The sequence below is a fragment of the Hemiscyllium ocellatum genome, chromosome 26, assembly GCF_020745735.1.
Source record: "Hemiscyllium ocellatum isolate sHemOce1 chromosome 26, sHemOce1.pat.X.cur, whole genome shotgun sequence".
Classification (NCBI taxonomy): Eukaryota; Metazoa; Chordata; class Chondrichthyes; order Orectolobiformes; family Hemiscylliidae; genus Hemiscyllium; species Hemiscyllium ocellatum.
In genome coordinates this window covers 2,845,678-2,917,766 of record NC_083426.1, presented here as the reverse complement: position 1 = coordinate 2,917,766, position 72,089 = coordinate 2,845,678, and positions in this window count along the sequence as shown.

Genomic DNA, 72,089 nt, shown 5'->3' with positions numbered 1-72,089 from the left:
CTTTGCTTAGGTGTTTCTTTTTTATTATTCATTCTGGGATGAGGGCGTTGCTAGCTAGGTCAGCATTTATTGCTCATCCCTAATTGCCCAGACCATCGCTGTGGATCTGGAGTCATATGTAAGCCACTTCTTTCCCTAAAAGAGGGTGGTTCCTATCAAATATGGTATTTAGGGAGAGTTTACCATGTTACTGATGATTATGACTGCAGGAAGTGTCTTTGGTGTGAATCTTATCAAATCACATGGATCATTTGGAGCAGTAGTTAGAGGCAATGAGGAATTTACAGGAACTAGGGGGGTGTGATGGATGGCAGTTGTAGGGAGGAGAAAAGCCGCAGATACAGTCAGGTAGATGGTTAACTCCAGGAAAGATACAAGGGAAGGCAGTAATGCTGGAGTCTTCTGTGGCTATCCCCATTTCAAACATGTATGCTGTTGTGGAGAATGTAGGGGGGTGATGCAGCACAAACAGCCAAATTTCTGGTATTGAGACTGGCTCTAATGTAATGAGGGGTATGTTGGGTTCCAAGCGATCGATTGTGTTAGAGGACTCTCTAGTCAGAGGCACAGACAGACATTTCAGAGGCCAACAGCAAAAAATCAGAATGGTTTGTTGCCCCCTGGTGCCAGGATCAAGGATGGCTTGGAGAGGATGCAGAACGTTCTCAGTGGGGAGAGGAACGAGCAGGTGGTAATTGTACACACTGAAACTAACGATGGGAAGGGAAAAGGATGAGATTCCGAAGGGAGAACTTAGGAAGTTAGGCAGGAATTTAAAAAGGAAGTCCTCGAAAGTAGTAATATCTGATTTACTACGAGTGAGGGTAGGAATAAGAGGATAGAGCAGATGAATGCGTGGTTGAGGAGCTGGTGGTTGGAATCTCTTCTGGGATAGAAGTGATCTGTACAAGAAGGATGGATTGCACCTGAATTAGAAGGGGACCAATATACCAGCAGGAGATTTGCCAGAGCTGCTCAGGAGGATTTAAACTAGTAAGGTGGGTTGTGGGACCCAGGGAGATTGTGGGAAAGACATCAATCTGAGACTTCTACAGCTGAGAAAAGGAGTGAGTCAAATAGTCAGGGCAGACAAGAACAAAGCAGAGAACAAGGTAGGACTGATAAATTAAATTGCATTTACTTCAGCGCAAGAGTCCTAACAGGTAAGGTAGATGAACTCAGAGCATGGTTAGGAACGTGAGACTGGGATATCTTAGTAATTAAACAAACATGGTTCAGGGATGGACAGGACTGGCAGCTTAATGTTCCAGATACACATGCTACAGGAAGGATAGAAAGGAGGAGGAGGGGCGCTTTTGATGAGGGATAGCATTACAGCTGTGCTGAGGGAGGATGTTCCTGGAATACATCCAGGGAAGTTATTTGGGTGGAACTGAGATAGAAGGAAAGGATGATCACTTTATTGGGATTGTATTATAGTCCATGGGAAATTTGTAAGGAGATTTCAGTTATCTGTAAGAATAATAGGGTAGTTATGGTAGGGGATTTTAACTTTCCAAACACAGGCTAGGACTGCCATAGTGTTAAGGGTTTAGATCGAGAGGAATTTGTTAAGTGTGTACAAAAAAAATTTCTGATTCAGTACGTAAACGTACCTACTCGAGAAAGTGCTAAACGTGGCCTACTCTTGGGAAATAAGGCAGGGCAGGTGACTGAGGTGTCAGTGGGGGAGCACTTTGGGGCCAGCGACCATAATTCTATTCGTTTTAAAAATAGTGATGGAAAAAGATAGACCAGATCTAAAGTTGAAGTTCTAAATTGGAGAAAGACCAATTTTGACAGTATTAGGCAAAAACTTTCGAAAGCTGATTGGAGGCAGATGTTCGTAGGTAAAGGGACGGCTGGAAAATGGGAAGCCTCAGAAATGAGAGAACGAGAATCCAGAGAAAGTATATTTCTGTCAGGGTGAAAGGGAAGGTTGGAAGGTGTAGGGAATGCTGGATGACTAGAGAAATTGAGAGTTTAGTTAAGAAAAAGAAGGAAGCACGTGTCAGGTAAAGCAGGAGAGATTGAGTGAATCCTTAGAAGAGTATAAAGGCAATAGGAGTCTCACGAAGAGGGAAACCAAGAAGGGAAAAATGAGACATAAGATAGCTTTGGCAAACAGGGCTAAGGAAAATCCACAGGGATTTTATACATAAAGGATAAAAGGGTAACTAGGGAGAGAATAAGGCCACTCAAAGATCAGCCGCAGGAGATGGGAGAAGATACTAACAGAGTATTTTGTATCAGTGTTTACAGCAGAGGTGGTCATGGGAGATATAGAAAGTAGGGAAATAGATGGTGACATCTTGAAAAAAAATGTCCATATTACAGAGGTGGTGATGCTGGATATCTTGAAAAGCATAAAAGTGGATAAATCCCCAGGACCTGATCAGGTGTACCCAAGAACTCTGTGGGAAGCTAGAGAAGTGATTGCTGGGCCTCTAGCTGAGATATTTGCATTATTGATAGTCACAGGTGAGGTGCTGGAAGACTGGAGGTTGGCAAACGTGGTGCCACTGTTTAAGAAGGGTGGTAAGGAACAGCCAGGGAACTATAGACCAGTGAGCCTGATGTCGGTGGTGGGCAAGTTGTTGGAGGGGAATCCTGAGGGACAGGATTTACGTGGAAAGGCAAGGACTGATTCGGGATAGTCAACATGGCTTTGTGCATGGGAAATCATATCTCACAAACTTGACTGAGTTTTTTTGAAATAACAAAGAGGATTGATGAGGGCAGAGCAGAGGACATGATGTATATGGACTTCAGAAAGGCGTTCGACAAGGTTCCTCATGGGAGGCTAGTTAGATCACATGGAATACAGGGAGAACTAGCCATCTGGATACAGAACTGGCTCGAAGGTAGAAGACAGGGTGGTGGGTTGTTTTTCAGATTGGAGGCCTGTGACCAGTGGTGTGAGACAAGGATCGGTGCTGGGTCCACTGCTTTTCATCATTTTCATAAATGATTTGGATGTGAACATAGGAGGTAGAGTTAGTAAGGTTGCAGACAACAACAACTTTGGAGTAGTGGACAGCGAAGGTTACCTCAGATTAAACCAGGATCTTGATTAGATAGGCTAATGGGCTGAGCAGTGGTAGATGGAGTTTAATTTAGATAAATGCGAGATGCTTCATTTTGGGAAAGCAAATCTTAGCAGGCCTTATACACTTAACGGTAAGGTCCTAGGGAGTGTTGTTGAACAAAGAGACCTTGGAGTGCAGGTTCATAGTTCCTTGAAAGTGGAGTCGCAGGTAGATAGGATAGTGAAGGTGGTGTTTGGTATGCTTTCCTTTATTGGTCAGAGTATTGAGTACAGGAGTTGGGAGGTCATGTTGCAGCTGTACAGGACATTGGTTAGGCCACTGTTGGAATATTGTGTGCAATTCTGGTCTCCTTCCTGTCGGAAAGATGTTGTAAACTTGAAAGGGTTCAGAAAGGATTTACAAAAATATTGCCAGGATTAAAGGATTTGAGCTACAGGGAAAGGCTGAATAGGTGGGGCTGTTTTCCCTGGAGTGTTGGAGGCTGAGGGGTGACCCCACAGAGGTTTATAAAATCATGAGGGGCATGGATAAGATAAATGGACAAGGTATTTTCCCTGGGGTGGGGGAACCCAGAACTAGAGGGCAGAGGTTTATGGTGAGAGAGGAAAGATGTAAAAGAGACCTAGTGGCAACATTTTCACACAGAGGGTGGTGTGTGTATGGAATGAGCTGCCAGAGGAAGTGGTGGAGGCTGACACAATGACAGCATTTAAAAGGCATCTGGATGGGTATATGACAAGGAAGGGTTTAGAGGGTGATGGGCCAAATGCTGGCAAATGGGACTCGATTAGGTTGGAATCTGGTCGTCAGGGACAGGTTGGACCAAAGGGTCTGTTTCTGTGCTAAACATCTCTATAACTCTGAGGTTATACCCAGTAATCGCCAATAGATTCCTGGTCAACATTAGACTCTTAATATTAGATTTTTAATTGAATTCAAATTCCACCATCTGCTGTGGCAAGGTTCAAACCTGGGTCCCCAGAACATGGCCTGCATCTCTGTATTAACAGCGCACTGATAATTCCACTAGCCCCTTGCCTCTCCCCAACACATTTATGGGATATAACTGCATTGGAACAGTTACTGTTTAGTAAGTAAATAATCTATTATTCTGTTGTTATTCCGATTTCTTCTGTTTTTGTTGTATTTTAACTATAGTGTATGAATAAAGTTTGTTTTGCTTCAAGCCTGGTAGTTTGACCAATCGAATTGCGTCCAGAACGCAACGCCTTCAAATGAAAACATGATTCCAGGCTATCATCATATTTGGAGGGGGTTTGGTATGGGCTATAACAACAGGGTACACCGTTTTCACTCACAGAGAGTTTTGTAACTGCACTCTGCCACTAATCCTGTCCCTCTGTATTTAACGGCATCCTCACAATTTCTTTACAAACTGGAGGTCAGCCTGAACCTCAGTCCTGCTCCAGCCACACAAACTTCACAGCAGTAACAAAGGCAGGGAGTTTTCAATACCAACACTATCGGTACAAGGAACAGGAACTGCACAGAAACCGAGACCGTCCGCACCTTCCCGACTAGAACTAACTGACAGCAAACATCTCATACACACCCACTGCAATACTTTGATAAATCCCAGCGGCTCTTTCAGAGGACTGATATCCAGTTTAAATGCAGGGAACTTCTGAAATTATAAAGAAAACACATTTTATTAAAAATAAACAAAGTCATTCGCGTTAAAAATAAACTTTCTGCAGCATGTCTCAAACCTGAAACGAAGTCGCTTCCATTCTGTCTGGCTGTGGTTTCAAGTGGTTTCCTTTCTGCTGGGTCCTGGGAAGGTCACAGTGCTTCAGGGAAACATGCAGGGCTTGGTTTGAAGCAGGGAAGTAGTTTCCTAACTCTGACAAACAGCAGCATGTGACCAGGGGCTGGCCAAGCAGGATGTCAGTAACCTCCACTTACACTCACACTCCACACCTCAAAGTCAAGCCGGTTCGAAACTAGAGATATCAAACGCTCAAAGTGCAGAGCAAAGAAAAATTCAAAAATATAGCTCCACCCAGAAACCCAAACTGCAAACGTCATGGACACACCTCCCCTTCCTCAGAAAAACTGCAATCATCTCACAGACCTCCTTAAACGGTAACATAGAATCCCTACAGTGGGGGAACAGACCAAGCAACCCATCGAGTCTGCACTGGTGCTCCAAGGAGCATCCCACTCGGACCCAGTCCCCTCCCCTACGCCCAAAATCCAACACTTCCTACAGCTAACCCGCTATTGCAGATCTTTGGACAATTTAGCATAGCCAATCCACCCTAACCTGCACATCTTTGGACTGTGGGAGGAAACCAGAGCACTCAGTGGGAACACATGTAGACACAGGGAGATCGTGCAAACTCCACACAGTTGCCCAAATGTGGGATTTGGGCCCTAGTGCTGAGGTAGCAGTGCTAACCACTGAGCCAACCATTATTTCCAGGGACCCCCATAACCACTAACATTATCCATCAGAGATGCCCTGTACAAACTGACATTGTCCATGCTTTGGACACTTTGACCAATTTCTGTAATTAAAACACTTTACCTCAGTGCTCTCATCAGTGAAGGGGGTTTTGGTTAGCAGTTCAACATGACTGTATTAACAAAATATTCCTTATTAAAAACACCATGTGGGCATTTCCCAAATTCCCACGATATTTACTCTGGACCTAGTACTATCACTCTGAGAAAGGATATTATCTGCAATGATCCACATGTTTGAGTTGAGTTGTTGTTGTCTCCTCTCTGAATGTGAATCTCACAGGTCAGAGCAGAGCTTCTCCTGAGATTTCTTACCTTGCCGCATGGTCTTCCACCATGATGCTTCACTGAAGACATAGCTTCCAGGTGCGTGTTTTTATCCTGTCTTCTTTCCTACCTTCCAGAAGTTCTGTAACTTCTGGACAATAGGGTCATGAGCTGGGTTCAAATCAACCAATGATTGTGCCAACACTTTTCATCATTGCCATACTGGGAGGTGTAAAGGGCACATACTCAGGCAGTCAAGGGACCCAAACATCTGATCGATGCTTCTCCAATCCAGAACCATCAGGCTGGTTATATTCGTTCCTCTTGAACTGTCATAACCTCTTTCATCTTCTCTGTAGCCAATTGGTACCGGCTCCAGTTTAATTTAATTTGGTCAATTCTCCAAAAGGCCCAATTTCTCCTGCTATGAGTCATTTTAGAATATCCAATATTGGGCCTGTGCTCCCTTGACCATGTTAGCATTATTTGCCAGAGACCCCTATAAACACAAACATCATTCTCCAAGAACCTCCTGTAAACACTAACACTATCCGTCGGGACCCCTGTAAACACTAACACTATCCGTCAGGGACTCCTGTAAATACTAACGCTATCCGTCAGGGACCCCTGTAAACACTAACACCATCCATCGGGGACCACTGTAAATACTAACATTATCCGTCAGGGACCCCTGTAAATACTAACACTATCCGTCAGGGACTCCTGTAAACACTAACACCATCCATCGAGGACCCCTGTAAATACTAACATTATCCGTCAGGGACCCCTGTAAATACTAACACTATCAGTCAGGGACCCCTGTAAACACTAACACTATCCATCGGGGACCCCTGTAAATACTAACACTATCCATCGGGGATCCCTGTAAATAGTAACACTATCCGTCAGGGACCCTGTAAATACTAACACTATCTGTCAGGGACCCCTGTAAATACTAACACTATCCATCGGGGACCCCTGTAATTACTAACACTATCCGTCAGGGATCCTGTAAACACTAACACTATCCGTCAGGGATCCTGTAAACACTAACACTATCTGTCAGGGACCCCTGTAAATACTAACACTATCCATCGGGGACCCCTGTAAATACTAACACTATCCGTCAGTGACCCCTGTAAACACTAACACTATCGGTCAGGGATCCCTGTAAACACTAACACTATCCGTCAGGGACCCCTGTAAACACTAACACTATCCATCGGGGACCCCTGTAAACACTAACACTATCAGTCAGGGACCCCTGTAAATACTAACACTATCCATCAGGGACTCCTGTAAACACTAACACTATCCGTCAGGGATCCTGTAAACACTAACACTATCCGTCAGGGATTCCTGTAAATACTAACACTATCTGTCAGGGACCACTGTAACACTAACACTATCCGTCAGGGATTCCTGTAAACACTAACACTATCCGTCAGGGACCACTGTAAACACTAACACTATCCGTCAGGGATCCTGTAAACACTAACACTATCCGTCAGGGACCCCTGTAAACATTAACACTATCTGTCAGGGATCCCTGTAAACACTAACACTATCCGTCAGGGATCCCTGTAAACACTAACACTATCTGTCAGGGATCCCTGTAAACACTAACACTATCCGTCAGGGATCCCTGTAAACACTAACACTATCCGTCAGGGATCCCTGTAAACACTAACACTATCCGTCAGGGACCCCTGTAAACATTAACACTATCCGTCAGGGATCACTGTAAATACTAACACTATCCGTCGGGACCCCTGTAAACACTAACACTATCCGTCGGGATCCCTGTAAATACTAACACTATCCATCAGGGACCCTGTAAACACTAACACTATCCGTCGGGGATCCCTGTAAATACTAACACTATCCATCAGGGACCCCTGTAAACACTAACACTATCCGTCAGGGACCCCTGAAAATACTAACACTATCCGTCAGGGATCCCTGTAAACACTAACACTATCCGTCAGGGACCCTGTAAACACTAACACTATCCATCAGGGACCCCTGCAAATACTAACACTATCCGTCAGGGACCCCTGTAAACACTAACACTATCCGTCAGGGACCCCTGTAAACAGTAACACTATCCGTCAGGGATCCCTGTAAACACTAACACTATCCGTCAGGGACCCCTGTAAACACTAACACTATCCGTCAGGGATCCCTGTAAATACTAACACTATCCGTCAGGAACCCCTGTAAATACTAACACTATCCATCGGGGATCCCTGTAAACACTAACACTATCCGTCAGGGACCCCTGTAAACACTAACACGATCCGTCAGGGATCCCTGTAAAGACTAACACTATCAGTCAGGGATCCCTGTAAACACTAACACTATCCGTCAGGAATCCCTGTAAACACTAACACTATCCGTCAGGGATCCCTGTAAACACTAACACTATCCGTCAGGGACCCCTGCAAATACTAACACTATCCGTCAGGGACCCCTGTAAACACTAACACTATCCATCAGGGACCCCTGTAAATACTAACACTATCCGTCAGGAACCCCTGTAAATACTAACACTATCCGTCAGGGATCCCTGTAAATACTAACACTATCTGTCAGGGACCCCTGTAAATACTAACACTATCCGTCAGGGATCCCTGTAAATACTAACACTATCCGTCAGGGACCCTGTAAATACTAACACTATCCGTCAGTGTTCCCTGTAAACACTAACACTATCCGTCAGGGACCCCTGCAAATACTAACACTATCCGTCAGGGATCCCTGTTAAAACTAACACTATCCATCAGGGACCCCTGTAAACACTAACACTATCCGTCAGGGACCCCAGTAAACACTAACACTATCCGTCAGGGACCCCTGTAAATACTAACACTATCCATCAGGGACTCCTGTAAACACTAACACTATCCATCAGGGACCCCTGTAAACACTACACTATCCGTCAGGGATCCCTGTAAACACTAACACTATCCGTCAGGGACCCCTGTAAACACTAACACTATCCGTTAGGGATCCCTGTAAACACTAACACTATCCGTCAGGGACCCCTGTAAACACTAACACAATAGGTCAGGGATCCCTGTAAACACTAACACTATCCATCAGGGACCCCTGTAAACACTAACACTATCCGTCAGGGATCCCTGTAACACTAACACTATCTGTCAGGGACCCCTGTAAGCACTAACACTATCCGTCAGGGATCCCTGTAAACACTAACACTATCTGTCAGGGACCCCTGTAAACACTAACACTATCTGTCAGGGATCCCTGTAAATACTAACACTATCCGTCAGGGACCCCTGTAAATACTAACACTATCCGTCAGGGATCCCTGTAAATACTAACACTATCCGTCAGGGACCCCTGTAAATACTAACACTATCCGTCAGGGATCCCTGTAAACACTAACACTATCCGTCAGGGACCCCTGCAAATACTAACACTATCCGTCAGGGATCCCTGTAAAAACTAACACTATCCGTCAGGGACCCCTGTAAGCACTAACACTATCCGTCAGGGACCCCTGTAAACACTAACACTATCCATCAGGGATCCTGTAAACACTAACACTATCCGTCAGGGACCCCTGTAAACACAACACTATCCGTCAGGGATCCCTGTAAACACTAACACTATCCGTCAGGGACCCTGTAAACACTAACACTATCGTCAGGGATCCCTGTAAATAGTAACACTATCAGTCAGGGATCCCTGTAAACACTAACACTATCCGTCAGGGACCCTGTAAACACTAACACTATCCATCAGGGACCCTGTAAACACTAACACTATCCGTCAGGGATCCCTGTAAATACTAACACTATCCGTCAGGGACCCTGTAAACACTAACACTATCCGTCAGGGACCCCTGTAAACACTAACACTATCCGTCAGGGATCCCTGTAAATACTAACACTATCCGTCAGGGATCCCTGTAAATACTAACACTATCCGTCAGGGATCCCTGTAAACACTAACACTATCCGTCAGGGATCCCTGTAAATACTAACACTATCCGTCAGGGACCCCTGTAAACACTAACACTGTCCGTCAGGGATCCCTGTAAACACTACCACTATCCGTCAGGGATCCCTGTAAACACTAACACTATCCATCAGGGACCCCTGTAAACACTAACACTATCCGTCAGGGACCCCAGTAAACACTAACACTATCCGTCAGGGACCCTGTAAACACTAACACTATCCATCAGGGACCCCTGTAAACACTAACACTATCCGTCAGGGATCCCTGTAAACACTAACACTATCTGTGAGGGATCCCGGTAAACACTAACACTATCTGTCAGGGACCCTGTAAACACTAACACTATCCATCAGGGACCCCTGTAAACACTAACACTATCCGTCAGGGACCCTGTAAATACTAACACTATCCGTCTGGGACCCCTGTAAACACTAACACTATGCGTCAGGGATCCCTGTAAACACTAACACTATCCGTCAGGGATCCCTGTAAACACAAACACTATCAGTCAGGGACACCTGTAAACACTAACACTATCCGTCAGGGACCCTGTAAACACCAACACTATCCGTCAGGGATCCCTGTAAACACTAACACTATCCGTCAGGGACCCCTGTAAACACTAACACTATCCGTCAGGGATCCCTGTAAATACTAACACTATCAGTCAGGGATCACTGTAAACACTAACACTATCCGTCAGGGATCCCTGTAAACACTAACACGATCTGTCAGGGACCCCTGTAAATACTAACACTATCTGTCAGGGACCCCTGTAAACACTAACACTATCTGTCAGGGACCCCTGTAAACACTAACACTATCCATCAGGGATCCCTGTAAACACTAACACTATCCGTCAGGGATCCCTGTAAAAACTAACACTATCCGTCAGGGATCCCTGTAACCACTAACACTATCCGTCAGGGATCCCTGTAAACACTAACACTATCCATCAGGGACCCTGTAAACACTAACACTATCCATCAGGGACCCTGTAAACACTAACACTATCCATCAGGGACCCCTGTAAACACTAACACTATCCGTCGGGGACCCCTGTAAACACTAACACTATCCGTCAGGGATCCCTGTAAACACTAACACTATCCATCAGGGATCCCTGTAAACACTAACACTATCCGTCAGGGATCCCTGTAAACACTAACACTATCCGTCAGGGATCCCTGTAAACACTAACACTATCCATCAGGGATCCCTGTAAACACTAACACTATCCGTCAGGGATCCCTGTAAACACTAACACTATCCGTCAGGGACCCCTGCAAACACTAACACTATCCGTCAGGGACCCCTGTAAACACTAACACTATCCGTCAGGGATCCCTGTAAACACTAACACTATCCGTCAGGGACCCCTGTAAACACTAACACTATCCGTCAGGGATCCCTGTAAACACTAACACTATCCGTCAGGGACCCCTGTAAACACTAACACTATCCGTCAGGGATCCCTGTAAACACTAACACTATCCGTCAGGGACCCCTGCAAATACTAATACTATCCGTCAGGGATCCCTGTAAAAACTAACACTATCCGTCAGGGACCCCTGTAAGCACTAACACTATCCGTCAGGGACCCCTGTAAACACTAACACTATCCATCAGGGATCCCTGTAAACACTAACACTATCCGTCAGGGACCCTGTAAACACTAACACTATCCGTCAGGGATCCCTGTAAACACTAACACTATCCGTCAGGGACCCCTGTAAACACTAACACTATCCGTCAGGGATCCTGTAAACACTAACACTATCCGTCAGGGATCCTGTAAACACTAACACTATCCGTCAGGGATCCCTGTAAACACTAACACTATCCATCAGGGACCCTGTAAACACTAACACTATCGTCAGGGACCCCTGTAAACACCAACACTATCCGTCAGGGATCCCTGTAAACACTAACACTATCCATCAGGGACCCCTGTAAACACCAACACTATCCGTCAGTGACCCCTGTAAACACTAACACTATCCGTCAGGGATCCCTGTAAACACTAACACTATCCATCAGGGATCCCTGTAAATACTAACACTATCCATCAGGGACCCCTGTAAACACTAACACTATCCGTCAGGGACCCCTGTAAACACTAACACTATCCATCAGGGACCCCTGTAAACACTAACACTATCCGTCAGGGATCCCTGTAAACACTAACACTATCCGTCAGGGACCCTGTAAACACTAACACTATACGTCAGGGATCCCTGTAAACACTAACACTATCCATCAGGGACCCTGTAAACACTAACACTATCCGTCAGGGACCCCTGTAAACACTAACACTATCCGTCAGGGACCCCTGTAAACAGTAACACTATCCGTCAGGGATCGCTGTAAACACTAACAATATCCGTCAGGGACCCCTGTAAACACTAACACTATCCGTCAGGGATCCCTGTAAATACTAACACTATCCGTCAGGAACCCCTGTAAATACTAACACTATCCATCAGGGATCCCTGTAAACACTAACACTATCCGTCAGGGACCCTGTAAACACTAACACTATCCGTCAGGGATCCCTGTAAAGACTAACACTATCAGTCAGGGATCCCTGTAAACACTAACAATATCCGTCAGGGATCCCTGTAAACACTAACACTATCCGTCAGGGACCCCTGTAAACACTAACACTATCCGTCAGGGACCCCTGTAAACATTAACACTATCCGTCAGGGATCCCTGTAAACACTAACACTATCCGTCAGGGACCCCTGTAAACACTAACACTATCCGTCGGGGATCCCTGTAAACACTAACACTATCCGTCAGGGACCCCTGTAAATACTAACACTATCCGTCGGGGATCCCTGTAAACACTAACACTATCCGTCAGGGACCCCTGTAAACACTAACACTATCCGTCAGGGATCCCTGTAAAGACTAACACTATCAGTCAGGGATCCCTGTAAACACTAACACTATCCGTCAGGGATCCCTGTAAACACTAACACTATCCGTCAGGGACCCTGTAAATACTAACACTATCCGTCAGGGACCCTGTAAACACTAACACTATCCGTCAGGGATCCCTGTAAACACTAACACTATCCGTCAGGGACCCTGTAAATACTAACACTATCCGTCAGGGATCCCTGTAAACACTAACACTATCTGTCAGGGACCCCTGTAAATACTAACACTATCCGTCAGGGATCCCTGTAAATACTAACACTATCCGTCAGGGACCTCTGTAAACACTAACACTATCCGTCAGTGTTCCCTGTAAACACTAACACTATCCGTCAGGGACCCCTGCAAACACTAACACTATCCGTCAGGGATCCCTGTAAAAACTAACACTATCCATCAGGGACCCCTGTAAACACTAACACTATCCGTCAGGGACCCCTGTAAACACTAACACTATCCGTCAGGGACCCCTGTAAACACTAACACTATCCATCAGGGACCCCTGTAAACACTAACACTATCCGTCAGGGACCCCTGTAAACACCAACACTATCCGTCAGGGATCCCTGTAAACACTAACACTATCCGTCAGGGACCCCTGTAAACACTAACACTATCCGTTAGGGATCCCTGTAAACACTAACACTATCCGTCAGGGACCCCTGTAAACACTAACACTATCCGTCAGGATCCCTGTAAACACTAACACTATCCATCAGGGACCCCTGTAAACATTAACACTATCCGTCAGGGATCCCTGTAAACACTAACACTATCTGTCAGGGACCCCTGTAAGCACTAACACTATCCGTCAGGGATCCCTGTAAACACTAACACTATCCGTCAGGGACCCCTGTAAACACTAACACTATCCGTCAGGGACCCCTGTAAACACTAACACTATCCGTCAGGGACCCCTGTAAACACTAACACTATCCGTCGGGTACCCCTGTAAACACTAACACTATCCGTCAGGGATCCCTGTAAACACTAACACTATCCGTCAGGGACCCCTGTAAACACTAACACTATCCGTCAGGGATCCCTGTAAACACTAACACTATCCGTCAGGGACCCCTGTAAACACTAACACTATCCGTCAGGGATCCCTGTAAACACTAACACTATCCGTCAGGGACCCCTGCAAACACTAACACTATCCGTCAGGGATCCCTGTAAACACTAACACTATCCGTCAGGGACCCCTGTAAGCACTAACACTATCCGTCAGGGACCCCTGTAAACACTAACACTATCCATCAGGGATCCCTGTAAACACTAACACTATCCGTCAGGGACCCCTGTAAACACCAACACTATCCGTCAGGGATCCCTGTAAACACTAACACTATCCGTCAGGGACCCCTGTAAACACTAACACTATCTGTCAGGGATCCCTGAAAATACTAACACTATCCGTCAGGGATCCCTGTAAACACTAACACTATCCGTCAGGGACCCCTGTAAACACTAACACTATCCGTCAGGGACCCCTGTAAACACTAACACTATCCGTCAGGGATCCCTGTAAACACTAACACTATCCGTCAGGGACCCCTGTAAACACTAACACTATCCGTCAGGGACCCCTGTAAACACTAACACTATCCGTCAGGGATCCCTGTAAACACTAACACTATCCGTCAGGGATCCCTGTAAACACTAACACTATCCGTCAGGGATCCTGTAAACACTAACACTATCCGTCAGGGATCCCTGTAAACACTAACACTATCCGTCAGGGACCCCTGTAAACACTAACACTATCCGTCAGGGATCCCTGTAAACACTACCACTATCCGTCAGGGATCCCTGTAAACACTAACACTATCCGTCAGGGACCCCTGTAAACACTAACACTATCCGTCAGGGACCCCAGTAAACACTAACACTATCAGTCAGGGACCCCTGTAAACACTAACACTATCCATCAGGGACCCCTGTAAACACTAACACTATCTGTGAGGGATCCCGGTAAACACTAACACTATCCGTCAGGGACCCCTGTAAACACTAACACTATCCATCAGGGACCCCTGTAAACACTAACACTATCCGTCAGGGACCCCTGTAAACACTAACACTATCCGTCGGGGACCCCTGTAAACACTAACACTATGCGTCAGGGATCCCTGTAAACACTAACACTATCCGTCAGGGATCCCTGTAAACACAAACACTATCCGTCAGGGACCCTGTAAACACTAACACTATCCGTCAGGGACCCCTGTAAACACCAACACTATCCGTCAGGGATCCCTGTAAACACTAACACTATCCGTCAGGGACCCCTGTAAACACTAACACTATCCGTCAGGGATCCCTGTAAATACTAACACTATCAGTCAGGGATCACTGTAAACACTAACACTATCCGTCAGGGATCCCTGTAAACACTAACACGATCCGTCAGGGACCCCTGTAAACACTAACACTATCCGTCAGGGACCCCTGTAAACACTAACACTATCCGTCAGGGACCCCTGTAAACACTAACACTATCCGTCAGGGATCCCTGTAAACACTAACACTATCCGTCAGGGATCCCTGTAAAAACTAACACTATCCGTCAGGGATCCCTGTAACCACTAACACTATCCGTCAGGGATCCCTGTAAACACTAACACTATCCATCAGGGACCCCTGTAAACACTAACACTATCCGTCAGGGACCCCTGTAAACACTAACACTATCCGTCAGGGATCCCTGTAAACACTAACACTATCTGTCAGGGACCCCTGTAAACACTAACACTATCCGTCAGGGACCCCTGTAAACACTAACACTATCCGTCAGGGACCCCTGTAAATACTAACACTATCCGTCGGGGACCCCTGTAAACACTAACACTATCCGTCAGGGATCCCTGTAAACACTAACACTATCCATCAGGGATCCCTGTAAACACTAACACTATCCGTCAGGGATCCCTGTAAACACTAACACTATCCGTCAGGGATCCCTGTAAACACTAACACTATCCGTCAGGGATCCCTGTAAACACTAACACTATCCGTCAGGGATCCCTGTAAACACTAACACTATCCGTCAGGGACCCTGTAAATACTAACACTATCCGTCAGGGACCCCTGTAAACACTAACACTATCCGTCAGGGATCCCTGTAAACACTAACACTATCCGTCAGGGACCCCTGTAAACACTAACACTATCCGTCAGGGATCCCTGTAAACACTAACACTATCCGTCAGGGACCCCTGTAAACACTAACACTATCCGTCAGGGATCCCTGTAAACACTAACACTATCCGTCAGGGACCCCTGCAAACACTAATACTATCCGTCAGGGATCCCTGTAAAAACTAACACTATCCGTCAGGGACCCCTGTAAGCACTAACACTATCCGTCAGGGACCCTGTAAACACTAACACTATCCGTCAGGGATCCCTGTAAACACTAACACTATCCGTCAGGGACCCCTGTAAACACCAACACTATCCGTCAGGGATCCCTGTAAACACTAACACTATCCGTCAGGGACCCCTGTAAACACTAACACTATCCGTCAGGGATCCCTGTAAACACTAACACTATCCGTCAGGGATCCCTGTAAACACTAACACTATCCGTCAGGGATCCCTGTAAACACTAACACTATCCGTCAGGGACCCCTGTAAACACTAACACTATCCGTCAGGGACCCCTGTAAACACCAACACTATCCGTCAGGGATCCCTGTAAACACTAACACTATCCATCAGGGACCCCTGTAAACACCAACACTATCCGTCAGTGACCCCTGTAAACACTAACACTATCCGTCAGGGATCCCTGTAAACACTAACACTATCCATCAGGGATCCCTGTAAACACTAACACTATCCGTCAGGGACCCCTGTAAACACTAACACTATCCGTCAGGGACCCCTGTAAACACTAACACTATCCATCAGGGACCCCTGTAAACACTAACACTATCCGTCAGGGATCCCTGTAAACACTAACACTATCCGTCAGGGACCCCTGTAAACACTAACACTATCCGTCAGGGATCCCTGTAAACACTAACACTATCCATCAGGGACCCTGTAAACACTAACACTATCCGTCAGGGACCCCTGTAAACACTAACACTATCCGTCAGGGACCCCTGTAAACAGTAACACTATCCGTCAGGGATCGCTGTAAACACTAACAATATCCGTCAGGGACCCCTGTAAACACTAACACTATCCGTCAGGGATCCCTGTAAACACTAACACTATCCGTCAGGGACCCCTGTAAACACTAACACTATCCATCGGGGATCCCTGTAAACACTAACACTATCCGTCTGGGACCCCTGTAAACACTAACACTATCCGTGAGGGATCCCTGTAAAGACTAACACTATCAGTCAGGGATCCCTGTAAACACTAACAATATCCGTCAGGGATCCCTGTAAACACTAACACTATCCGTCAGGGACCCCTGTAAACACTAACACTATCCGTCAGGGACCCCTGTAAACATTAACACTATCCGTCAGGGATCCCTGTAAACACTAACACTATCCGTCAGGGACCCCTGTAAACACTAACACTATCCGTCGGGGATCCCTGTAAACACTAACACTATCCGTCAGGGACCCCTGTAAACACTAACACTATCCGTCGGGGATCCCTGTAAACACTAACACTATCCGTCAGGGACCCCTGTAAACACTAACACTATCCGTCAGGGATCCCTGTAAAGACTAACACTATCCGTCAGGGATCCCTGTAAACACTAACACTATCGTCAGGGATCCCTGTAAACACTAACACTATCCGTCAGGGACCCTGTAAATACTAACACTATCCGTCAGGGACCCTGTAAACACTAACACTATCCATCAGGGATCCCTGTAAACACTAACACTATCCGTCAGGGACCCCTGTAAACACTAACACTATCCGTCAGGGATCCCTGTAAACACTAACACTATCCGTCAGGGACCCCTGTAAACACTAACACTATCCGTCAGGGATCCCTGTAAACACTAACACTATCCGTCAGGGACCCCTGTAAACACTAACACTATCCGTCAGTGATCCCTGTAAACACTAACACTATCCGTCAGGGACCCCTGCAAACACTAACACTATCCGTCAGGGATCCCTGTAAAAACTAACACTATCCATCAGGGACCCCTGTAAACACTAACACTATCCGTCAGGGACCCCTGTAAACACTAACACTATCCGTCAGGGACCCCTGTAAATACTAACACTATCCGTCAGGGACTCCTGTAAACACTAACACTATCCGTCAGGGACCCCTGTAAACACCAACACTATCCGTCAGGGATCCCTGTAAACACTAACACTATCCGTCAGGGACCCTGTAAACACTAACACTATCCGTTAGGGATCCCTGTAAACACTAACACTATCCGTCAGGGACCCCTGTAAACACTAACACTATCCGTCAGGATCCCTGTAAACACTAACACTATCCATCAGGGACCCCTGTAAACACTAACACTATCCGTCAGGGATCCCTGTAAACACTAACACTATCTGTCAGGGACCCCTGTAAGCACTAACACTATCCGTCAGGGATCCCTGTAAACACTAACACTATCCGTCAGGGACCCCTGTAAACACTAACACTATCCGTCAGGGACCCCTGTAAACACTAACACTATCCGTCAGGGACCCCTGTAAACACTAACACTATCCGTCGGGACCCCTGTAAACACTAACACTATCCGTCAGGGATCCCTGTAAACACTAACACTATCCGTCAGGGATCCCTGTAAACACTAACACTATCCGTCAGGGACCCCTGTAAACACTAACACTATCCGTCAGGGATCCCTGTAAACACTAACACTATCTGTCAGGGACCCCTGTAAACACTAACACTATCCGTCAGGGACCCTGTAAACACTAACACTATCCGTCAGGGACCCCTGTAAACACTAACACTATCCGTCAGGGACCCCTGTAAACACTAACACTATCCGTCAGGGAGCCCTGTAAACACTAACACTATCCGTCAGGGATCCCTGTAAACACTAACACTATCCGTCAGGGATCCCTGTAAACACTAACACTATCCGTCAGGGATCCCTGTAAACACTAACACTATCCGTCAGGGATCCCTGTAAACACTAACACTATCCATCAGGGATCCCTGTAAACACTAACACTTTCCGTCAGGGATCCCTGTAAACACTAACACTATCCGTCAGGGACCCCTGCAAACACTAACACTATCCGTCAGGCACCCCTGTAAACACTAACACTATCCGTCAGGGATCCCTGTAAACACTAACACTATCCGTCAGGGACCCCTGTAAACACTAACACTATCCGTCTGGGATCCCTGTAAACACTAACACTATCCGTCAGGGACACCTGTAAACACTAACACTATCCGTCAGGGATCCCTGTAAACACTAACACTATCCGTCAGGGATCCTGTAAACACTAACACTATCCGTCAGGGACCCTGTAAACACTAACACTATCCATCAGGGACCCTGTAAACACTAACACTATCCGTCAGGGACCCCTGTAAACACTAACACTATCCGTCAGGGACCCCTGTAAACACTAACACTATCCGTCAGGGACCCCTGTAAACAATAACACTATCCGTCAGGGATCCCTGTAAACACTAACACTATCCGTCAGGGACCCCTGTAAACACTAACACTATCCGTCAGGGACCCTGTAAACACTAACACTATCCGTCAGGGATCCCTGTAAACACTAACACTATCCGTCAGGGATCCCTGTAAACACTAACACTATCCGTCAGGGATCCCTGTAAACACTAACACTATCCGTCGGGATCCCTGTAAACACTAACACTATCCGTCAGGGACCCCTGTAAACACTAACACTATCCGTCAGGGATCCTGTAAACACTAACACTATCCGTCAGGGATCCCTGTAAACACTAACACTATCCGTCAGGGACCCCTGTAAACACTAACACTATCCGTCAGGGACCCCAGTAAACACTAACACTATCCGTCAGGGACCCCTGTAAACACTAACACTATCCGTCAGGGACCCGTGTAAACACTAACACTATCTGTGAGGGATCCCTGTAAACACTAACACTATCTGTCAGGGACCCCTGTAAACACTAACACTATCCATCAGGGACCCTGTAAACACTAACACTATCCGTCAGGGACCCCTGTAAACACTAACACTATCCGTCGGGGACCCCTGTAAACACTAACACTATGCGTCAGGGATCCCTGTAAACACTAACACTATCCGTCAGGGATCCCTGTAAACACAAACACTATCAGTCAGGGACACCTGTAAACACTAACACTATCCGTCAGGGACCCCTGTAAACACCAACACTATCCGTCAGGGATCCCTGTAAACACTAACACTATCCGTCAGGGACCCCTGTAAACACTAACACTATCCGTCAGGATCCCTGTAAACACTAACACTATCAGTCAGGGATCACTGTAAACACTAACACTATCCGTCAGGGATCCCTGTAAACACTAACACGATCCGTCAGGGACCCCTGTAAACACTAACACTATCCGTCAGGGACCCCTGTAAACACTAACACTATCCGTCAGGGACCCTGTAAACACTAACACTATCCGTCAGGGATCCCTGTAAACACTAACACTATCCGTCAGGGATCCCTGTAAAAACTAACACTATCCGTCAGGGATCCTGTAAACACTAACACTATCCGTCAGGGATCCCTGTAAACACTAACACTATCCGTCAGGGACCCCTGTAAACACTAACACTATCCGTCAGGGACCCCTGTAAACACTAACACTATCCGTCAGGGATCCTTGTAAACACTAACACTATCCGTCAGGGACCCCTGTAAACACTAACACTATCCATCAGGGACCCCTGTAAACACTAACACTATCCATCAGGGACCCCTGTAAATACTAACACTATCCGTCGGGGACCCCTGTAAACACTAACACTATCCGTCAGGGATCCCTGTAAACACTAACACTATCCGTCAGGGATCCCTGTAAACACTAACACTATCCGTCAGGGATCCCTGTAAACACTAACACTATCCGTCAGGGATCCCTGTAAACACTAACACTATCCGTCAGGGATCCTGTAAACACTAACACTATCCGTCAGGGATCCCTGTAAAAACTAACACTATCCGTCAGGGACCCCTGCAAACACTAACACTATCCGTCAGGGACCCCTGTAAACACTAACACTATCCGTCAGGGATCCCTGTAAACACTAACACTATCCGTCAGGGACCCCTGTAAACACTAACACTATCCGTCAGGGATCCCTGTAAACACTAACACTATCCGTCAGGGACCCCTGTAAACACTAACACTATCCGTCAGGGATCCCTGTAAACACTAACACTATCCGTCAGGGACCCCTGCAAACACTAACACTATCCGTCAGGGATCCCTGTAAAAACTAACACTATCCGTCAGGGACCCCTGTAAGCACTAACACTATCCGTCAGGGACCCCTGTAAACACTAAACACTATCCATCAGGGATCCCTGTAAACACTAACACTATCCGTCAGGGACCCCTGTAAACACCAACACTATCCGTCAGGGATCCCTGTAAACACTAACACTATCCGTCAGGGACCCCTGTAAACACTAACACTATCCGTCAGGGATCCCTGTAAACACTAACACTATCCGTCAGGGATCCCTGTAAACACTAACACTATCCGTCAGGGATCCCTGTAAATACTAACACTATCCATCAGGGACCCCTGTAAACACTAACACTATCCGTCAGGGACCCTGTAAACACTAACACTATCCTTCAGGGATCCCTGTAAACACTAACACTATCCATCAGGGACCCCTGTAAACACTAACACTATCCGTCAGGGACCCCTGTAAACACTAACACTATCCGTCAGGGATCCCTGTAAACACTAACACTATCCGTCAGGGATCCCTGTAAACACTAACACTATCCGTCAGGGACCCCTGTAAACACTAACACTATCCGTCAGGGACCCCTGTAAACACTAACACTATCCATCAGGGACCCCTGTAAACACTAACACTATCCGTCAGGGATCCCTGTAAACACTAACACTATCCGTCAGGGACCCCTGTAAACACTAACACTATCCGTCAGGGATCCCTGTAAACACTAACACTATCCATCAGGGACCCCTGCAAACACTAACACTATCCGTCAGGGACCCTGTAAACACTAACACTATCCGTCAGGGACCCCTGTAAACAGTAACACTATCCGTCAGGGATCGCTGTAAACACTAACACTATCCGTCAGGGACCCCTGTAAACACTAACACTATCCGTCAGGGATCCCTGTAAATACTAACACTATCCGTCAGGAACCCCTGTAAATACTAACACTATCCATCGGGGATCCCTGTAAACACTAACACTATCCGTCTGGGACCCCTGTAAACACTAACACTATCCGTGAGGGATCCCTGTAAAGACTAACACTATCAGTCAGGGATCCCTGTAAACACTAACAATATCCGTCAGGGATCCCTGTAAACACTAACACTATCCGTCAGGGACCCCTGTAAACACTAACACTATCCGTCAGGGACCCCTGTAAACACTAACACTATCCGTCAGGGATCCCTGTAAACACTAACACTATCCGTCAGGGACCCCTGTAAACACTAACACTATCCGTCAGGGATCCCTGTAAATACTAACACTATCCGTCAGGGACCCCTGTAAACACTAACACTATCCGTCAGGGATCCCTGTAAACACTAACACTATCCGTCAGGGACCCCTGTAAACACTAACACTATCCGTCAGGGATCCCTGTAAAGACTAACACTATCCGTCAGGGATCCCTGTAAACACTAACACTATCCGTCAGGGATCCCTGTAAACACTAACACTATCCGTCAGGGACCCTGTAAATACTAACACTATCCGTCAGGGACCCTGTAAACACTAACACTATCCATCAGGGATCCCTGTAAATACTAACACTATCCGTCAGGGACCCCTGTAAATACTAACACTATCCGTCAGGGATCCCTGTAAATACTAACACTATCCGTCAGGGACCCCTGTAAACACTAACCCTATCCGTCAGGGATCCCTGTAAACACTAACACTATCCGTCAGGGACCCCTGTAAACACTAACACTATCCGTCAGGGATCCCTGTAAACACTAACACTATCCGTCAGGGACCCCTGCAAACACTAACACTATCCGTCAGGGATCCCTGTAAACACTAACACTATCCATCAGGGACCCCTGTAAACACTAACACTATCCGTCAGGGACCCCTGTAAACACTAACACTATCCGTCAGGGACCCCTGTAAACACTAACACTATCCATCAGGGACCCTGTAAACACTAACACTATCCGTCAGGGACCCCTGTAAACACTAACACTATCCGTCAGGGATCCCTGTAAACACTAACACTATCCGTCAGGGACCCCTGTAAACACTAACACTATCCGTCAGGGATCCCTGTAAACACTAACACTATCCGTCAGGGACCCCTGTAAACACTAACACTATCCGTCAGGATCCCTGTAAACACTAACACTATCCATCAGGGACCCCTGTAAACACTAACACTATCCGTCAGGGATCCCTGTAAACACTAACACTATCCGTCAGGGACCCCTGTAAACACTAACACTATCCGTCAGGGATCCCTGTAAACACTAACACTATCTGTCAGGGACCCCTGTAAACACTAACACTATCCATCAGGGACCCCTGTAAACACTAACACTATCCGTCAGGGACCCCTGTAAATACTAACACTATCCGTCAGGTACCCCTGTAAACACTAACACTATCCGTCAGGGATCCCTGTAAACACTAACACTATCCGTCAGGGATCCCTGTAAACACTAACACTATCCGTCAGGGACCCCTGTAAACACTAACACTATCCGTCAGGGATCCCTGTAAACACTAACACTATCCGTCAGGGGACCCCTGTAAACACTAACACTATCTGTCAGGGACCCCTGTAAACACTAACACTATCCGTCAGGGACCCCTGTAAACACTAACACTATCCATCAGGGACCCCTGTAAATACTAACACTATCCGTCAGGGAGCCCTGTAAACACTAACACTATCCGTCAGGGATCCCTGTAAACACTAACACTATCCATCAGGGATCCCTGTAAACACTAACACTATCCGTCAGGGATCCCTGTAAACACTAACACTATCCGTCAGGGATCCCTGTAAACACTAACACTATCCGTCAGGGATCCCTGTAAACACTAACACTATCCGTCAGGGATCCCTGTAAACACTAACACTATCCGTCAGGGACCCCTGCAAACACTAACACTATCCGTCAGGGACCCCTGTAAACACTAACACTATCCGTCAGGGATCCCTGTAAACACTAACACTATCCGTCAGGGACCCCTGTAAACACTAACACTATCCGTCAGGGATCCCTGTAAACACTAACACTATCCGTCAGGGACCCCTGTAAACACTAACACTATCCGTCAGGGATCCCTGTAAACACTAACACTATCCGTCAGGGATCCCTGTAAACACTAACACTATCCGTCAGGGACCCCTGTAAACACTAACACTATCCGTCAGGGACCCCTGTAAACACTAACACTATCCGTCAGGGACCCCTGTAAACACTAACACTATCCGTCAGGGACCCCTGTAAACACTAACACTATCCGTCAGGGATCCCTGTAAACACTAACACTATCCGTCAGGGATCCCTGTAAACACTAACACTATCCGTCAGGGATCCCTGTAAACACAAACACTATCCGTCAGGGACCCCTGTAAACACCAACACTATCCGTCAGGGATCCCTGTAAACACTAACACTATCCGTCAGGGACCCCTGTAAACACTAACACTATCCGTCAGGGATCCCTGTAAATACTAACACTATCAGTCAGGGATCCCTGTAAACACTAACACTATCCGTCAGGGACCCTGTAAACACTAACACTATCTGTCAGGGACCCCTGTAAACACTAACACTATCTGTCAGGGACTCCCTGTAAACACTAACACTATCCATCAGGGACCCTGTAAACACTAACACTATCCGTCAGGGATCCCTGTAAACACTAACACTATCCGTCCGGGATCCCTGTAAACACTAACACTATCCGTCAGGGATCCCTGTAAACACTAACACTATCCCTCAGGGACCCCTGTAAACACTAACACTATCCGTCAGGGATCCCTGTAAACACTAACACTATCCGTCAGGGACCCCTGTAAACACTAACACTACCTGTCAGGGACCCCTGTAAACACTAACACTATCCGTCAGGGACCCCTGTAAACACTAACACTATCCGTCAGGGACCCCTGTAAACACTAACACTATCCGTCAGGGACCCCTGTAAACACTAACACTATCCGTCAGGGACCCCTGTAAACACTAACACTATCCGTCAGGGATCCCTGTAAACACTAACACTATCCATCAGGGATCCCTGTAAACACTAACACTATCCGTCAGGGATCCCTGTAAATACTAACACTATCCGTCAGGGAGCCCTGTAAACACTAACACTATCCGTCAGGGATCCCTGTAAACACTAACACTATCCGTCAGGGATCCCTGTAAACACTAACACTATCCGTCAGGGACCCCTGTAAACACTAACACTATCCATCAGGGACCCCTGTAAACACTAACACTATCCGTCAGGGACCCCTGTAAACACTAACACTATCCGTCAGGGACCCCTGTAAACACTAACACTATCCGTCAGGGATCCCTGTAAACACTAACACTATCCGTCAGGGATCCCTGTAAACACTAACACTATCCGTCAGGGATCCCTGTAAACACAAACACTATCCGTCAGGGACCCTGTAAACACTAACACTATCCGTCAGGGACCCCTGTAAACACTAACACTATCAGTCAGGGATCCCTGTAAACACTAACACTATCCGTCAGGGACCCCTGTAAACACTAACACTATCCGTCAGGGATCCCTGTAAACACTAACACTATCCGTCAGGGACCCCTGTAAACACTAACACTATCTGTCAGGGATCCCTGTAAAGACTAACACTATCCGTCAGGGATCCCTGTAAACACTAACACTATCCGTCAGGGACCCCTGTAAACACTAACACTATCCGTCAGGGACCCCTGTAAACACTAACACTATCCGTCAGGGACCCTGTAAACACTAACACTATCCGTCAGGGACCCCTGTAAACACTAACACTATCCGTCAGGGATCCCTGTAAACACTAACACTATCCATCAGGGATCCCTGTAAACACTAACACTATCCGTCAGGGACCCTGTAAACACTAACACTATCCGTCAGGGACCCCTGTAAACACTAACACTATCCGTCAGGGATCCCTGTAAACACTAACACTATCCATCAGGGACCCTGTAAACACTAACACTATCCGTCAGGGATCCCTGTAAACACTAACACTATCCGTCAGGGATCCCTGTAAACACTAACACTATCCGTCAGGGATCCCTGTAAACACTAACACTATCCGTCAGGGATCCCTGTAAACACTAACACTATCCATCAGGGACCCCTGTAAACACTAACACTATCCGTCAGGGATCCCTGTAAACACTAACACTATCCGTCAGGGATCCCTGTAAACACTAACACTATCCATCAGGGACCCCTGTAAACACTAACACTATCCGTCAGGGATCCCTGTAAACACTAACACTATCCGTCAGGGATCCCTGTAAACACTAACACTATCCGTCAGGGACCCTGTAAACACTAACACTATCCGTCAGGGACCCCTGTAAACACTAACACTATCCGTCAGGGATCCCTGTAAACACTAACACTATCCGTCAGGGACCCCTGTAAACACTAACACTATCTGTCAGGGATCCCTGTAAAGACTAACACTATCCGTCAGGGATCCCTGTAAACACTAACACTATCCCTCAGGGACCCCTGTAAACACTAACACTATCCGTCAGGGACCCCTGTAAACACTAACACTATCCGTCAGGGACCCCTGTAAACACTAACACTATCCGTCAGGGACCCCTGTAAACACTAACACTATCCGTCAGGGATCCCTGTAAACACTAACACTATCCGTCAGGGATCCCTGTAAACACTAACACTATCCGTCAGGGACCCCTGTAAACACTAACACTATCCGTCAGGGACCCCTGTAAACACTAACACTATCCGTCAGGGATCCCTGTAAACACTAACACTATCCATCAGGGACCCTGTAAACACTAACACTATCCGTCAGGGATCCCTGTAAACACTAACACTATCCGTCAGGGATCCCTGTAAACACTAACACTATCCGTCAGGGATCCCTGTAAACACTAACACTATCCGTCAGGGATCCCTGTAAACACTAACACTATCCGTCAGGGACCCCTGTAAACACTAACACTATCCGTCAGGGATCCCTGTAAAACTAACACTATCCGTCAGGGATCCCTGTAAACACTAACACTATCCGTCAGGGACCCCTGTAAACACTAACACTATCCGTCAGGGATCCCTGTAAACACTAACACTATCCGTCAGGGATCCCTGTAAACACTAACACTATCCGTCAGGGACCCTGTAAACACTAACACTATCCGTCAGGGACCCCTGTAAACACTAACACTATCCGTCAGGGATCCCTGTAAACACTAACACTATCCGTCAGGGACCCTGTAAACACTAACACTATCCATCAGGGATCCCTGTAAAAACTAACACTATCCGTCAGGGATCCCTGTAACCACTAACACTATCCGTCAGGGATCCTGTAAACACTAACACTATCCGTCAGGGACCCCTGTACACACTAACACTATCCGTCAGGGATCCCTGTAAACACGAACACTATCCGTCAGGGACCCCTGTAAACACTAACACTATCCGTCAGGGATCCCTGTAAACACTAACACTATCCGTCAGGGATCCCTGTAAACACTAACACTATCCGTCAGGGATCCCTGTAAACACTAACACTATCCGTCAGGGACCCTGTAAACACTAACACTATCCGTCAGGACCCCTGTAAACACTAACACTATCCGTCAGGGATCCCTGTAAACACTAACACTATCCGTCAGGGACCCCTGTAAACACTAACACTATCCGTCAGGGATCCCTGTAAACACTAACACTGTCCGTCAGGGATCCCTGTAAACACTAACACTATCCGTCAGGGACCCCTGTAAACACTAACACTATCCGTCAGGGACCCTGTAAACACTAACACTATCAGTCAGGGACCCCTGTAAACACTAACACTATCCGTCAGGGACCCCTGTAAACACTAACACTATCCGTCAGGGATCCCTGTAAACACTAACACTGTCCATCAGGGACCCCTGTAAACACTAACACTATCCGTCAGGGATCCCTGTAAACACTAACACTATCCGTCAGGGATCCCTGTAAACACTAACACTATCCGTCAGGGATCCCTGTAAACACTAACACTATCCGTCAGGGACCCCTGTAAACACTAACACTATCCGTCAGGGACCCTGTAAACACTAACACTATCCGTCAGGGATCCCTGTAAACACTAACACTATCCGTCAGGGACCCCTGTAAACACTAACACTATCCGTCAGGGATCCCTGTAAACACTAACACTATCCGTCAGGGACCCTGTAAACACTAACACTATCCATCAGGGACCCCTGTAAACACTAACACTATCCGTCAGGGACCCCTGTAAACACTAACACTATCCGTCAGGGACCCCTGTAAACACTAACACTATCCGTCAGGGACCCCTGTAAACACTAACACTATCCGTCAGGGATCCCTGTAAACACTAACACTGTCCATCAGGGACCCCTGTAAACACTAACACTATCCGTCAGGGACCCCTGTAAACACTAACACTATCCGTCAGGGATCCCTGTAAACACTAACACTATCCATCAGGGACCCCTGTAAACACTAACACTATCCGTCAGGGACCCCTGTAAACACTAACACTATCCGTCAGGGATCCCTGTAAACACTAACACTATCCATCAGGGACCCTGTAAACACTAACACTATCCGTCAGGGACCCCTGTAAACACTAACACTATCCGTCAGGGATCCCTGTAAACACTAACACTATCCGTCAGGGATCCCTGTAAACACTAACACTATCCGTCAGGGACCCCTGTAAACACTAACACTATCCGTCAGGGACCCCTGTAAACACTAACACTATCCGTCAGGGACCCCTGTAAACACTAACACTATCCGTCAGGGATCCCTGTAAACACTAACACTATCCTTCAGGGATCCCTGTAAACACTAACACTATCCGTCAGGGACCCCTGTAAACACTAACACTATCCGTCAGGGACCCCTGTAAACACTAACACTATCCGTCAGGGATCCCTGTAAACACTAACACTATCCATCAGGGACCCTGTAAACACTAACACTATCAGTCAGGGATCCCTGTAAACACTAACACTATCCGTCAGGGATCCCTGTAAACACTAACACTATCCGTCAGGGATCCCTGTAAACACTAACACTATCCGTCAGGGATCCCTGTAAACACTAACACTATCCGTCAGGGACCCCTGTAAACACTAACACTATCCGTCAGGGATCCCTGTAAACACTAACACTATCCGTCAGGGATCCCTGTAAACACTAACACTATCCGTCAGGGACCCTGTAAACACTAACACTATCCGTCAGGGATCCCTGTAAACACTAACACTATCCGTCAGGGATCCCTGTAAACACTAACACTATCCGTCAGGGACCCTGTAAACACTAACACTATCCGTCAGGGATCCCCTGTAAACACTAACACTATCCGTCAGGGATCCCTGTAAACACTAACACTATCCGTCAGGGACCCCTGTAAACACTAACACTATCCGTCAGGGATCCCTGTAAACACTAACACTATCCGTCAGGGATCCCTGTAAACACTAACACTATCCGTCAGGGATCCCTGTAAACACTAACACTATCCGTCAGGGACCCCTGTAAACACTAACACTATCCGTCAGGGATCCCTGTAAACACTAACACTATCCGTCAGGGACCCCTGTAAACACTAACACTATCCGTCAGGGATCCCTGTAAACACTAACACTATCCGTCAGGGATCCCTGTAAACACTAACACTATCCGTCAGGGATCCCTGTAAACACTAACACTATCCGTCAGGGACCCTGTAAACACTAACACTATCCGTCAGGGACCCTGTAAACACTAACACTATCCATCAGGGATCCCTGTAAACACTAACACTATCCGTCAGGGACCCCTGTAAACACTAACACTATCCGTCAGGGATCCCTGTAAACACTAACACTATCCGTCAGGGATCCCTGTAAACACTAACACTATCCGTCAGGGACCCCTGTAAACACTAACACTATCCGTCAGGGACCCCTGTAAACACTAACACTATCCGTCAGGGACCCCTGTAAACACTAACACTATCCGTCAGGGACCCCTGTAAACACTAACACTATCCGTCAGGGATCCCTGTAAACACTAACACTATCCGTCAGGGACCCCTGTAAACACTAACACTATCCGTCAGGGACCCCTGTAAACACTAACACTATCCGTCAGGGATCCCTGTAAACACTAACACTATCCGTCAGGGACCCCTGTAAACACTAACACTATCCGTCAGGGACCCCTGTAAACACTAACACTATCCGTCAGGGATCCCTGTAATCACTAACACTATCCATCAGGGAACCCTGTAAACACTAACACTATCCGTCAGGGACCCCTGTAAACACTAACACTATCCGTCAGGGATCCCTGTAAACACTAACACTATCCGTCAGGGATCCCTGTAAACACTAACACTATCCATCAGGGACCCTGTAAACACTAACACTATCCGTCAGGGACCCCTGTAAACACTAACACTATCCGTCAGGGACCCCTGTAAACACTAACACTATCCATCAGGGATCCCTGTAAACACTAACACTATCCGTCAGGGATCCCTGTAAACACTAACACTATCCGTCAGGGATCCCTGTAAACACTAACACTATCCGTCAGGGATCCCTGTAAACACTAACACTATCCGTCAGGGACCCCTGCAAACACTAACACTATCCGTCAGGGACCCCTGTAAACACTAACACTATCCGTCAGGGATCCCTGTAAATACTAACACTATCCGTCAGGGACCCCTGTAAATACTAACACTATCCGTCAGGGATCCCTGTAAATACTAACACTATCCGTCAGGGACCCTGTAAACACTAACACTATCCGTCAGGGATCCCTGTAAACACTAACACTATCCGTCAGGGATCCCTGTAAACACTAACACTATCCGTCAGGGACCCCTGTAAACACTAACACTATCCGTCAGGGACCCCTGTAAACACTAACACTATCCGTCAGGGACCCCTGTAAACACTAACACTATCCGTCAGGGACCCCTGTAAACACTAACACTATCCGTCAGGGATCCCTGTAAACACTAACACTATCCGTCAGGGATCCCTGTAAACACTAACACTATCCGTCAGGGATCCCTGTAAACACAAACACTATCCGTCAGGGACCCCTGTAAACACTAACACTATCCGTCAGGGATCCCTGTAAACACTAACACTATCCGTCAGGGACCCCTGTAAACACTAACACTATCCGTCAGGGATCCCTGTAAACACTAACACTATCCGTCAGGGATCACTGTAAACACTAACACTATCCGTCAGGGACCCCTGTAAACACTAACACTATCTGTCAGGGACCCCTGTAAACACTAACACTATCCGTCAGGGACTCCCTGTAAACACTAACACTATCCCTCAGGGACCCCTGTAAACACTAACACTATCCGTCAGGGATCCCTGTAAACACTAACACTATCCGTCCGGGATCCCTGTAAACACTAACACTATCCGTCAGGGATCCCTGTAAACACTAACACTATCCGTCAGGGACCCCTGTAAACACTAACACTATCCGTCAGGGATCCCTGTAAACACTAACACTATCCGTCAGGGACCCCTGTAAACACTAACACTACCTGTCAGGGACCCCTGTAAACACTAACACTATCAGTCAGGGACCCCTGTAAACACTAACACTATCCGTCAGGGACCCCTGTAAACACTAACACTATCCGTCAGGGACCCCTGTAAACACTAACACTATCCGTCAGGGACCCCTGTAAACACTAACACTATCCGTCAGGGATCCCTGTAAACACTAACACTATCCGTCAGGGATCCCTGTAAACACTAACACTATCCGTCAGGGATCCCTGTAAATACTAACACTATCCGTCAGGGAGCCCTGTAAACACTAACACTATCCGTCAGGGATCCCTGTAAACACTAACACTATCCGTCAGGGATCCCTGTAAACACTAACACTATCCGTCAGGGACCCCTGTAAACACTAACACTATCCGTCAGGGACCCCTGTAAACACTAACACTATCCGTCAGGGACCCCTGTAAACACTAACACTATCCGTCAGGGACCCCTGTAAACACTAACACTATCCGTCAGGGATCCCTGTAAACACTAACACTATCCGTCAGGGATCCCTGTAAACACTAACACTATCCATCAGGGATCCCTGTAAACACAAACACTATCCGTCAGGGACCCTGTAAACACTAACACTATCCGTCAGGGACCCCTGTAAACACTAACACTATCCGTCAGGGATCCCTGTAAACACTAACACTATCCGTCAGGGACCCCTGTAAACACTAACACTATCCGTCAGGGATCCCTGTAAACACTAACACTATCCGTCAGGGACCCCTGTAAACACTAACACTATCTGTCAGGGATCCCTGTAAAGACTAACACTATCCGTCAGGGATCCCTGTAAACACTAACACTATCAGTCAGGGACCCCTGTAAATACTAACACTATCTGTCAGGGACCCCTGTAAACACTAACACTATCCGTCAGGGACCCTGTAAACACTAACACTATCCGTCAGGGACCCCTGTAAACACTAACACTATCCGTCAGGGATCCCTGTAAACACTAACACTATCCGTCAGGGATCCCTGTAAACACTAACACTATCCGTCAGGGACCCCTGTAAACACTAACACTATCCGTCAGGGACCCCTGTAAACACTAACACTATCCGTCAGGGATCCCTGTAAACACTAACACTATCCATCAGGGACCCTGTAAACACTAACACTATCCGTCAGGGATCCCTGTAAACACTAACACTATCCGTCAGGGATCCCTGTAAACACTAACACTATCCGTCAGGGATCCCTGTAAACACTAACACTATCCGTCAGGGATCCCTGTAAACACTAACACTATCCGTCAGGGACCCCTGTAAACACTAACACTATCCGTCAGGGATCCCTGTAAACACTAACACTATCCGTCAGGGATCCCTGTAAACACTAACACTATCCGTCAGGGACCCCTGTAAACACTAACACTATCCGTCAGGGATCCCTGTAAACACTAACACTATCCGTCAGGGATCCCTGTAAACACTAACACTATCCGTCAGGGACACCTGTAAACACTAACACTATCCGTCAGGGACCCCTGTAAACACTAACACTATCCGTCAGGGACCCTGTAAACACTAACACTATCCGTCAGGGATCCCTGTAAACACTAACACTATCCGTCAGGGACCCTGTAAACACTAACACTATCCGTCAGGGATCCCTGTAAACACTAACACTATCCGTCAGGGATCCCTGTAAACACTAACACTATCCGTCAGGGACCCTGTAAATACTAACACTATCCGTCAGGGACCCTGTAAACACTAACACTATCCTGTCAGGGACCCCTGTAAACACTAACACTATCCATCAGGGACCCCTGTAAACACTAACACTATCCGTCAGGGATCCCTGTAAACACTAACACTATCCATCAGGGATCCCTCTAAATACTAACACTATCCGTCAGGGACCCCTGTAAACACTAACACTATCCGTCAGGGACCCCTGTAAACACTAACACTATCCGTCAGGGATCCCTGTAAACACTAACACTATCCATCAGGGACCCTGTAAACACTAACACTATCCGTCAGGGATCCCTGTAAACACTAACACTATCCGTCAGGGATCCCTGTAAACACTAACACTATCCGTCAGGGATCCCTGTAAACACTAACACTATCCGTCAGGGACCCCTGTAAACACTAACACTCTCCATCAGGGACCCCTGTAAACACTAACACTATCCGTCAGGGATCCCTGTAAACACTAACACTATCCGTCAGGGATCCCTGTAAACACTAACACTATCCATCAGGGACCCCTGTAAACACTAACACTATCCGTCAGGGATCCCTGTAAACACTAACACTATCCGTCAGGGATCCCTGTAAACACTAACACTATCCGTCAGGGACCCTGTAAACACTAACACTATCCGTCAGGGACCCCTGTAAACACTAACACTATCCGTCAGGGATCCCTGTAAACACTAACACTATCCGTCAGGGACCCCTGTAAACACTAACACTATCCGTCAGGGATCCCTGTAAAACTAACACTATCCGTCAGGGATCCCTGTAACCACTAACACTATCCGTCAGGGATCCCTGTAAACACTAACACTATCCATCAGGGACCCCTGTAAACACTAACACTATCCGTCAGGGATCCCTGTAAACACGAACACTATCCGTCAGGGACCCCTGTAAACACTAACACTATCCGTCAGGGATCCCTGTAAACACTAACACTATCCGTCAGGGATCCCTGTAAACACTAACACTATCCGTCAGGGATCCCTGTAAACACTAACACTATCCGTCAGGGACCCCTGTAAACACTAACACTATCCGTCAGGGACCCCTGTAAACACTAACACTATCCGTCAGGGATCCCTGTAAACACTAACACTATCCGTCAGGGACCCCTGTAAACACTAACACTATCCGTCAGGGATCCCTGTAAACACTAACACTATCCGTCAGGGATCCCTGTAAACACTAACACTATCCGTCAGGGACCCCTGTAAACACTAACACTATCCGTCAGGGACCCCTGTAAACACTAACACTATCAGTCAGGGACCCCTGTAAACACTAACACTATCCGTCAGGGACCCCTGTAAACACTAACACTATCCGTCAGGGATCCCTGTAAACACTAACACTATCCATCAGGGACCCCTGTAAACACTAACACTATCCGTCAGGGATCCCTGTAAACACTAACACTATCCGTCAGGGATCCCTGTAAACACTAACACTATCCGTCAGGGATCCCTGTAAACACTAACACTATCCGTCAGTGACCCCTGTAAACACTAACACTATCAGTCAGGGACCCCTGTAAACACTAACACTATCCATCAGGGATCCCTGTAAAAACTAACACTATCCGTCAGGGACCCCTGTAAACACTAACACTATCCGTCAGGGATCCCTGTAAACACTAACACTATCCGTCAGGGATCCCTGTAAACACTAACACTATCCGTCAGGGACCCCTGTAAACACTAACACTATCCGTCAGGGACCCCTGTAAACACTAACACTATCCGTCAGGGACCCCTGTAAACACTAACACTATCCGTCAGGGACCCCTGTAAACACTAACACTATCCGTCAGGGATCCCTGTAAACACTAACACTATCCATCAGGGACCCCTGTAAACACTAACACTATCCGTCAGGGACCCCTGTAAACACTAACACTATCCGTCAGGGATCCCTGTAAACACTAACACTATCCGTCAGGGACCCCTGTAAACACTAACACTATCCGTCAGGGACCCCTGTAAACACTAACACTATCCGTCAGGGATCCCTGTAATCACTAACACTATCCGTCAGGGACCCCTGTAAACACTAACACTATCCGTCAGGGACCCCTGTAAACACTAACACTATCCGTCAGGGATCCCTGTAAACACTAACACTATCCGTCAGGGATCCCTGTAAACACTAACACTATCCGTCAGGGACCCCTGTAAACACTAACACTATCCGTCAGGGACCCCTGTAAACACTAACACTATCCGTCAGGGACCCCTGTAAACACTAACACTATCCGTCAGGGATCCCTGTAAACACTAACACTATCCATCAGGGATCCCTCGAAATACTAACACTATCCGTTAGGGACCCCTGTAAACACTAACACTATCCGTCAGGGACCCCTGTAAACACTAACACTATCCGTAAGGGATCCCTGTAAACACTAACACTATCCATCAGGGACCCTGTAAACACTAACACTATCCGTCAGGGATCCCTGTAAACACTAACACTATCCTTCAGGGATCCCTGTAAACACTAACACTATCCGTCAGGGATCCCTGTAAACACTAACACTATCCGTCAGGGATCCCTGTAAACACTAACACTATCCATCAGGGACCCCTGTAAACACTAACACTATCCGTCAGGGATCCCTGTAAACACTAACACTATCCGTCAGGGATCCCTGTAAACACTAACACTATCCGTCAGGGACCCCTGTAAACACTAACACTATCCGTCAGGGATCCCTGTAAACACTAACACTATCCGTCAGGGATCCCTGTAAACACTAACACTATCCGTCAGGGACCCTGTAAACACTAACACTATCCGTCAGGGACCCCTGTAAACACCAACACTATCCGTCAGGGATCCTTGTAAACACTAACACTATCCGTCAGGGACCCCTGTAAACACTAACACTATCCATCAGGGATCCCTGTAAAAACTAACACTATCCGTCAGGGATCCCTGTAACCACTAACACTATCCGTCAGGGATCCCTGTAAACACTAACACTATCCATCAGGGACCCCTGTAAACACTAACACTATCCGTCAGGGATCCCTGTAAACACTAACACTATCCGTCAGGGACCCCTGTAAACACTAACACTATCCGTCAGGGATCCCTGTAAACACTAACACTATCCGTCAGGGATCCCTGTAAACACTAACACTATCCGTCAGGGATCCCTGTAAACACTAACACTATCCGTCAGTGACCCCTGTAAACACTAACACTATCAGTCAGGGACCCCTGTAAACACTAACACTATCCATCAGGGATCCCTGTAAACACTAACACTATCCGTCAGGGACCCCTGTAAACACTAACACTATCCGTCAGGGATCCCTGTAAACACTAACACTATCCGTCAGGGATCCCTGTAAACACTAACACTATCCGTCAGGGACCCCTGTAAACACTAACACTATCCGTCAGGGACCCCTGTAAACACTAACACTATCCGTCAGGGACCCCTGTAAACACTAACACTATCCGTCAGGGACCCCTGTAAACACTAACACTATCCGTCAGGGATCCCTGTAAACACTAACACTGTCCATCAGGGACCCCTGTAAACACTAACACTATCCGTCAGGGACCCCTGTAAACACTAACACTATCCGTCAGGGATCCCTGTAAACACTAACACTATCCATCAGGGACCCCTGTAAACACTAACACTATCCGTCAGGGACCCCTGTAAACACTAACACTATCCGTCAGGGATCCCTGTAATCACTAACACTATCCATCAGGGACCCCTGTAAACACTAACACTATCCGTCAGGGACCCTGTAAACACTAACACTATCCGTCAGGGATCCCTGTAAACACTAACACTATCCGTCAGGGATCCCTGTAAACACTAACACTATCCGTCAGGGACCCCTGTAAACACTAACACTATCCGTCAGGGACCCCTGTAAACACTAACACTATCCGTCAGGGACCCCTGTAAACACTAACACTATCCGTCAGGGACCCCTGTAAACACTAACACTATCCGTCAGGGATCCCTGTAAACACTAACACTATCCGTCAGGGACCCCTGTAAACACTAACACTATCCGTCAGGGATCCCTGTAAACACTAACACTATCCGTCAGGGACCCCTGTAAACACTAACACTATCCGTCAGGGACCCCTGTAAACACTAACACTATCCGTCAGGGACCCCTGTAAACACGAACACTATCCGTCAGGGATCCCTGTAAACACTAACACTATCCGTCAGGGACCCCTGTAAACACTAACACTATCCGTCAGGGATCCCTGTAAACACTAACACTATCTGTCAGGCATCCCTGTAAATACTAACACTATCCGTCAGGGATCCCTGTAAACACTAACACTATCCGTCTGGGATCCCTGTAAACACTAACACTATCCGTCAGGGATCGCTGTAAACACTAACACTATCGTCAGGGATCCCTGTAAACACGAACACTATCCGTCAGGGATCGCTGTAAACACTAACACTATCGTCAGGGATCCCTGTAAACACTAACACTATCCGTCAGGGATCCCTGTAAACACTAACACTATCCGTGAGGGACCCCTGTGAACACTAACACTATCCGTCAGGGACCCCTGTAAATACTAACACTATCCGTCAGGGATCCCTGTAAACACTAACACTATCCGTCAGGGATCCCTGTAAACACTAACACTATCCGTCAGGGACCCCTGTAAACACTAACACTATCCGTCAGGGACCCCTGTAAACACTAACACTATCCGTCAGGGACCCCTGTAAACACTAACACTATCCGTCAGGGATCCCTGTAAACTCTAACACTATCCGTCAGGGACCCCTGTAAACACTAACACTATCCGTCAGGGATCACTGTAAACACTAACACTATCCGTCAGGGACCCCTGCAAACACTAACACTATCCGTCAGGGACCCCTGTAAACACTAACACTATCCGTCAGGGACCCCTGTAAACAGTAACACTATCCGTCAGGGATCCCTGTAAACACTAACACTATCCGTCAGGGACCTCCTGTAAACACTAACACTATCTGTCAGGGATCCCTGTAAACACTAACACTATCCGTCAGGGACCCCTGTAAACACTAACACTATCCGTCAGGGATCCCTGTAAACACTAACACTATCCGTCAGGGACCCTGTAAACACTAACACTATCCGTCAGGGATCCCTGTAAAGACTAACACTATCAGTCAGGGATCCCTGTAAACACTAACACTATCCGTCAGGGATCCCTGTAAACACTAACACTATCCGTCAGGGACCCCTGCAAACACTAACACTATCCGTCAGGGACCCCTGTAAACACTAACACTATCCGTCAGGGACCCCTGTAAACACTAACACTATCCGTCAGGGACCCTGTAAACACTAACACTATCCGTCAGGGACCCCTGTAAACACTAACACTATCCGTCAGGGATCCCTGTAAACACTAACACTACCTGTCAGGGACCCCTGTAAACACTAACACTATCCGTCAGGGACCCCTTTAAACACTAACACTATCCGTCAGGGACCCCTGTAAACACTAACACTATCCGTCAGGGACCCCTGTAAACACTAACACTATCCGTCAGGGACCCCTGTAAACACTAACACTATCCGTCAGGGACCCCTGTAAACACTAACACTATCCGTCAGGGATCCCTGTAAACACTAACACTATCCGTCAGGGACCCCTGTAAACTCTAACACTATCCGTCAGGGACCCCTGTAAACACTAACACTATCCGTCAGGGATCCCTGTAAACACGAACACTATCCGTCAGGGATCCCTGTAAATACTAACACTATCCATCAGGGACCCCTGTAAACACTAACACTATCCGTCAGGGACCCCTGTAAACACTAACACTATCCGTCAGGGACCCCTGTAAACACTAACACTATCCGTCAGGGACCCCTGTAAACACTAACACTATCCGTCAGGGATCCCTGTAAACACTAACACTATCCATCAGGGACCCCTGTAAACACCAACACTATCCGTCTGGGATCCCTGTAAACACTAACACTATCCGTCAGGGACCCCTGTAAACACTAACACTATCCGTCAGTGACCCCTGTAAACACTAACACTATCAGTCAGGGATCCCTGTAAACACTAACACTATCCGTCAGGGACCCCTGTAAACACTAACACTATCCGTCAGGGATCCCTGAAAATACTAACACTATCAGTCAGGGATCCCTGTAAACACTAACACTATCCGTCAGGGATCCCTGTAAACACTAACACTATCCGTCAGGGACCCCTGTAAACACTAACACTATCCGTCAGGGACCCCTGTAAACACTAACACTATCCGTCAGGGACCCCTGTAAACACTAACACTATCCGTCAGGGACCCCTGTAAACACTAACACTATCCGTCAGGGATCCCTGTAAACACTAACACTATCCGTCAGGGACCCCTGTAAACACTAACACTATCCGTCAGGGACCCCTGTAAACACTAACACTATCCGTCAGGGACCCTGTAAACACTAACACTATCCATCAGGGACCCCTGTAAACACTAACACTATCCGTCAGGGATCCCTGTAAACACTAACACTATCCATCAGGGATCCCTCTAAATACTAACACTACCGTTAGGGACCCCTGTAAACACTAACACTATCCGTCAGGGACCCTGTAAACACTAACACTATCCGTATGGGATCCCTGTAAACACTAACACTATCCATCAGGGACCCTGTAAACACTAACACTATCAGTCAGGGATCCCTGTAAACACTAACACTATCCGTCAGGGATCCCTGTAAACACTAACACTATCCGTCAGGGATCCCTGTAAACACTAACACTATCCGTCAGGGATCCCTGTAAACACTAACACTATCCGTCAGGGACCCCTGTAAACACTAACACTATCCGTCAGGGATCCCTGTAAACACTAACACTATCCGTCAGGGATCCCTGTAAACACTAACACTATCCGTCAGGGACCCCTGTAAACACTAACACTATCCGTCAGGGATCCCTGTAAACTCTAACACTATCCGTCAGGGATCCCTGTAAACACTAACACTATCCGTCAGGGACCCTGTAAACACTAACACTATCCGTCATGGACCCCTGTAAACACTAACACTATCCGTCAGGGATCCCTGTAAACACTAACACTATCCGTCAGGGACCCCTGTAAACACTAACACTATCCATCAGGGATCCCTGTAAAAACTAACACTATCCGTCAGGGATCCCTGTAACCACTAACACTATCCGTCAGGGATCCCTGTAAACACTAACACTATCCATCAGGGACCCCTGTAAACACTAACACTATCCGTCAGGGATCCCTGTAAACACTAACACTATCCGTCAGGGACCCCTGTAAACACGAACACTATCCGTCAGGGATCCCTGTAAACACTAACACTATCCGTCAGGGATCCCTGTAAACACTAACACTATCCGTCAGGGATCCCTGTAAACACTAACACTATCCGTCAGGGACCCCTGTAAACACTAACACTATCCGTCAGGGACCCCTGTAAACACTAACACTATCCGTCAGGGATCCCTGTAAACACTAACACTATCCGTCAGGGACCCCTGTAAACACTAACACTATCCGTCAGGGATCCCTGTAAACACTAACACTATCCGTCAGGGATCCCTGTAAACACTAACACTAGCCATCAGGGACCCCTGTAAACACTAACACTATCCGTCAGGGACCCCTGTAAACACTAACACTATCAGTCAGGGACCCCTGTAAACACTAACACTATCCATCAGGGACCCCTGTAAACACTAACACTATCCGTCAGGGATCCCTGTAAACACTAACACTGTCCATCAGGGACCCCTGTAAACACTAACACTATCCGTCAGGGACCCCTGTAAACACTAACACTATCCGTCAGGGATCCCTGTAAACACTAACACTATCCGTCAGGGACCCCTGTAAACACTAACACTATCCGTCAGGGACCCCTGTAAACACTAACACTATCCGTCAGGGATCCCTGTAAACACTAACACTATCCGTCAGGGACCCCTGTAAACACTAACACTAGCCGTCAGGGACCCCTGTAAACACTAACACTATCCGTCAGGGATCCCTGTAAACACTAACACTATCCGTCAGGGATCCCTGTAAACACTAACACTATCCATCAGGGACCCCTGTAAACACTAACACTATCCGTCAGGGACCCCTGTAAACACTAACACTATCCATCAGGGACCCTGTAAACACTAACACTATCCGTCAGGGAACCCTGTAAACACTAACACTATCCGTCAGGGATCCCTGTAAACACTAACACTATCCGTCAGGGACCCCTGTAAACACTAACACTATCCGTCAGGGATCCCTGTAAACACTAACACTATCCGTCAGGGATCCCTGTAAACACTAACACTATCCGTCAGGGACCCCTGTAAACACTAACACTATCCGTCAGGGATCCCTGAAAATACTAACACTATCCGTCAGGGATCCCTGTAAACACTAACACTATCTGTCAGGGACCCCTGTAAACACTAACACTATCCGTCAGGGACCCCTGTAAACACTAAAACTATCCGTCAGGGATCCCTGTAAACACTAACACTATCCATCAGGGACCCTGTAAACACTAACACTATCCGTCAGGGATCCCTGTAAACACTAACACTATCCGTCAGGGATCCCTGTAAACACTAACACTATCCGTCAGGGATCCCTGTAAACACTAACACTATCCGTCAGGGATCCCTGTAAACACTAACACTATCCGTCAGGGACCCCTGTAAACACTAACACTATCCGTCAGGGATCCCTGTAAACACTAACACTATCCGTCAGGGATCCCTGTAAACACTAACACTATCCGTCAGGGACCCCTGTAAACACTAACACTATCCGTCAGGGACCCCTGTAAACACTAACACTATCCGTCAGGGACCCCTGTAAACACTAACACTATCCGTCAGGGACCCCTGTAAACACTAACACTATCCGTCAGGGATCCCTGTAAACACTAACACTATCCGTCAGGGACCCCTGTAAACACTAACACTATCCGTCAGGGACCCCTGTAAACACTAACACTATCCATCAGGGACCCTGTAAACACTAACACTATCCGTCAGGGATCCCTGTAAACACTAACACTATCCGTCAGGGATCCCTGTAAACACTAACACTATCCATCAGGGACCCCTGTAAACACTAACACTGTCCATCAGGGACCCCTGTAAACAGTAACACTATCCGTCAGGGACCCCTGTAAACACTAACACTATCCGTCAGCGACCCCTGTAAACACTAACACTATCCGTCAGGGACCCTGTAAACACTAACACTATCCGTCAGGGACCCCTGTAAACACTAACACTATCCGTCAGGGATCCCTGTAAACACTAACACTGTCCATCAGGGATCCCTGTAAACACTAACACTATCCGTCAGGGACCCCTGTAAACACTAACACTATTTTTCAGGGATCCCTGTAAACACTAACACTATCCGTCAGGGACCCCTGTAAACACGAACACTATCCGTCAGGGATCCCTGTAAACACTAACACTATCCGTCAGGGACCCCTGTAAACACTAACACTATCCGTCAGGGATCCCTGTAAACACTAACACTATCTGTCAGGCATCCCTGTAAATACTAACACTATCCGTCAGGGATCCCTGTAAACACTAACACTATCTGTCAGGCATCCCTGTAAATACTAACACTATCCGTCAGGGATCCCTGTAAACACTAACACTATCGTCAGGGATCCCTGTAAACACGAACACTATCCGTCAGGGACCCCTGTAAACACTAACACTATCCGTCAGGGACCCCTGTAAACACTAACAGTATCCGTCAGGGACCCCTGTAAATACTAACACTATCCGTCAGGCATCCCTGTAAACACTAACACTATCCGTCAGGGATCCCTGTAAACACTAACACTATCCGTCAGGGACCCCTGTAAACACTAACACTATCCGTCAGGGATCCCTGTAAACACTAACACTATCCGTCAGGGATCCCTGTAAACACTAACACTATCCGTCAGGGATCCCTGTAAACACTAACACTATCCGTCAGGGACCCTGTAAACACTAACACTATCCGTCAGGGACCCCTGTAAACACCAACACTATCCGTCAGGGATCCCTGTAAACACTAACACTATCCGTCATGGACCCCTGTAAACACTAACACTATCCGTCAGGGACCCCTGTAAACACTAACACTATCTGTCAGGGACCCCTGTAAACACTAACACTATCCGTCAGGGACCCCTGCAAACACTAACACTATCCGTCAGGGACCCCTGTAAACACTAACACTATCCGTCAGGGACCCCTGTAAACACTAACACTATCCGTCAGGGATCCCTGTAAACACTAACACTATCCGTCAGGGATCCCTGTAAACACTAACACTATCCGTCAGGGATCCCTGTAAACACTAACACTATCCGTCAGGGACCCCTGTAAACACTAACACTATCCGTCAGGGACCCCTGTAAACACTAACACTATCCGTCAGGGATCCCTGTAAACACTAACACTATCCGTCATGGACCCCTGTAAACACTAACACTATCCGTCAGGGATCCCTGTAAACACTAACACGATCTGTCAGGGACCCCTGTAAATACTAACACTATCTGTCAGGGACCCCTGTAAACACTAACACTATCCATCAGGGACCCTGTAAACACTAACACTATCCGTCAGGGATCCCTGTAAACACTAACACTATCCATCAGGGATCCCTGTAACCACTAACACTATCCATCAGGGATCCCTGTAAACACTAACACTATCCATCAGGGACCCTGTAAACACTAACACTGTCCATCAGGGACCCCTGTAAACACTAACACTATCCGTCAGGGACCCCTGTAAACCCTAACACTATCCGTCAGTGACCCCTGTAAACACTAACACTATCAGTCAGGGACCCCTGTAAACACTAACACTATCCGTCAGGGACCCTGTAAACACTAACACTATCCGTCAGTGATCCCTGTAAACACTAACACTGTCCATCAGGGATCCCTGTAAACACTAACACTATCCGTCAGGGACCCCTGTAAACACTAACACTATCCGTCAGGGACCCTGTAAATACTAACACTATCCGTCAGGCATCCCTGTAAACACTAACACTATCCGTCAGGGATCGCTGTAAACACTAACACTATCCGTCGGGGACCCCTGTAAACACTAACACTATCCGTCAGGGATCCCTGTAAACACTAACACTATCCGTCAGGGATCCCTGTAAACACTAACACTATCCGTCAGGGATCCCTGTAAACACTAACACTATCCGTCAGGGACCCTGTAAACACTAACACTATCCGTCAGGGACCCCTGTAAACACCAACACTATCCGTCAGGGATCCCTGTAAACACTAACACTATCCGTCATGGACCCCTGTAAACACTAACACTATCCGTCAGGGACCCCTGTAAACACTAACACTATCTGTCAGGGACCCCTGTAAACACTAACACTATCCGTCAGGGACCCCTGCAAACACTAACACTATCCGTCAGGGACCCCTGTAAACACTAACACTATCCGTCGGGGACCCCTGTAAACACTAACACTATCCGTCAGGGATCCCTGTAAACACTAACACTATCCGTCAGGGATCCCTGTAAACACTAACACTATCCGTCAGGGATCCCTGTAAACACTAACACTATCCGTCAGGGACCCTGTAAACACTAACACTATCCGTCAGGGACCCCTGTAAACACCAACACTATCCGTCAGGGATCCCTGTAAACACTAACACTATCCGTCATGGACCCCTGTAAACACTAACACTATCCGTCAGGGATCCCTGTAAACACTAACACGATCTGTCAGGGACCCCTGTAAATACTAACACTATCTGTCAGGGACCCCTGTAAACACTAACACTATCCGTCAGGGACCCCTGTAAACACTAACACTATCCGTCAGGGATCCCTGTAAACACTAACACTATCCGTCAGGGATCCCTGTAACCACTAACACTATCCATCAGGGATCCCTGTAAACACTAACACTATCCGTCAGGGACCCCTGTAAACACTAACACTGTCCATCAGGGACCCCTGTAAACACTAACACTATCCGTCAGGGACCCCTGTAAACACTAACACTATCCGTCAGTGACCCCTGTAAACACTAACACTATCAGTCAGGGACCCCTGTAAACACTAACACTATGCGTCAGGGACCCCTGTAAACACTAACACTATCCGTCAGTGATCCCTGTAAACACTAACACTGTCCATCAGGGATCCCTGTAAACACTAACACTATCCGTCAGGGACCCCTGTAAACACTAACACTATCCGTCAGGGGTCCCTGTAAACACTAACACTATCCGTCAGGGACCCCTGTAAACACGAACACTATCCGTCAGGGATCCCTGTAAACACTAACACTATCCGTCAGGGACCCTGTAAATACTAACACTATCCGTCAGGGATCCCTGTAAACACTAACACGATCCGTCAGGGATCCCTGTAAATACTAACACTATCCGTCAGGGATCCCTGTAAACACTAACACTATCCGTCAGGGATCCCCTGTAAACACTAACACTATCCGTCAGGGATCGCTGTAAACACTAACACTATCGTCAGGGATCCCTGTAAACACGAACACTATCCATCAGGGACCCCTGTAAACACTAACACTATCCGTCAGGGACCCCTGTAAACACTAACAGTATCCGTCAGGGACCCCTGTAAACACTAACACTATCCGTCAGGGATCCCTGTAAACACTAACACTATCCGTCAGGGATCGCTGTAAACACTAACACTATCGTCAGGCATCCCTGTAAACACGAACACTATCCGTCAGGGATCCCTGTAAACACTAACACTATCCGTCAGGGACCCTGTAAACACTAACACTATCCGTCAGGGACCCCTGTAAACACTAACACTATCCGTCAGGGATCCCTGTAAACACTAACACTATCCGTCAGGGATCCCTGTAAACACTAACACTATCCGTCAGGGACCCCTGTAAACACTAACACTATCCGTCAGGGACCCCTGTAAACACTAACACTATCCATCAGGGACCCTGTAAACACTAACACTATCCGTCAGGGATCCCTGTAAACTCTAACACTATCCGTCAGGGACCCCTGTAAACACTAACACTATCCGTCAGGGATCCCTGTAAACACTAACACTATCCATCAGGGACCCCTGCAAACACTAACACTATCCGTCAGGGACCCCTGTAAACACTAACACTATCCGTCGGGGACCCCTGTAAACAGTAACACTATCCGTCAGGGATCCCTGTAAACACTAACACTATCCGTCAGGGACCCTGTAAACACTAACACTATCCGTCAAGGATCCCTGTAAATATTAACACTATCCGTCAGGGACCCCTGTAAATACTAACACTATCCGTCGGGGATCCCTGTAAACACTAACACGATCCGTCAGGGACCCCTGTAAACACTAACACTATCCGTCAGGGATCCCTGTAAAGACTAACACTATCCGTCAGGGATCCCTGTAAACACTAACACTATCCGTCAGGGATCCCTGTAAACACTAACACTATCCGTCAGGGACCCTGTAAACACTAACACTACCCGTCAGGGACCCCTGTAAACATTAACACTATCCGTCAGGGATCCCTGTAAACACTAACACGATCCGTCAGGGACCCCTGTAAACACTAACACTATCCGTCAGGGATCCCTGTAAACACTAACACTATCCGTCAGGGACCCTGTAAACACTAACACTATCCGTCAGGGACCCTGTAAACACTAACACTATCCGTCAGGGATCCCTGTAAACACTAACACTATCCGTCAGGGACCCCTGTAAACACTAACACTATCCGTCGGGGATCCCTGTAAATACTAACACTATCCGTCAGGACCCCTGTAAACACTAACACTATCCGTCGGGATCCCTGTAAACACTAACACTATCCGTCAGGGATCCCTGTAAACACTAACACTATCCGTCAGGGATCCCTGTAAAGACTAACACTATCCGTCAGGGATCCCTGTAAACACTAACACTATCCGTCAGGGATCCCTGTAAACACGAACACTATCCGTCAGGGATCCCTGTAAACACTAACACTATCCGTGAGGGACCCCTGTGAACACTAACACTATCCGTCAGGGACCCCTGTAAACACTAACACTATCCGTCAGGGATCCCTGTAAACACTAACACTATCCATCAGGGATCCCTGTAAACACTAACACTATCCATCAGGGACCCTGTAAACACTAACACTATCCGTCAGGGACCCCTGTAAACACTAACACTATCCGTCAGGGACCCCTGTAAACACTAACACTATCCGTCAGGGATCCCTGTAAACACTAACACTATCCGTCAGGGACCCCTGTAAACACTAACACTATCCGTCAGGGATCCCTGTAAACACTAACACTATCCATCAGGGACCCCTGCAAACACTAACACTATCCGTCAGGGACCCCTGTAAACACTAACACTATCCGTCAGGGACCCCTGTAAACAGTAACACTATCCGTCAGGGATCCCTGTAAACACTAACACTATCCGTCAGGGACCCCTGTAAACACTAACACTATCCGTCAGGGATCCCTGTAAATACTAACACTATCCGTCAGGGAACCCTGTAAACACTAACACTATCCGTCGGGATCCCTGTAAACACTAACACTATCCGTCAGGGACCCTGTAAACACTAACACTATCCGTCAGGGATCCCTGTAAAGACTAACACTATCAGTCAGGGATCCCTGTAAACACTAACACTATCCGTCAGGGATCCCTGTAAACACTAACACTATCCGTCAGGGACCCCTGTAAACACTAACACTATCCGTCAGGGACCCCTGTAAACATTAACACTATCCGTCAGGGATCCCTGTAAACACTAACACTATCCGTCAGGGACCCCTGTAAACACTAACACTATCCGTCGGGGATCCCTGTAAACACTAACACTATCCGTCAGGGACCCCTGTAAATACTAACACTATCCGTCGGGGATCCCTGTAAACACTAACACTATCCGTCAGGGATCCCTGTAAACACTAACACTATCCGTCAGGGATCCCTGTAAAGACTAACACTATCCGTCAGGGATCCCTGTAAACACTAACACTATCCGTCAGGGATCCCTGTAAACACTAACACTATCCGTCAGGGACCCCTGCAAACACTAACACTATCCGTCAGGGACCCCTGTAAACACTAACACTATCCGTCAGGGATCCCTGTAAACACTAACACTATCCGTCAGGGACCCCTGTAAACACTAACACTATCCGTCAGGGATCCCTGTAAACACTAACACTATCCGTCAGGGACCCCTGTAAACACTAACACTATCCGTCAGGGATCCCTGTAAACACTAACACTATCCGTCAGGGACCCCTGTAAACACTAACACTATCCGTCAGTGATCCCTGTAAACACTAACACTATCCGTCAGGGACCCCTGCAAACACTAACACTATCCGTCAGGGATCCCTGTAAAAACTAACACTATCCATCAGGGACCCCTGTAAACACTAACACTATCCGTCAGGGACCCCTGTAAACACGAACACTATCCGTCAGGGACCCCTGTAAATACTAACACTATCCATCAGGGACCCTGTAAACACTAACACTATCCGTCAGGGACCCCTGTAAACACCAACACTATCCGTCAGGGATCCCTGTAAACACTAACACTATCCGTCAGGGACCCCTGTAAACACTAACACTATCCGTTAGGGATCCCTGTAAACACTAACACTATCCGTCAGGGACACCTGTAAACACTAACACTATCAGTCAGGGATCCCTGTAAACACTAACACTATCCATCAGGGACCCCTGTAAACACTAACACTATCCGTCAGGGATCCCTGTAAACACTAACACTATCCGTCAGGGAACCCTGTAAACACTAACACTATCCGTCAGGGATCCCTGTAAACACTAACACTATCCGTCAGGGACCCCTGTAAACACTAACACTATCCGTCAGGGACCCCTGTAAACACTAACACTATCCGTCAGGGACCCCTGTAAACACTAACACTATCCGTCAGGGACCCCAGTAAATACTAACACTATCCGTCGGGTACCCCTGTAAACACTAACACTATCCGTCAGGGATCCCTGTAAACACTAACACTATCCGTCAGGGATCCCTGTAAACACTAACACTATCCGTCAGGGACCCTGTAAACACTAACACTATCCGTCAGGGACCCCTGTAAACACTAACACTATCCGTCAGGGACCCCTGTAAACACTAACACTATCCGTCAGGGATCCCTGTAAACACTAACACTATCCGTCAGGGACCCCTGTAAACACTAACACTATCCGTCAGGGATCCCTGTAAACACTAACACTATCCGTCAGGGACCCCTGTAAACACTAACACTATCCGTCAGGGAGCCCTGTAAACACTAACACTATCCGTCAGGGATCCCTGTAAACACTAACACTATCCATCAGGGATCCCTGTAAACACTAACACTATCCGTCAGAGATCCCTGTAAACACTAACACTATCCGTCAGGGATCCCTGTAAACACTAACACTATCCGTCAGGGATCCCTGTAAACACTAACACTATCCGTCAGGGATCCCTGTAAACACTAACACTATCCGTCAGGGACCCCTGCAAACACTAACACTATCCGTCAGGGACCCCTGTAAACACTAACACTATACGTCAGGGATCCCTGTAAACACTAACACTATCCGTCAGGGACCCCTGTAAACACTAACACTATCCGTCAGGGATCCCTGTAAACACTAACACTATCCGTCAGGGACCCCTGTAAATACTAACACTATCCGTCAGGGATCCCTGTAAACACTAACACTATCCGTCAGGGACCCCTGTAAAAACTAACACTATCCGTCAGGGACCCCTGTAAACACTAACACTATCCGTCAGGGACCCTGTAAACACTAACACTATCCATCAGGGATCCCTGTAAACACTAACACTATCCGTCAGGGATCCCTGTAAACACTAACACTATCCGTCAGGGATCCCTGTAAACACTAACACTATCCGTCAGGGACCCCTGTAAACACCAACACTATCCGTCAGGGATCCCTGTAAACACTAACACTATCCGTCAGGGACCCCTGTAAACACTAACACTATCTGTCAGGGATCCCTGAAAATACTAACACTATCCGTCAGGGATCCCTGTAAACACTAACACTATCCGTCAGGGATCCCTGTGAACACTAACACTATCCGTCAGGGACCCTGTAAATACTAACACTATCCGTCAGGGACCCCTGTAAACACTAACACTATCTGTCAGGGACCCCTGTAAACACCAACACTATCCGTCAGGGATCCCTGTAAACACTAACACTATCCGTCAGGGACCCCTGTAAACACTAACACTATCTGTCAGGGATCCCTGAAAATACTAACACTATCCGTCAGGGATCCCTGTAAACACTAACACTATCCGTCAGGGATCCCTGTGAACACTAACACTATCCGTCAGGGACCCTGTAAATACTAACACTATCTGTCAGGGACCCCTGTAAACACTAACACTATCTGTCAGGGACCCCTGTAAACACTAACACTATCCGTCAGGGACCCCTGTAAATACTAACACTATCCGTCAGGGATCCCTGTAAATACTAACACTATCCGTCAGGGACCCCTGTAAACACTAACACTATCCGTCAGGGACCCCTGTAAACACTAACACTATCCGTCAGGGACCCTGTAAACACTAACACTATCCGTCAGGGACCCCTGTAAACACTAACACTATCCGTCAGGGATCCCTGTAAACACTAACACTATCCGTCAGGGACCCCTGTAAACACTAACACTATCCGTCAGGGACCCCTGTAAACACTAACACTATCAGTCAGGGACCCCTGTAAACACTAACACTATCCGTCAGGGACCCCTGTAAACACTAACACTATCCGTCAGGGATCCCTGTAAACACTAACACTATCCGTCAGGGACCCCTGTAAACACTAACACTATCCGTCAGGGACCCCTGTAAACACTAACACTATCCGTCAGGGACCCCTGTAAACACTAACACTATCCGTCAGGGACCCCTGTAAACACTAACACTATCCGTCGGGGACCCCTGTAAACACTAACACTATCCGTCAGGGATCCCTGTAAACACTAACACTATCCGTCAGGGATCCCTGTAAACACTAACACTATCCGTCAGGGATCCCTGTAAACACTAACACTATCCGTCAGGGACCCTGTAAACACTAACACTATCCGTCAGGGACCCCTGTAAACACCAACACTATCCGTCAGGGATCCCTGTAAACACTAACACTATCCGTCATGGACCCCTGTAAACACTAAGACTATCCATCAGGGACCCCTGTAAACACTAACACTATCCGTCAGGGACCCCTGTAAACACTAACACTATCCGTCAGGGACCCCTGTAAACACTAACACTATCCGTCAGGGACCCCTGTAAACACTAACACTATCCGTCAGGGACCCTGTAAACACTAACACTATCCGTCAGGGACCCCTGTAAACACTAACACTATCAGTCAGGGACCCCTGTAAACACTAACACTATCCGTCAGGGATCCCTGTGAACACTAACACTATCCGTCAGGGACCCTGTAAATACTAACACTATCCGTCAGGGACCCCTGTAAACACTAACACTATCTGTCAGGGACCCCTGTAAACACCAACACTATCCGTCAGGGATCCCTGTAAACACTAACACTATCCGTCAGGGACCCCTGTAAACACTAACACTATCTGTCAGGGATCCCTGAAAATACTAACACTATCCGTCAGGGATCCCTGTAAACACTAACACTATCCGTCAGGGATCCCTGTGAACACTAACACTATCCGTCAGGGACCCTGTAAATACTAACACTATCCGTCAGGGACCCCTGTAAACACTAACACTATCCGTCAGGGACCCCTGTAAACACTAACACTATCCATCAGGGACCCCTGTAAACACTAACACTATCCGTCAGGGATCCCTGTAAACACTAACACTATCCGTCAGGGACCCCTGTAAACACTAACACTATCCGTCAGGGACCCCTGTAAACACTAACACTATCAGTCAGGGACCCCTGTAAACACTAACACTATCCGTCAGGGACCCCTGTAAACACTAACACTATCCGTCAGGGATCCCTGTAAACACTAACACTATCCGTCAGGGACCCCTGTAAACACTAACACTATCCGTCAGGGACCCCTGTAAACACTAACACTATCAGTCAGGGACCCCTGTAAACACTAACACTATCCGTCAGGGACCCCTGTAAACACTAACACTATCCGTCAGGGATCCCTGTAAACACTAACACTATCCGTCAGGGACCCCTGTAAACACTAACACTATCCGTCAGGGACCCCTGTAAACACTAACACTATCCGTCAGGGACCCCTGTAAACACTAACACTATCCGTCAGGGACCCCTGTAAACACTAACACTATCCGTCGGGGACCCCTGTAAACACTAACACTATCCGTCAGGGATCCCTGTAAACACTAACACTATCCGTCAGGGATCCCTGTAAACACTAACACTATCCGTCAGGGATCCCTGTAAACACTAACACTATCCGTCAGGGACCCTGTAAACACTAACACTATCCGTCAGGGACCCCTGTAAACACCAACACTATCCGTCAGGGATCCCTGTAAACACTAACACTATCCGTCATGGACCCCTGTAAACACTAAGACTATCCGTCAGGGACCCCTGTAAACACTAACACTATCCGTCAGGGACCCTGTAAACACTAACACTATCAGTCAGGGACCCCTGTAAACACTAACACTATCCATCAGGGACCCCTGTAAACACTAACACTATCAGTCAGGGACACCTGTAAGCACTAACACTATCCGTCAGGGACCCCTGTAAACACTAACACTATCCGTCAGGGACCCCTGTAAACACTAACACTATCCGTCAGGGATCCCTGTAAACACTAACACTATCCGTCAGGGACCCCTGTAAACACTAACACTATCCGTCAGGGATCCCTGTAAACACTAACACTATCTGTCAGGGACCCCTGTAAACACTAACACTATCTGTCAGGGACCCCTGTAAACACTAACACTATCCGTCAGGGACCCCTGTAAACACTAACAGTATCCGTCAGGGACCCCTGTAAACACTAACACTATCCGTCAGGGAGCCCTGTAAACACTAACACTATCCGTCAGGGATCCCTGTAAACACTAACACTATCCATCAGGGATCCCTGTAAACACTAACACTATCCATCACGGATCCCTGTAAACACTAACACTATCCGTCAGGGATCCCTGTAAACACTAACACTATCCGTCAGGGATCCCTGTAAACACTAACACTATCCGTCAGGGACCCTGTAAATACTAACACTATCCGTCAGGGACCCCTGTAAACACTAACACTATCCGTCAGGGATCCCTGTAAACACTAACACTATCCGTCAGGGACCCCTGTAAACACTAACACTATCCGTCAGGGATCCCTGTAAACACTAACACTATCCGTCCGGGACCCCTGTAAATACTAACACTATCCGTCAGGGATCCCTGTAAACACTAACACTATCCGTCAGGGACCCCTGCAAACACTAACACTATCCGTCAGGGATCCCTGTAAAAACTAACACTATCCGTCAGGGACCCCTGTAAGCACTAACACTATCCGTCAGGGACCCCTGTAAACACTAACACTATCCATCAGGGATCCCTGTAAACACTAACACTATCCGTCAGGGATCCCTGTAAACACTAACACTATCCATCAGGGATCCCTGTAAACACTAACACTATCCGTCAGGGACCCCTGTAAACACCAACACTATCCGTCAGGGATCCCTGTAAACACTAACACTATCCGTCAGGGACCCCTGTAAACACTAACACTATCCGACAGGGATCCCTGTAAACACTAACACTATCCGTCAGGGATCCCTGTAAACACTAACACTATCCGTCAGGGATCCCTGTGAACACTAACACTATCCGTCAGGGACCCTGTAAATACTAACACTATCTGTCAGGGACCCCTGTAAACACTAACACTATCCGTCAGGGACCCCTGCAAACACTAACACTATCCGTCAGGGACCCCTGTAAGCACTAACACTATCCGTCAGGGACCCCTGTAAACACTAACACTATCCGTCAGGGATCCCTGTAAACACTAACACTATCCGTCAGGGATCCCTGTAAACACTAACACTATCCATCAGGGATCCCTGTAAACACTAACACTATCCGTCAGGGACCCCTGTAAACACCAACACTATCCGTCAGGGATCCCTGTAAACACTAACACTATCCGTCAGGGACCCCTGTAAACACTAACACTATCTGTCAGGGATCCCTGAAAATACTAACACTATCCGTCAGGGATCCCTGTAAACACTAACACTATCCGTCAGGGATCCCTGTGAACACTAACACTATCTGTCAGGGACCCTGTAAATACTAACACTATCTGTCAGGGACCCCTGTAAACACTAACACTATCTGTCAGGGACCCCTGTAAACACTAACACTATCCATCAGGGACCCCTGTAAATACTAACACTATCCGTCAGGGATCCCTGTAAATACTAACACTATCCGTCAGGGACCCCTGTAAACACTAACACTATCCGTCAGGGACCCCTGTAAACACTAACTCTATCCGTCAGGGATCCCTGTAAACACTAACACTATCCGTCAGGGACCCCTGTAAACACTAACACTATCCGTCAGGGATCCCTGTAAACACTAACACTATCCGTCAGGGATCCCTGTAAATACTAACACTATCCGTCAGGGATCCCTGTAAACACTAACACTATCCGTCAGGGATCCCTGTAAATACTAACACTATCCATCAGGGACCCCTGTAAACACTAACACTGTCCGTCAGGGATCCCTGTAAACACTACCACTATCCATCAGGGATCCCTGTAAACACTAACACTATCCATCAGGGACCCCTGTAAACACTAACACTATCCGTCAGGGACCCCAGTAAACACTAACACTATCAGTCAGGGACCCCTGTAAACACTAACACTATCCATCAGGGACCCCTGTAAACACTAACACTATCCGTCAGGGATCCCTGTAAACACTAACACTATCTGTGAGGGATCCCCGTAAACACTAACACTATCTGTCAGGGACCCCTGTAAACACTAACACTATCCATCAGGGACCCCTGTAAACACTAACACTATCCGTCAGGGACCCCTGTAAATACTAACACTATCCGTCAGGGACCCCTGTAAATACTAACACTATCCGTCAGGGACCCCTGTAAACACCAACACTATCCGTCAGGGATCCCTGTAAACACTAACACTATCCGTTAGGGATCCCTGTAAACACTAACACTATCCGTCAGGGACCCCTGTAAACACTAACACTATCAGTCAGGGATCCCTGTAAACACTAACACTATCCATCAGGGACCCCTGTAAACACTAACACTATCCGTCAGGGATCCCTGTAAACACTAACACTATCTGTCAGGGACCCCTGTAAGCACTAACACTATCCGTCAGGGATCCCTGTAAACACTAACACTATCTGTCAGGGACCCCTGTAAACACTAACACTATCTGTCAGGGACCCCTGTAAACACTAACACTATCCATCAGGGACCCCTGTAAACACTAACACTATCCGTCAGGGACCCCTGTAAATACTAACACTATCCGTCGGGACCCCTGTAAACACTAACACTATCCGTCAGGGATCCCTGTAAACACTAACACTATCCGTCAGGGATCCCTGTAAACACTAACACTATCCGTCAGGGACCCCTGTAAACACTAACACTATCAGTCAGGGACACCTGTAAGCACTAACACTATCCGTCAGGGACCCCTGTAAACACTAACACTATCCGTCAGGGACCCCTGTAAACACTAACACTATCCGTCAGGGATCCCTGTAAACACTAACACTATCCATCAGGGACCCCTGTAAACACCAACACTATCCGTCAGGGATCCCTGTAAACACTAACACTATCTGTCAGGGACCCCTGTAAACACTAACACTATCTGTCAGGGACCCCTGTAAACACTAACACTATCCGTCAGGGACCCCTGTAAACACTAACACTATCCGTCAGGGACCCCTGTAAATTCTAACACTGTCCGTCGGGGAGCCCTGTAAACACTAACACTATCCGTCAGGGATCCCTGTAAACATTAACACTATCCATCAGGGATCCCTGTAAACACTAACACTATCCATCAGGGATCCCTGTAAACACTAACACTATCCGTCAGGGATCCCTGTAAACACTAACACTATCCATCAGGGATCCCTGTAAACACTAACACTATCCGTCAGGGATCCCTGTAAACACTAACACTATCCGTCAGGGACCCCTGCAAACACTAACACTATCCGTCAGGGACCCCTGTAAACACTAACACTATCCGTCAAGGATCCCTGTAAACACTAACACTATCCGTCAGGGACCCCTGTAAATACTAACACTATCCGTCAGGGATCCCTGTAAATACTAACACTATCCGTCAGGGACCCCTGTAAACACTAACACTATCCGTCAGGGATCCCTGTAAACACTAACACTATCCGTCAGGGACCCCTGCAAACACTAACACTATCCGTCAGGGATCCCTGTAAAAACTAACACTATCCGTCAGGGACCCCTGTAAGCACTAACACTATCCGTCAGGGACCCCTGTAAACACTAACACTATCCGTCAGGGATCCCTGTAAACACTAACACTATCCGTCAGGGATCCCTGTAAACACTAACACTATCCGTCAGGGACCCCTGTAAACACTAACACTATCCGTCAGGGACCCCTGTAAACACCAACACTATCCGTCAGGGATCCCTGTAAACACTAACACTATCTGTCAGGGATCCCTGAAAACACTAACACTATCCGTCAGGGATCCCTGTAAACACTAACACTATCCGTCAGGGACCCCTGTAAACACTAACACTATCCGTCAGGGATCCCTGTAAACACTAACACTATCCGTCAGGGACCCCTGTAAACACTAACACTATCCGTCAGGGACCCCTGTAAACACTAACACTATCCGTCAGGGATCCCTGTAAACACTAACACTATCCGTCAGGGACCCCTGTAAACACTAACACTGTCCGTCAGGGATCCCTGTAAACACTAACACTATCCGTCAGGGATCCCTGTAAATACTAACACTATCCGTCAGGGATCCCTGTAAACACTAACACTATCCGTCAGGGATCCCTGTAAACACTAACACTATCCGTCAGGGACCCCTGTAAACACTAACACTATCCGTCAGGGATCCCTGTAAACACTACCACTATCCATCAGGGATCCCTGTAAACACTAACACTATCCATCAGGGACCCCTGTAAACACTAACACTATCCGTCAGGGACCCCAGTAAACACTAACACTATCAGTCAGGGACCCCTGTAAACACTAACACTATCCATCAGGGACCCCTGTAAACACTAACACTATCCGTCAGGGATCCCTGTAAACACTAACACTATCTGTGAGGGATCCCTGTAAACACTAACACTATCTGTCAGGGACCCCTGTAAACACTAACACTATCCATCAGGGACCCCTGTAAACACTAACACTATCCGTCAGGGACCCCTGTAAATACTAACACTATCCGTCGGGGACCCCTGTAAACACTAACACTATGCGTCAGGGATCCCTGTAAACACTAACACTATCCGTCAGGGATCCCTGTAAACACTAACACTATCCATCAGGGATCCCTGTAAACACAAACACTATCAGTCAGGGACACCTGTAAACACTAACACTATCCGTCAGGGACCCCTGTAAACACCAACACTATCCGTCAGGGATCCCTGTAAACACTAACACTATCCGTCAGGGACCCCTGTAAACACTAACACTATCCGTCAGGGATCCCTGTAAATACTAACACTATCAGTCAGGGATCACTGTAAACACTAACACTATCCGTCAGGGATCCCTGTAAACACTAACACGATCCGTCAGGGACCCCTGTAAATACTAACACTATCCGTCAGGGACCCCTGTAAACACTAACACTATCCGTCAGGGACCCCTGTAAACACTAACACTATCCATCAGGGACCCCTGTAAACACTAACACTATCCGTCAGGGATCCCTGTAAAAACTAACACTATCCGTCAGGGATCCCTGTAACCACTAACACTATCCGTCAGGGATCCCTGTAAACACTAACACTATCCATCAGGGACCCCTGTAAACACTAACACTATCCGTCAGGGACCCCTGTAAACACTAACACTATCCGTCAGGGATCCGTGTAAGCACTAACACTATCTGTCAGGGACCCCTGTAAACACTAACACTATCTGTCAGGGACCCCTGTAAACACTAACACTATCTGTCAGGGACCCCTGTAAACACTAACACTATCCATCAGGGACCCCTGTAAATACTAACACTATCCGTCAGGGACCCTGTAAACACTAACACTATCCGTCAGGGATCCCTGTAAACACTAACACTATCCGTCAGGGATCCCTATAAACACTAACACTATCCGTCAGGGATCCCTGTAAATACTAACACTATCCGTCAGGGACCCCTGTAAATACTAACACTATCCGTCAGGGATCCCTGTAAACACTAACACTATCCGTCAGGGACCCCTGCAAATACTAATACTATCCGTCAGGGATCCCTGTAAAAACTAACACTATCCGTCAGGGACCCCTGTAAGCACTAACACTATCCGTCAGGGACCCCTGTAAACACTAACACTATCCATCAGGGATCCCTGTAAACACTAACACTATCCGTCAGGGATCCCTGTAAACACTAACACTATCCATCAGGGATCCCTGTAAACACTAACACTATCCGTCAGGGACCCCTGTAAACACCAACACTATCCGTCAGGGATCCCTGTAAACACTAACACTATCCGTCAGGGACCCCTGTAAACACTAACACTATCTGTCAGGGATCCCTGAAAATACTAACACTATCCGTCAGGGATCCCTGTAAACACTAACACTATCCGTCAGGGATCCCTGTGAACACTAACACTATCCGTCAGGGACCCTGTAAATACTAACACTATCTGTCAGGGACCCCTGTAAACACTAACACTATCCGTCAGGGACCCCTGCAAACACTAACACTATCCGTCAGGGACCCCTGTAAGCACTAACACTATCCGTCAGGGACCCCTGTAAACACTAACACTATCCGTCAGGGATCCCTGTAAACACTAACACTATCCGTCAGGGATCCCTGTAAACACTAACACTATCCATCAGGGATCCCTGTAAACACTAACACTATCCGTCAGGGACCCCTGTAAACACCAACACTATCCGTCAGGGATCCCTGTAAACACTAACACTATCCGTCAGGGACCCCTGTAAACACTAACACTATCTGTCAGGGATCCCTGAAAATACTAACACTATCCGTCAGGGATCCCTGTAAACACTAACACTATCCGTCAGGGATCCCTGTGAACACTAACACTATCCGTCAGGGACCCTGTAAATACTAACACTATCTGTCAGGGACCCCTGTAAACACTAACACTATCTGTCAGGGACCCCTGTAAACACTAACACTATCCATCAGGGACCCCTGTAAACACTAACACTATCCGTCAGGGATCCCTGTAAACACTAACACTATCCGTCAGGGACCCCTGTAAACACTAACACTATCCGTCAGGGACCCCTGTAAACACTAACACTATCCGTCAGGGATCCCTGTAAACACTAACACTATCCATCAGGGACCCCTGTAAACACTAACACTATCAGTCAGGGATCCCTGTAAACACTAACACTATCCGTCAGGGATCCCTGTAAACACTAACACTATCCGTCAGGGATCCCTGTAAACACTAACACTATCCGTCAGGGATCCCTGTAAATACTAACACTATCCATCAGGGACCCCTGTAAACACTAACACTGTCCGTCAGGGATCCCTGTAAACACTACCACTATCCATCAGGGATCCCTGTAAACACTAACACTATCCATCAGGGACCCCTGTAAACACTAACACTATCCGTCAGGGACCCCAGTAAACACTAACACTATCAGTCAGGGACCCCTGTAAACACTAACACTATCCATCAGGGACCCCTGTAAACACTAACACTATCCGTCAGGGATCCCTGTAAACACTAACACTATCTGTGAGGGATCCCTGTAAACACTAACACTATCTGTCAGGGACCCCTGTAAACACTAACACTATCCATCAGGGACCCCTGTAAACACTAACACTATCCGTCAGGGACCCCTGTAAACACTAACACTATCCGTCAGGGACCCCTGTAAACACCAACACTATCCGTCAGGGATCCCTGTAAACACTAACACTATCCGTTAGGGATCCCTGTAAACACTAACACTATCCGTCAGGGACCCCTGTAAACACTAACACTATCAGTCAGGGATCCCTGTAAACACTAACACTATCCGTCAGGGACCCCTGTAAACACTAACACTATCCGTCAGGGATCCCTGTAAACACTAACACTATCTGTCAGGGACCCCTGTAAGCACTAACACTATCCGTCAGGGATCCCTGTAAACACTAACACTATCTGTCAGGGACCCCTGTAAACACTAACACTATCTGTCAGGGACCCCTGTAAACACTAACACTATCCATCAGGGACCCCTGTAAACACTAACACTATCCGTCAGGGACCCCTGTAAATACTAACACTATCCGTCGGGTACCCCTGTAAACACTAACACTATCCGTCAGGGATCCCTGTAAACACTAACACTATCCGTCAGGGATCCCTGTAAACACTAACACTATCCGTCAGGGACCCCTGTAAACACTAACACTATCAGTCAGGGACACCTGTAAGCACTAACACTATCCGTCAGGGACCCCTGTAAACACTAACACTATCCGTCAGGGACCCCTGTAAACACTAACACTATCCGTCAGGGATCCCTGTAAACACTAACACTATCCATCAGGGACCCTGTAAACACTAACACTATCCGTCAGGGATCCCTGTAAACACTAACACTATCTGTCAGGGACCCCTGTAAACACTAACACTATCTGTCAGGGACCCCTGTAAACACTAACACTATCCGTCAGGGACCCCTGTAAACACTAACACTATCCATCAGGGACCCCTGTAAATTCTAACACTGTCCGTCGGGGAGCCCTGTAAACACTAACACTATCCGTCAGGGATCCCTGTAAACACTAACACTATCCATCAGGGATCCCTGTAAACACTAACACTATCCATCACGGATCCCTGTAAACACTAACACTATCCGTCAGGGATCCCTGTAAACACTAACACTATCCATCAGGGATCCCTGTAAACACTAACACTATCCGTCAGGGATCCCTGTAAACACTAACACTATCCGTCAGGGACCCCTGTAAACACTAACACTATCCGTCAGGGATCCCTGTAAACACTAACACTATCCGTCAGGGACCCCTGCAAACACTAACACTATCCGTCAGGGATCCCTGTAAAACTAACACTATCCGTCAGGGACCCCTGTAAACACTAACACTATCCGTCAGGGACCCCTGTAAACACTAACACTATCCGTCAGGGATCCCTGTAAACACTAACACTATCCGTCAGGGATCCCTGTAAACACTAACACTATCCATCAGGGATCCCTGTAAACACTAACACTATCCGTCAGGGACCCCTGTAAACACCAACACTATCCGTCAGGGATCCCTGTAAACACTAACACTATCCGTCAGGGACCCCTGTAAACACTAACACTATCTGTCAGGGATCCCTGAAAACACTAACACTATCCGTCAGGGATCCCTGTAAACACTAACACTATCCATCAGGGACCCCTGTAAACACTAACACTATCCGTCAGGGATCCCTGTAAACACTAACACTATCCGTCAGGGACCCCTGTAAACACTAACACTATCCGTCAGGGACCCCTGTAAACACTAACACTATCCGTCAGGGATCCCTGTAAACACTAACACTATCCATCAGGGACCCCTGTAAACACTAACACTATCAGTCAGGGATCCCTGTAAACACTAACACTATCCGTCAGGGATCCCTGTAAACACTAACACTATCCGTCAGGGATCCCTGTAAACACTAACACTATCCGTCAGGGATCCCTGTAAATACTAACACTATCCGTCAGGGACCCCTGTAAACACTAACACTGTCCGTCAGGGATCCCTGTAAACACTACCACTATCCGTCAGGGATCCCTGTAAACACTAACACTATCCATCAGGGACCCCTGTAAACACTAACACTATCCGTCAGGGACCCCAGTAAACACTAACACTATCAGTCAGGGACCCCTGTAAACACTAACACTATCCATCAGGGACCCCTGTAAACACTAACACTATCCGTCAGGGATCCCTGTAAACACTAACACTATCTGTGAGGGATCCCTGTAAACACTAACACTATCTGTCAGGGACCCCTGTAAACACTAACACTATCCATCAGGGACCCCTGTAAACACTAACACTATCCGTCAGGGACCCCTGTAAACACTAACACTATCCGTCGGGGACCCCTGTAAACACTAACACTATGCGTCAGGGATCCCTGTAAACACTAACACTATCCGTCAGGGATCCCTGTAAACACTAACACTATCCATCAGGGATCCCTGTAAACACAAACACTATCCGTCAGGGACCCTGTAAACACTAACACTATCCGTCAGGGACCCCTGTAAACACCAACACTATCCGTCAGGGATCCCTGTAAACACTAACACTATCCGTCAGGGACCCCTGTAAACACTAACACTATCCGTCAGGGATCCCTGTAAATACTAACACTATCAGTCAGGGATCACTGTAAACACTAACACTATCCGTCAGGGATCCCTGTAAACACGAACACGATCTGTCAGGGACCCCTGTAAATACTAACACTATCCGTCAGGGACCCCTGTAAACACTAACACTATCTGTCAGGGACCCCTGTAAACACTAACACTATCCATCAGGGACCCCTGTAAACACTAACACTATCCGTCAGGGATCCCTGTAAAAACTAACACTATCCGTCAGGGATCCCTGTAACCACTAACACTATCCGTCAGGGATCCCTGTAAACACTAACACTATCCGTCAGGGACCCCTGTAAACACTAACACTATCCGTCAGGGACCCCTGTAAACACTAACACTATCCGTCAGGGATCCGTGTAAACACTAACACTATCTGTCAGGGACCCCTGTAAACACTAACACTATCTGTCAGGGACCCCTGTAAACACTAACACTATCTGTCAGGGACCCCTGTAAACACTAACACTATCTGTCAGGGACCCCTGTAAACACTAACACTATCCGTCAGGGACCCCTGTAAATACTAACACTATCCGTCAGGGACCCTGTAAACACTAACACTATCCGTCAGGGTTCCCTGTAAACACTAACACTATCCATCAGGGATCCCTATAAACACTAACACTATCCGTCAGGGATCCCTGTAAATACTAACACTATCCGTCAGGGACCCCTGTATATACTAACACTATCCGTCAGGGATCCCTGTAAACACTAACACTATCCGTCAGGGACCCCTGCAAATACTAATACTATCCGTCAGGGATCCCTGTAAAAACTAACACTATCCGTCAGGGACCCCTGTAAGCACTAACACTATCCGTCAGGGACCCCTGTAAACACTAACACTATCCATCAGGGATCCCTGTAAACACTAACACTATCCGTCAGGGATCCCTGTAAACACTAACACTATCCATCAGGGATCCCTGTAAACACTAACACTATCCATCAGGGATCCCTGTAAACACTGACACTATCCGTCAGGGACCCCTGTAAACACCAACACTATCCGTCAGGGATCCCTGTAAACACTAACACTATCCGTCAGGGACCCCTGTAAACACTAACACTATCCGTCAGGGATCCCTGTGAACACTAACACTATCCGTCAGGGACCCTGTAAATACTAACACTATCCGTCAGGGAACCCTGTAAACACTAACACTATCCGTCAGGGACCCCTGTAAACACTAACACTATCCATCAGGGACCCCTGTAAACACCAACACTATCCGTCAGGGATCCCTGTAAACACTAACACTATCCATCAGGGACCCCTGTAAACACCAACACTATCCGTCAGTGACCCCTGTAAACACTAACACTATCAGTCAGGGATCCCTGTAAACACTAACACTATCCGTCAGGGACCCCTGTAAACACTAACACTATCCGTCAGGGATCCCTGAAAACACTAACACTATCAGTCAGGGATCCCTGTAAACACTAACACTATCCGTCAGGGATCCCTGTAAACACTAACACTATCTGTCAGGGACCCCTGTAAATACTAACACTATCTGTCAGGGACCCCTGTAAACACTAACACTATCTGTCAGGGACCCCTGTAAACACTAACACTATCTGTCAGGGATCCCTGAAAACACTAACACTATCCGTCAGGGATCCCTGTAAACACTAACACTATCCGTCAGGGATCCCTGTGAACACTAACACTATCCGTCAGGGACCCTGTAAATACTAACACTATCTGTCAGGGACCCCTGTAAACACTAACACTATCTGTCAGGGACCCCTGTAAACACTAACACTATCCGTCAGGGACCCCTGTAAATACTAACACTATCCGTCAGGGATCCCTGTAAATACTAACACTATCCGTCAGGGACCCCTGTAAACACTAACACTATCCGTCAGGGACCCCTGTAAACACTAACACTATCCGTCAGGGATCCCTGTAAACACTAACACTATCCATCAGGGACCCCTGTAAACACTAACACTATCAGTCAGGGATCCCTGTAAACACTAACACTATCCGTCAGGGATCCCTGTAAACACTAACACTATCCGTCAGGGATCCCTGTAAACACTAACACTATCCGTCAGGGATCCCTGTAAACACTAACACTATCCGTCAGGGACCCCTGTAAACACTAACACTATCCGTCAGGGACCCCTGTAAACACTAACACTATCCATCAGGGACCCCTGTAAATTCTAACACTGTCCGTCGGGGAGCCCTGTAAACACTAACACTATCCGTCAGGGATCCCTGTAAACACTAACCCTATCCGTCAGGGATCCCTGTAAACACTAACACTATCCGTCAGGGACCCCTGCAAACACTAACACTATCCGTCAGGGACCCCTGTAAACACTAACACTATCCGTCAAGGATCCCTGTAAACACTAACACTATCCGTCAGGGACCCCTGTAAATACTAACACTATCCGTCAGGGATCCCTGTAAATACTAACACTATCCGTCAGGGACCCCTGTAAATACTAACACTATCCGTCAGGGATCCCTGTAAACACTAACACTATCCGTCAGGGACCCCTGCAAACACTAACACTATCCGTCAGGGATCCCTGTAAAAACTAACACTATCCGTCAGGGACCCCTGTAAGCACTAACACTATCCGTCAGGGACCCCTGTAAACACTAACACTATCCATCAGGGATCCCTGTAAACACTAACACTATCCGTCAGGGATCCCTGTAAACACTAACACTATCCGTCAGGGATCCCTGTAAACACTAACACTATCCGTCAGGGACCCCTGTAAACACCAACACTATCCGTCAGGGATCCCTGTAAACACTAACACTATCTGTCAGGGATCCCTGAAAACACTAACACTATCCGTCAGGGATCCCTGTAAACACTAACACTATCCATCAGGGACCCCTGTAAACACTAACACTATCCGTCAGGGATCCCTGTAAACACTAACACTATCCGTCAGGGACCCCTGTAAACACTAACACTATCCGTCAGGGACCCCTGTAAACACTAACACTATCCGTCAGGGATCCCTGTAAACACTAACACTATCCATCAGGGACCCCTGTAAACACTAACACTGTCCGTCAGGGATCCCTGTAAACACTAACACTATCCGTCAGGGATCCCTGTAAACACTAACACTATCCGTCAGGGATCCCTGTAAACACTAACACTATCCGTCAGGGATCCCTGTAAATACTAACACTATCCATCAGGGACCCCTGTAAACACTAACACTATCCGTCAGGGATCCCTGTAAACACTACCACTATCCATCAGGGATCCCTGTAAACACTAACACTATCCATCAGGGACCCCTGTAAACACTAACACTATCCGTCAGGGACCCCAGTAAACACTAACACTATCAGTCAGGGACCCCTGTAAACACTAACACTATCCATCAGGGACCCCTGTAAACACTAACACTATCCGTCAGGGATCCCTGTAAACACTAACACTATCTGTGAGGGATCCCTGTAAACACTAACACTATCTGTCAGGGACCCCTGTAAACACTAACACTATCCATCAGGGACCCCTGTAAACACTAACACTATCCGTCAGGGACCCCTGTAAATACTAACACTATCCGTCGGGGACCCCTGTAAACACTAACACTATGCGTCAGGGATCCCTGTAAACACTAACACTATCCGTCAGGGATCCCTGTAAACACTAACACTATCCATCAGGGATCCCTGTAAACACAAACACTATCAGTCAGGGACACCTGTAAACACTAACACTATCCGTCAGGGACCCCTGTAAACACCAACACTATCCGTCAGGGATCCCTGTAAACACTAACACTATCCGTCAGGGACCCCTGTAAACACTAACACTATCCGTCAGGGATCCCTGTAAATACTAACACTATCAGTCAGGGATCACTGTAAACACTAACACTATCCGTCAGGGATCCCTGTAAACACTAACACGATCTGTCAGGGACCCCTGTAAATACTAACACTATCTGTCAGGGACCCCTGTAAACACTAACACTATCTGTCAGGGACCCCTGTAAACACTAACACTATCCATCAGGGACCCCTGTAAACACTAACACTATCCGTCAGGGAGCCCTGTAAAAACTAACACTATCCGTCAGGGATCCCTGTAACCACTAACACTATCCGTCAGGGATCCCTGTAAACACTAACACTATCCATCAGGGACCCCTGTAAACACTAACACTATCCATCAGGGACCCCTGTAAACACTAACACTATCCGTCAGGGATCCGTGTAAACACTAACACTATCTGTCAGGGACCCCTGTAAACACTAACACTATCTGTCAGGGACCCCTGTAAACACTAACACTATCTGTCAGGGACCCCTGTAAACACTAACACTATCTGTCAGGGACCCCTGTAAACACTAACACTATCCATCAGGGACCCCTGTAAATACTAACACTATCCGTCGGGGACTCCTGTAAACACTAACACTATCCGTCAGGGTTCCCTGTAAACACTAACACTATCCATCAGGGATCCCTATAAACACTAACACTATCCGTCAGGGATCCCTGTAAATACTAACACTATCCGTCAGGGACCCCTGTAAATACTAACACTATCCGTCAGGGATCCCTGTAAACACTAACACTATCCGTCAGGGACCCCTGCAAATACTAATACTATCCGTCAGGGATCCCTGTAAAAACTAACACTATCCGTCAGGGACCCCTGTAAGCACTAACACTATCCGTCAGGGACCCCTGTAAACACTAACACTATCCATCAGGGATCCCTGTAAACACTAACACTATCCGTCAGGGATCCCTGTAAACACTAACACTATCCATCAGGGATCCCTGTAAACACTAACACTATCCGTCAGGGACCCCTGTAAACACCAACACTATCCGTCAGGGATCCCTGTAAACACTAACACTATCCGTCAGGGACCCCTGTAAACACTAACACTATCTGTCAGGGATCCCTGAAAATACTAACACTATCCGTCAGGGATCCCTGTAAACACTAACACTATCCGTCAGGGATCCCTGTGAACACTAACACTATCTGTCAGGGACCCTGTAAATACTAACACTATCTGTCAGGGACCCCTGTAAACACTAACACTATCCGTCAGGGACCCCTGCAAACACTAACACTATCCGTCAGGGACCCCTGTAAGCACTAACACTATCCGTCAGGGACCCCTGTAAACACTAACACTATCCATCAGGGATCCCTGTAAACACTAACACTATCCGTCAGGGATCCCTGTAAACACTAACACTATCCATCAGGGATCCCTGTAAACACTAACACTATCCGTCAGGGACCCCTGTAAACACCAACACTATCCGTCAGGGATCCCTGTAAACACTAACACTATCCGTCAGGGACCCCTGTAAACACTAACACTATCTGTCAGGGATCCCTGAAAATACTAACACTATCCGTCAGGGATCCCTGTAAACACTAACACTATCCGTCAGGGATCCCTGTGAACACTAACACTATCTGTCAGGGACCCTTGTAAATACTAACACTATCTGTCAGGGACCCCTGTAAACACTAACACTATCTGTCAGGGACCCCTGTAAACACTAACACTATCCATCAGGGACCCCTGTAAATACTAACACTATCCGTCAGGGATCCCTGTAAATACTAACACTATCCGTCAGGGACCCCTGTAAACACTAACACTATCCGTCAGGGACCCCTGTAAACACTAACACTATCCGTCAGGGATCCCTGTAAACACTAACACTATCCATCAGGGACCCCTGTAAACACTAACACTATCAGTCAGGGATCCCTGTAAACACTAACACTATCCGTCAGGGATCCCTGTAAATACTAACACTATCCGTCAGGGATCCCTGTAAACACTAACACTATCCGTCAGGGATCCCTGTAAATACTAACACTATCCATCAGGGACCCCTGTAAACACTAACACTGTCCGTCAGGGATCCCTGTAAACACTACCACTATCCATCAGGGATCCCTGTAAACACTAACACTATCCATCAGGGACCCCTGTAAACACTAACACTATCCGTCAGGGACCCCAGTAAACACTAACACTATCCGTCAGGGACCCCTGTAAACACTAACACTATCCATCAGGGACCCCTGTAAACACTAACACTATCCGTCAGGGATCCCTGTAAACACTAACACTATCTGTGAGGGATCCCTGTAAACACTAACACTATCTGTCAGGGACCCCTGTAAACACTAACACTATCCATCAGGGACCCCTGTAAACACTAACACTATCCGTCAGGGACCCCTGTAAATACTAACACTATCCGTCAGGGACCCCTGTAAACACCAACACTATCCGTCAGGGATCCCTGTAAACACTAACACTATCCGTTAGGGATCCCTGTAAACACTAACACTATCCGTCAGGGACCCCTGTAAACACTAACACTATCAGTCAGGGATCCCTGTAAACACTAACACTATCCATCAGGGACCCCTGTAAACACTAACACTATCCGTCAGGGATCCCTGTAAACACTAACACTATCTGTCAGGGACCCCTGTAAGCACTAACACTATCCGTCAGGGATCCCTGTAAACACTAACACTATCTGTCAGGGACCCCTGTAAACACTAACACTATCTGTCAGGGACCCCTGTAAACACTAACACTATCCATCAGGGACCCCTGTAAACACTAACACTATCCGTCAGGGACCCCTGTAAATACTAACACTATCCGTCGGGACCCCTGTAAACACTAACACTATCCGTCAGGGATCCCTGTAAACACTAACACTATCCGTCAGGGATCCCTGTAAACACTAACACTATCCGTCAGGGACCCCTGTAAACACTAACACTATCCGTCAGGGACCCTGTAAACACTAACACTATCCGTCAGGGACCCCTGTAAACACTAACACTATCCGTCAGGGACCCCTGTAAACACTAACACTATCCGTCAGGGATCCCTGTAAACACTAACACTATCCATCAGGGACCCCTGTAAACACCAACACTATCCGTCAGGGATCCCTGTAAACACTAACACTATCTGTCAGGGACCCCTGTAAACACTAACACTATCTGTCAGGGACCCCTGTAAACACTAACACTATCCGTCAGGGACCCCTGTAAACACTAACACTATCCATCAGGGACCCCTGTAAATTCTAACACTGTCCGTCGGGGAGCCCTGTAAACACTAACACTATCCGTGAGGGATCCCTGTAAACACTAACACTATCCATCAGGGATCCCTGTAAACACTAACACTATCCATCACGGATCCCTGTAAACACTAACACTATCCGTCAGGGATCCCTGTAAACACTAACACTATCCGTCAGGGATCCCTGTAAACACTAACACTATCCGTCAGGGATCCCTGTAAATACTAACACTATCCGTCAGGGACCCCTGTAAACACTAACACTATCCGTCAGGGATCCCTGTAAACACTAACACTATCCGTCAGGGACCCCTGCAAATACTAACACTATCCGTCAGGGATCCCTGTAAAAACTAACACTATCCGTCAGGGACCCCTGTAAGCACTAACACTATCCGTCAGGGACCCCTGTAAACACTAACACTATCCATCAGGGATCCCTGTAAACACTAACACTATCCGTCAGGGATCCCTGTAAACACTAACACTATCCATCAGGGATCCCTGTAAACACTAACACTATCCGTCAGGGACCCCTGTAAACACCAACACTATCCGTCAGGGATCCCTGTAAACACTAACACTATCCGTCAGGGACCCCTGTAAACACTAACACTATCTGTCAGGGATCCCTGAAAATACTAACACTATCCGTCAGGGATCCCTGTAAACACTAACACTATCCATCAGGGACCCCTGTAAATACTAACACTATCCGTCAGGGATCCCTGTAAATACTAACACTATCCGTCAGGGACCCCTGTAAACACTAACACTATCCGTCAGGGACCCCTGTAAACACTAACACTATCCGTCAGGGATCCCTGTAAACACTAACACTATCCATCAGGGACCCCTGTAAACACTAACACTATCAGTCAGGGATCCCTGTAAACACTAACACTATCCGTCAGGGATCCCTGTAAATACTAACACTATCCGTCAGGGATCCCTGTAAACACTAACACTATCCGTCAGGGATCCCTGTAAATACTAACACTATCCATCAGGGACCCCTGTAAACACTAACACTGTCCGTCAGGGATCCCTGTAAACACTACCACTATCCATCAGGGATCCCTGTAAACACTAACACTATCCATCAGGGACCCCTGTAAACACTAACACTATCCGTCAGGGACCCCAGTAAACACTAACACTATCAGTCAGGGACCCCTGTAAACACTAACACTATCCATCAGGGACCCCTGTAAACACTAACACTATCCGTCAGGGATCCCTGTAAACACTAACACTATCTGTGAGGGATCCCTGTAAACACTAACACTATCTGTCAGGGACCCCTGTAAACACTAACACTATCCATCAGGGACCCCTGTAAACACTAACACTATCCGTCAGGGACCCCTGTAAATACTAACACTATCCGTCGGGGACCCCTGTAAACACTAACACTATGCGTCAGGGATCCCTGTAAACACTAACACTATCCGTCAGGGATCCCTGTAAACACTAACACTATCCATCAGGGATCCCTGTAAACACAAACACTATCAGTCAGGGACACCTGTAAACACTAACACTATCCGTCAGGGACCCCTGTAAACACCAACACTATCCGTCAGGGATCCCTGTAAACACTAACACTATCCGTCAGGGACCCCTGTAAACACTAACACTATCCGTCAGGGATCCCTGTAAATACTAACACTATCAGTCAGGGATCACTGTAAACACTAACACTATCCGTCAGGGATCCCTGTAAACACTAACACGATCTGTCAGGGACCCCTGTAAATACTAACACTATCTGTCAG